This window comes from Panicum virgatum, chromosome 6N (assembly GCF_016808335.1).
Source record: "Panicum virgatum strain AP13 chromosome 6N, P.virgatum_v5, whole genome shotgun sequence".
In the NCBI taxonomy this organism is placed as follows: Eukaryota; Viridiplantae; Streptophyta; class Magnoliopsida; order Poales; family Poaceae; genus Panicum; species Panicum virgatum.
The window spans coordinates 11,118,660-11,190,748 of record NC_053150.1 but is presented as its reverse complement, the minus strand read 5'-3'; the positions used below and the strand labels follow the sequence as shown (position 1 = coordinate 11,190,748).

Here is a 72,089-nt window from a genome sequence, read left to right as displayed (position 1 = left end):
TACACCCCGGCGACTTTATGTACCTCCTACCCCCCATACTGAACGTGGAGGATTACTAAAAGGCATGAACAGGGCTGTCACCACCTGCCGGCTACAAACCATGGGTATAGTTGACATCCAGCAACTCTTAGCTAATCTAGACACCATGTCTACACTAGTAAGGGATACTCTAGTGTCCCACGCGGAGCCCCCACCCTCCGGATGGACAGCCATCACACTAGAGCAATCATATGAATACTGGAGCACTTGATAGAGTTCTAAGAACAAAAGACTAACCATCTCCAGCACAGGGCGATCATGCAATGCAAGCATTGAATAATAACGCAACCATGACAAGAAGCATATACTCGATAACTCAGAATATACTTCAAGCAAATATCGGTAACTATAGTCTAATTCTATTACAAACGACCGAATCTTACAAGAGAGAGCTAGAGATGAACCCATACCAGACTCTCGAGCAATTCCGGTGACTCGATGACTCCTAGACTTCTACTAAACTCCACTAAGCCTAAAGACTATGCAAGGAATGCAAGAGAGGAAGAGGTGTGTGTGTGTGTGTGTGTGTTCTATTCTCTACCCCCCCTTCTATTTATAGCAGGGAGCCACCAGCCGCAGCACCCCAAACCGACGTTGTGAGCCAACAGGGAAGCGCCACGTGCCTTGGTTGAGGCGGTGGGGCCCACGGGCCTGGCCGGCCGACCAGGTAGGTTGGTCGGCTTGCCCGGGCTGCCAACCACCCCCAACTTCCTGGAATGGGCTTGTCTTCGTGTCCCCTTGTCCTAAAGTTGAGGCACGGCCTGCCCCAGCTGGGTTTGCTTCAGTTCTTGGGCTTGACTTGGTCCATTTGAGCCTGAATAAGTACTCTAATAATTTCTGTGATTTTGTGTCGGGCCATAGTGTGCTTGTAACCTGCATATTAGCTTGAAAACACAACTTGCATATTCTAAAAGGTAAAGTGTGATTTAGGAACTTTATTGGATAAGGATGCGTGTAAGAAATGCAAACTCTCATGATTTTCTGATCAAGTTGACGCCTAGAAATGGTCGTTAGTGAGCGTCAACAGCTATTACCCCAGGCCCTCCAGTGTAGAGGCCTGAATGGAATAAGAAGCCAGTCGACAACAGTCAAATCTCCGAGTTACTCGCCAGGATTGCCAGCCTAAGATAAAAGCATATAATTGGAGATGCTGTTGTATTCGATGGGATGCAGGGAAGGATCCAGCCACTGCAGGCTCGAGAAATGTTTGGGTTTCAGTATCAAGGAACAAGTGATCCGTCGAGATACTCAGAGGAAGAGATCTCGAATGTAGAAGTCTTCAGTCGAGTGCAACGACTGCTTAAGGATGTAAAGCATGTAGTCATGGTGGCTAGAGGTTCATGGCGGAACTACCAAAGGGGGTTCGACTTGCTTCAGGGTGCTTTCTTCTAAAAGGGGGCATCGTGATAGGGCATTGCTTTAGTAGATGGGGTATCGAAGGATCGGATTGGAGATTTTGGGTTTAAAGATGCTTTTCATTGAGATTCACATCTGTCTTGCTTCACTACATCTGGCTTGAACTACAACATATGCATGATCTGGATGATCTAGATTGGTTATCTCTAACTTTCTCTTGCTACCTTCGGTGTTTGCTATTTTTAGTAGATTAGATTCGTTTTACACCACCTCAACACAAAGGATTCTCTATGTTAGTAGATTGTTTCTTGTATCTTTGGTTCCGTGGATTGATAAACCTCGGGGGAATACTCTAAGGGAAAAGCTACACGATCTCGTGCGCTTAAGGTATATAAATTGGGGTGCTAAGGAGCGTCAACAAGCTTTTCTGGCGCCGTTGCCGGGGAACCATCGATTTAAGATCCAATCTTACTTGCATTCGTAAATATTTCTTTTTCTTGATTTTTATTTTTGACCTTTTTAGATCTCTTATTTTTTGTGCTAACTAAAAAAACGGATCTATTCCACGAAAATCAGTCTAATCTAGAGTTTGCTTTATTTTTCTTTTATGTTTTAGATCTTGTATATTCATCTTTTAGATCTCGTATATATTTTTCTTTTCATTAACCTCTAACAGGAGATGGACGGGAGCCTCTCCAACAAACCCGAAAATTTTGTGGATGATCCAGAAAAAATTTACAGGCAAAGGAGACAAGAAGCACGATCAAGAAAGCTGGAACTAGTAGATCCAAAAGAAGAAGTCGCTGGTTCATCGTCTTCACCTCAAGCGACTCCACCAACAAGTCCAAAGGAGGCGCCACTTCACCGAGGGATGGCGCTACCGAAGCAGGAGCGTACGATCGGAGAGCTATGCACTCCGGACATTCGGGACTTGCCGATCCAAAATCTCGACAACATCGGAGTTCCATTCGAGATCAAGACTTCAATCATATGGATGGTGCAAAGCTCGCCCTTCACTAGATAAGAAGACGCTAATCTACATCTTCAAGCGTTCCTCCAACTATGCCGCACCTTCGACATGAAAGGGATGACTCAAGATCAAATGAGAGCGTGGCTCTTTCTATTATCTCTACTTGGGAGAGCGCTGCAATGGTTTCATTCTCTACCGGCACACACGGTGCAAAATTGGGAGTCCTTGATGAAGGAGTTCTACTCGCCGGGCAAGACCCAAATTTTGCGCAACAAGATTGCTACATTCGCGCAAGCCCCGACGGAGACTATTGCGGAAGCCTATGAGCGCTTCAACGACTACATCCGCGCCGTACCTCATCACAAGTTCTCAAGGGAAGATGTGGTCCAGAAGTTCTATCAAGGCCTCACTACTGCATCAAAGGGGATTATTGATGCATTGGCAGGAGGATCGATCATTGAGATCACGCTGACTCAAGTTTTCAAGCTATTCAAGAAGGTGGCGGACAATGACGCATGGGCATCATCGGGGCGCCTACAACCACTCCAAGCCGTGGGCGCCGCGAAGAGTGTATTGCAAGTGGAACGTGAAGAAGTGCTAGAAGGGAAGATCGACTCGCTCATGAGGAGGTTGGAGAAGATGGAAGTGGAAAAGAGAGAAGCCCAAGATATTGATTTGAAGGCGGCCGAAGCAAGGTCTACATGTGAAGAATGTGGAGAGTACGGCCATGTCCAAAAGAATTGCCCGGAGGAAGCCAAGATGCTCGACTACATGAAGAAGGGAGAATGGATCCCAAAACCCAACTTCCGCTACGGGCAAGGTAGACCTCAATTTAATACAAGCTCTTCCATTCAAAACTCGGTGCCTCTTCGTATACAATTGAAGGAGTTCATGGAGGAGCAAGGCAAGATCAACAAGGACACCGTCACCAAGTTCAAGGCTATGGACAAGATCTTAGAGAACATTGATAGCAAGGTGACAGAGGTCGGGAGCTCTAACCTTCAAGTACTCAACATGATGAAGATGCTAGAAATGCAAGTAGCCCAGCTCGCCGGATGCTTATCTAGCAACGAAGGAAAATTGCCCGGGCAACCTTAAGGTCCGGAGACGGCAAAGGCAATTCAAACTCGCTCGGGAAAGGAGACCGAAGAACCCGAACATGCGGCAGGAGCAAGGAAGCCTAAGCCAAGAGTTGAAGTGGAGACCATCATCAAGGAGAAGGCGCCTACTCCTACGCCAGAGATAGTCACCGAAGAGCCGGAGTTTGAAATAGATGATATAGACACCAAGATGCTACCGCCAAGGCCACGATACCGCAAAGGTAAACATGAAGATGAGCAATCCAACAAATTTGTTGACATGGTACGCAAGTTGAGCATCAACATGCCGCTCTTGGACGCTCTACAAGTTTCAACATATTCTCGCTACTTCAAAGACATCATGGGAAATAAGCACGAGATACCGCCAAGCACCGTCAAGCTAACCGAGGAGTGTAGTGCGGCAATCGCTAATGAAGCTCCTGAGAAGAAGAGGGACCCCGTATGTCCTACAGACATGCAAGAAGAAGTGGCTTTGGAGATGTTCATGACACTAGAGAAAATAACAGAGGTGGTGGATAATGAAGAAGTGCCATGTCTGAAATTTCGGCTCAAGAGTGAAGAAAAAGTCATCACCTATGGAGAAATAGAGAGTTTGCTCGGGTTCAAAAGCAATGCAAATGAAATGGTGGAAGTCGAAGATGGAGAGCTCGATGAGTTTTGGACGAAGATAGCAAAAGATGTCAATCGCCAAAGGAAGAATATAAGTAATGTGATCCTCCAAATATTCCACTCTTGGGTGAGCAAAACAATTCTCGGGAGGATGAGAGAATCAAAGGTCACCGACCAAGAATTGAATTGGATGTATGCAGCATTGGTGAAGAAGAAAGTGATTGATCCCACCTACATCATGGTTGAAAGATGGATTTGTGAAGCACCATCCGGCATGGGAGAAGTTGGTTCGGGGTGTTATCTTACACTAATAGCCCGAGCCATGAATCCGGGGTTAGCGGTGATCCAAAAATATTATGTCTCGGGAAGAGATATAGGGATTGAACATTTGAGGCAACGCCATTATATCGGAGGGGATGAAAAGAAGGGATTCACTATTTCCGAGATGGATATTTCCCTCCCTGATAAAAGGCTTAAATTATTCGCAAGAGGAAGGACCGATTGGTGAGTTGAAAACATTAGAGCAAAGGTGAAGAAAACAAAAAGAGGAAGGTTGATTGAAGGAACATCGGCGTCGGCACAACAAGAAAATTTAGAAGTAAAGCTTCCACCACCAAGTTCCGCTTATTGGAGGAATGAATTTCAAGGTGCATCAAGTGGACAAGGACACCTGCAAGGATGGATGAGTCAATGGGAAGGAAACCAAGATCAAGCATGGGGGCATGGTATGGCGGCGCCTCCACCGGTGTATCCGGCGCCCCCACCATTTAGCAACTATGGCTACCCACCCCCCATCATACCAAGGAGAGATGCCCGACCCATCATTTGGAGCACAATTTTTTGACCTCCCTCAACCGGAACAAGGAATGAGAATCATGGGTGCCTATGCAAGAAGAAACATGGAAGACATAGATGCCATCCGGAGGCACACAAGCCAACTAGAAGATGGAACCACGGGAATTGCATATCAAATGGGACTTCTAGGCCTCGCACCACTGAAACAATTTGATGGAGGAGCATTTCAACAATATTATGACCAAGGATACAACGCAAGAGGCAATCAAGAAGAGTGATCGATGACAAGACCATGAATAAAATGCGCGCACGTGTGATTTGGATTTTTCTATTTCTTTTCATTTATTTTCAGCATGTGTGCAAGCTTGTGTGTGCGTAGCAATTTTCTGTTTTATTTTTTTCAGCATGTGTGCAATTTGCTTTCTTTTGCTTTCATCACCATGATAAATAAATGCATCACCCATGCTTTAATGTTATGGTTAGTAATGATGATAGAAAGTTTGTGCCATGTTAAAATATGATGATCGTTGCCGCCTTATCTACTTTCTTGTGCTTGGTTTGTGCATGTTTAAACTAATGCTCTCCCTAACATGATCTGAAAAATTAATTAAATGCCAGCTAATTCAATTGTGGAGGTTATGATAAATTAAGACCCACATCTTTCTATTCTTGCTCTCTTACTTAAGCTTGTCAAGGAAAATTTAATTCGGATTTAATTTTGAGCTAACCTTGTCAATGATACCTTTTGCAATTGTTCTACCCTTCTAAAAGCCTAAATGTTATATCAGGACAAACCATAGAGCAAGATTTATTTTTAGGTGAATTAATTCAAGAATTATCTTCTTTGGTACGTGACTAAGAAGCTGACCATTCCGTATTTTTGTGTACCTCTCTTTTGCTAACCATTCTATCCATGCATTGTGAGTTTCTACACCGGGAACATCGCAAACCTCGCTGGATATCCACCCTTAACCAAAAACAACTTTTTGGGAAACACCTCCTTGACCACAACCTATATATTGAGTATATATTATTATTTCGACGGCAAAATAATGGAATCAAAAGCAAAATTCAGTAAAACATAAGCTTGGGAAGCATCAAAGAGTTCGCAGCAGAAAAATCCGAAGAAGTGGCGGCCTACAGGCAGTAGGCCGGCTGGCCTGGGCCTTTTCCTCCTCTGTTGGCTTCAATCTTTTACGAGGAGATGCCCCATTGAATTCCAAAGTTGAGTCCAGAGAATTGATACGAGTTTTGTGCACTCACTCCATCAGATTATCATCACTTCATTGCTTGAGGACAAGCAAACATTCAAGCATGGGGAGGAGGTGGAGTAAGTGCATTGTGTTGCCAACGGTTCTGAGGAGCAAAAAGAAAGAAAAGAAAAGAAAAAAAGAAAAGAAAAAAATGATGATGAAAAGCTCCTCGGTTCCGTTTGCTTCATTAAACTCCAAGTACTTTGAAAATTATTCTATACTCAATTATTCCAACCATGTGCAATCCGATAACAAGGACTTCAGTTGTGCCTTGGGATCAATCGTTGCCATTTGCACATGTCCACCATCTAAAGTGTGTGTTCCATTCTCTCCCTCTCCACAAAGAAATTATTTTCCAATGGTCTTTTTGATGAGTCTCGGTAAATCCATAAGAAGTATTTCTTGTTTTGATAATATCTTGTTTATAATATCTTTTGTTAGGACTAACCTTTCCAGAGCTCTAGATAAAGCCTCACACATATATATGAGAGAAAGAAAGGAGAAAGTTCTAGCAAATTTGAGAGACAAGATGAGCTGAGAGTTTCCATGAGCAAATTGCAATGAGGTTTAAATTATTGATCTTGGTTTAGCATTATTTATGGAACTTACTTTCTTAATTCTGAGACTTGTTTAATTTTGAGAGAATGTGTTTAATAATTGTGGTGAAGCATTTAACTTGTATCTACCTTCCATATTGAAAAAGCTGGTTACAACTTGAACTATTAACTGCAAAATATTTTTGCGAGCATTGTGTTTTCTCGTGTATGATCAAGTGCAGGGATTGGACACCGAAAGGCAATACTGATTTTTATCAAAGACTTACTCGAGAACGAGCAAGGTTTAAGCATGGGGGAATGTTGGCACTCCTTAAGTATCCATTTTATCCCCTGTTTAACTTTGATAATGGCATGAATTTAATATCAAAATCACTAACCATCCTAACCTCGGCCCGATTATTGGTCATTTTCGCATTTGCACATATATTTTGGAGGTAATTCGTTTTTGTAGGTTTTTGACCAATTTTGGAGCATGAAATGACGAGGCCCATGATCACGCAATAACACGAAGAAAGACGAAGGCCAAAGCCAAAACAAAGGACCAAAGGCCATGACGACTAGAAGGCCGTTCATGCACATCCACCCTCCAATGAAGCCCAAAGGACAAAGCACACAAGATGAGATCGAGAACCTTCAGGGCTAAGCAAAGCAAATAGAGATTTAAGCAAGTAATAACAATAAATGATAATAATTTGAAATATAGGTTATGTCCGGGGCTTGCCTTCTCGGTAGTCACTAACTCTTTCAGCCCTAGGCTCTTCCGAACTTTGATCCGGGGCTTCAGTTAGTACGGTGGTGTTCACTTGAGCTTCAAAATCACCTCCTTTGGAATCCGGGATCAGCTCGTACGTCCCGTCCGACAAAGCAGTCGTATCTATATGTAATGCAAGAACAGTATTATAAACACGCTCACGATGTAGTGAAGCTAAGCAAATAAAATTAATACACACATAAGCAATCGTTTATAGAGTAGTTAATTAACAATTCTATCTACACAAGGCATCATGATCAACAGCACAAGAAAGCTATACTAACTTCATAAAGTGAGTGGTGGTTGATTCATATAGCAATTAAATCAAGGTTTGCTAATAAATAAACAACTCAGAGCACAAACAATAATAAATTTAGCAAAAAAAATACCCTAAACAGAATATTAACAGAGTAAGCTATCCTGTAAAACTCATGCCAAAACATGTAGCCATTTGTTCATAACAATTCAATCATTCAGATCATACCTAGAATAAGATTGAATTACACAGGTTAAGCTAGAGCAAAATAGAAGCTCAAAATTTAAAAGTATGCCTACACAGGGATGAATTAGCTACTGTGAATTTTTTATGATTTGATCTACAAAGAATTAACTCTGAGAAAATAAACAAAACAGACATCATATTAACAAGATTCATTTTTAGCTCCTGTTATATTAATGAACTGGGGCTCAGACTTCATGGACAAGCTAAACTATTCAAAAAGATAACTCAGAAATATTTTCATGATTTATCGTCAGCATAAACTATTTATCATAATTAAAGTCTACTAAACAAGGATTAAAACAAATAAATAGCTACACATGAGAACTGACAACGAAATTTTTATACAAATACTAGTGTCACAAGAACAAACTACCATAAAAATTTCACTTCAATACATGGCTCCAATCATTAGTAAAGGGAAAAGATAAATCAACTAGACTTTAATTACCTAGTGACACAAATCAATTTATACAGCAAAAACTTGCAACAAACATACACCATATTTTGATTCTACTGCATAGAGCTTTGCACAAGGATTCCAAAACAACTGGATTTGCTAATTTACGAATTTTCTACGAATTACTAGTGAATTTCAAAATTTACAGCTAGAAATCACAAAGAAGTCCCTAAAGCACTATTTAACTGAGTCACTGACTTCACAGACAGCCCCCTGGGTTTCCTGAAATTCTAACTCGATTTCCTCGTCCATGGTCAGAGAGGAGGCACGGCGTTGACCGGCCAAAACCGGCGAGAGGGGTCACTGGCGGCGAGGGTGGAGGGGTGTGGGAGGTTCACCGCACCCGTGCGCACCTGTAGATGCCCAGAATCGAGGTTGGGGTGGGCTGTAGCGGCGGCGCGACGCGAGCAGGTGGTCGGCGGCGCGACGCGAGCAGGCGGTCGGCGGCGGAGGGAACTCGTCGGCGAGGATGCTCCGACGGGTTCTGGGCGAGGAGGAGGGGTGGGTAAGCTTCGTGGGACGCGTGGAAGCCAGCGCGAGCAAGAGGTGGCCGGGAAGGCGGCCCAGAGCGGCGGGAGAGCGCCGCTTTGCCGGCGGTGAGAGAGAGCAGAGGAGTTGGCCTGAGGTGGAAGAAAATAGACTGCTTTGCAATTTCTGAAATTTCCAGGGACCCAAATGTAAACAAGTAATAACTTTTAAACTAAATCTCAAATGAAAATGTGCCCAACATGAAAGTTGTTTAACTTTTCAAGATCTACAACTTTGATGTTGTGCAAAAATTTATTTGATCAAAGATTCAAGAGCTAATTTTGAAAACATGGAAAGGATTTTGAATTCCAGGAATTTTGTCTTTTTCAATGCAATTTCACTTTAAACTTAGACTTAAAAGCAAAATTTGCTGCCATGCAATAAATGCATTGAATTTTGCAAAAACACCCTCCACAAAAGCTATAATTTCACAACCTATTCAAATATAACTGCAGAAAGGACCTTGCATAAAATCATAATTACACATATAACCTTTATATTTACAAAAAAAATCCTTTTTCAAGCAATTCAAGCACATGATGCACACAATAGATACACAACTACTGTGCAGACACCTAGGGTGTCACAAGAGGTACTCGTCGTAGTCATCAGAGTTGTTGTCGTCAAGATTGACGCGCTCCATTGAATCGTGATCTGATTCATGAAGCTCGGAGATGTGAACCATGAGGATTTTGCGGCAGAGATCCTTGATCTCTTGGTCTTGTTTGCTTCCTGACAGATATATTGGGTCGCCTTTCTAGAATGGGAGATCAGCTGGCTAGAGGCTAGAGGCCTTGAAAGGTTGAGGACACTGTTCCTCCAGGCGTAGTATTCATCCTTGTGGCCTCGCATATATGACCAAGTTGTGCAAGGAGTCCTGATCAGACATGGAGTTTTTAATTTAGTTGGATTCGACCTCCTTGCTGTATAGGATTAAATCATCCAGTTCATCCTCCGGGTTGTAAGAGTACTCGGAGTCGGAGTTGGTTAGGCCGTCGATTTTGGAGTATGTATGTTTTGGGTGAGCGAGAAGCGGGATGCCCATCTCTACACAGAGGACATTCTCGTTCATCCAATGTAGCCACGACTGGGTAGGAGTCAGCCATTGTGGCTCTTTGATCCAGGGTTTGTCGAAAATCGACTCGCTGGATTTTTCATGGGCTTTGGAGTTTCCTTTTTTAAGCTTGACTAATTCCCAGAGGGTGTCTGCCCTGTCTGGTGGATGGGCCATGGCATCCATAAACAAGTCGACGTCATCTGACCAGTCGTCGAGGTCATCAAATGGCTCGAGGTTGTCGAGACTTTCCATGAACTGGTCGAAATCCTGATTGAATAAGGGATCGGAGATGTCGGTTGGTTCAGGAGTCCACTTGTGAGCAGGTTTCGGAGCGGGGTTCCGGGGTTTCCCTGAGAGAGACGGTCCCATCCAAACAAGCCAGGGGTTTGCCTTCTCACAGATTTCTTCTTCCGAGTTCTGCTCTTTGTTTTGCAGAGTACTTTCGGCCATGTTAATCCAGTCGATCATGGTAGAATCTACTCGATCGATCCTTGAGAACATATCGCCCGACCATTCAGGTGGTGGATTTAATGGTTTTGGGTTCTGCTGTGTTTTAGATAGACCAAGAGCATATTCTGCAAGTTTGATGCACCCCTCAATTGATCGTGAGACACGGTCTACTTCATCGAGTAGTTCTGAGTTAACGATCTTAGGGCGTTTGATTGACTTGAGATAGGCCACATATTTTCCGAGGGTTTCAGAAAACTGAAAATTTTCGGGACCAGAGTTTGCATCGGACTCAGCTGACTCATGAGTTTGAGTTGGAATCGACACGTTTTCAGTGCTGTCCTAGTCAAGCTTGAGTAGAGCTTGGATCCCACCTAGTTCTGTAGCATTGCTGGTTTCGGCGTGTCGGTTATTAGTTTTCGATTTAGGCGATTTGGGCATGATGAGGTGGCTAGGGAAGCCGCCCTTTCAATCAGCCCTGCATGCCCAGGAACCGAAAATGAGGGTTGTGCCTTTAGGCATGCTGTTGGCGTCGTTTGATCCGGCCATCGAATTTGCTGATGAACTCGTCGAATCCCCTACCTGGCGTGCCAGCTGTCGGTGTTTACCGCCAAGCCTGCTCAGGGATACCCTTAGTAGTAGGGTTGTAGGTAGGGATCGACTGCTCTCGAACTCGATGGTACAAGGAACACAAGGATTTAGGCAGGTTCGGGCCGCGAGGTGCGTAATACCCTACGTCCTGTGTGGTTGCTTGTATTGTCTTAGGTGTTGATATATTTTGAGGGGGCCCTGCCCGCCCTTATATACCCGGGGGGACAGGATTACATGGAAAGTCCTAGCCGAGTACAGTTGGAGTCCTACTTCAACACGGTTGGGTAGTTTCCTTGTACTGCAGGTAGTTCTACGCCTATTCGGGTAGTTACAAGAAAAGTAGGGTACATCCAGGTGCTATCCCTTAATATAGAACATTCTATACCTATAAGTAGTCCCGCTGCCCCGGGTCTGACACTGGGTCTCTGATGCTCTGGCTGCCAGGTCACGCCCGGCGCCCGCTCAATGTGCCTCAGCCAGCTGGGGCTTTCTAGTTTCTACGTTGCTGCGCTCCGGCCTCCACGGCGACAGCAGTAGAGGTGTCACTTAGTGACCCTTAGGTGCACCTTCAACCCTATTTAGTTCAAAATTTTATACTATTTCTCCAGAATTAAATCTCCTTTTGGAACATTAGTACAAAATTTTGAACTATAGATGGTTGGAGGTGCACCTAAGGGTCACTAATTTGCACCCCTAGACGGCAGCTTCCTAGTCGCCCCGAGCGCATGAAGTGAACGGCGAACCACCGAGATGAGGATCGAGAAATTTTTTTTGTTTTGTGAAAATATGTTATGGCAAGTTCTGATTACTTAATTTGTAAAAAAAGTTGATAGCTATGAATTTCGATATATTCATCATTTAGTCAATCTATTGAACGATTTCAAGTTATGATTAATGTTATGCTATCATTACTTAATTATGTGCTGCAACTCTATACTTTAGGCTGTTAGAAAAATTAGTGTTAGAAAATTTTGAACAACCATATCTCAAATCCTAAGTCCGCCCCCTGGGCATTGTGTTCAGAAGATATTATCACTAAGCCAAGAAAACCCCTCCAATCCCTAGGCCACCCCCTTACCGAACCGCACCACAGCACACACGTGAGACCGACGGACCTTAGACATGTGCTTTGCCGGGAGAGGGGATTTTTTTTTTTCAACGCGCACCAAAGCGTGCCCACCTCCATCCGGTAAATAAAATCCACCCATGCTGGCAAGGTATGATGTGCACCGCCAGACCAACAGGACGAGCGTGGACTCGCTCCCTTGTTAAATTTCTTTGTACGCAGGGGGGGTGCTGCCCCATGGTTCTAAAATTTATATTGAACATTTAAATTTTGATTAAATTTTTATATAAATTAGCATGGTTGGTCCCCTCTAATAATAAAAAAAAACAAATTGCTGGCTCCGCCTCTGCTCACCCTTCGAACAAATTAAACTAGTAGTTAGCACTGCCGGCAAGAAACCGCCGACAGATATCTCTCCATATATATGCTTGAAATGTAGATGATTTAGCTCCCTCCGTGGCTTTTAGAAGATTAACCAAAGAGATAACATAACCCTCTGAAGAAAGTTGAGCATATCTGAAGGTCGCATAAAGTTCAATATAATCATTAACAGAACAATGCATACATGCTTCAGTACTGAAACTATTTCTCTGAGGTTTGCAGTTACACATACTGATTGAAAGCCCTCTGCTGCAAAATCCATAAACTATATATATAGTTGAGTTGACCCTTGGGAACACTATGAAATCCGTAAACTACAATTTCTAACGGTCATACTTATTTTATTTTTTTTACAAACTAGAATATGGCATGAAAATTCTACAAAATGCATGCTAAACGCTGACCCCAAAAATAATGTTCCCACAACGCAAAAGGGCCTCACTAAAAAGAGTGGTTCCTAATAACAGTTAATCCTATTACATAGAGATTCAAACACCATCACTGCAAACAGGATGACTACAAAGTACTTGGAACATTACATTACAAATCAAAAGTCACTCAAGGGGAAATCCATAGTCAAACATTGCCATGTACATGTCTAATCGTGCGAAGGATCAGTCGTCCATCTCCAAGGGCCCAGAACTCGTCTTTTGACATAACCATGATGATGAATCCTGTCAAATTTCACCGATTTATCAGGAAGAGTCAGATCCTTCACTCTAGCACATTTCTGCCGTAGCTTGTCACCCATCTTGCCACCCACTAGAAATCCAGTAATGTGGAGAGTTTCCAACAGAGGGCAACTGTCAAGGATTGCTCTCAGCCCCTGGGTAGTCAGGTCACAGTGAAACAATTCTACGGAGCGTAAGTCATGCATCGGTGTGATTTTTCCATGGATTATCTCCAAGGCCACGCCATTGCCATTATGGAAGTCAAAGGACTCACTGCAGTTGAGTCTGAGTTTCCTGAGATGAGGACAATGTTGGCAAACGGATTGAAGTAAATTCTCAGAGGGAGTACTGACAAATGAAGGGGAAATTTCAAGATCCTCAAGGAGAGGTAGCCTGTTGAGCACCAGGTTCAGTACTCTGTTCTCCGCATACAGATGTTTCACATGCAGGACTTTCAAGGAGGGTGCTCTGCAGGAAGAAGAAAAGTTTCGGGATCACAGTTCATAGGTACACTCAGTAACGCTAATGGTACCATTTAATTTCGGAAATGGATCGGATTTCAGAAAGGGTGTACTGTACCTTCGAACCAGGTAGAAGAGCAAGTGATTGTCGCAGGGCCCCTAGAAGGTTTCGCACTCCCCGGCGGCGCGATCCATGGCGGCGTGCACCGCCGCCCGTCCGCCAGAGGAAAACGGCAAGACCCCCGTGCCCATGTCGATGCGCCGCCACAGCGCCGGATCGTCGACGCGACGCGCCGTCAGGCGGCGCAGGCGCGCTCCGCGCCCCGCATGATCTCGGCGGGCCCCAGCATGAGGAAGACGGAGATGAGGATGTCCGGGGGCAGCGAAGCCCAGTCCCTCGCCGCCGTGGCCGACGAGCGAGGGTTCTTGAGATGGGGGGAGGAGGCCATCGGTTGCATCCTGGAGATCTTGGGGCGCCAGAGATTAGGAAGCCAAGAGGAGGAAGACTCAAGATCTTGCTAAATGGAAGATTAATTGCATTAGGCCCCTGAGATTTCCTCAAAGTTTGAGTGTTTGACTCTCTCTCTCTCCCTTCTGCCAGTAGTTTCTCGTTCCTAACGGACAACTCTTGTTTAAACAAATTAAGCACTACAATCATAATTATGTTAGGGTCTTGCTAGCGCCGAACGGTGTCATATTGTGAGACTGATGTTGACACTGTTTTTTTTGGGCACGTGTAAATCTGGTGAGCAGGCTACCAATGATGAATGGGCCGATGTTGAAACAAGGAAGAATAAGAAAAATATCGAGCAAATATTAAGCCTGGGGGTTGAAAGAAGCGTCGTGGCAGGTGAAGCTGAGATGGGGCTGACAGGATTACGTCAGCAAGTTATCTCGCAGAGTCTATCGTTTGTTTAGAAAAGTTTGTTTTTAAAAAAAAATCAAGTCGTATCTCGCCGTGATCAACAAAGGGATCTATGTTTAGGCTATAAATAGTAGACCTCTGATTTTTGTAAAACTTAATCAACCACATCCAAACAAAATCCTTTACATTCATTGCATCTACTTTTCATGTCGGCGACTTCGCCAAAATCTTAGTTTAAGATGATTCTCTTTACGAGTTCTTCTCAGCAAGCGTGGCTGCATCGGCTTCGATCTCCAATTTGTTGGTAAGTTCCGAGTTGAGTTGCACAGATAGGCCTAAGGTTGACGGCGCATCACTTCTTCTTTCTATAGTGCTAGTTATCGAATACGTTAGATCTTAGGTTTGTGGCGTATCGCTATTACCTAGATTTAATTTATTCACAATTTATCGATAAAAGTTATCAACTTGTTAGATTAATTCTTTTAGTCTAGCTTGTTTTATCTTTTATGGCAAGTTATCGGTAATTACTTAGATCTTGCTAGGTTAATCCGTTTAATCTAGTTTGTTTTAAATTTTTACCACAAGTTATCCAACTTAGATCTATATGATATCGGCTCACTCCATGATCTCATCACTATACCCGATTAGATTTAGATCTAGATGTTGCTCTCAAGTTGCGCTGCTTCAAGCGTAGCTTGTCTCCTTAAATCGGCTGGCCGATAGCCAATTGCTGATGTCATCGATATCGGCTAGCGATAGCCCCAGAATTTAATGTTTATCTTTCTTCTCAATTATATGTTAAATTGACTGGCACGCCAGCGCATGCCACGCACGCCGACTTGGGTTCAGTACTGCGGAGCGAAGCAGATCTCCCTGACCCTAGCGTACGTGGAACGTGAGGATCCAATCGATGGATTTTTGTGTCAACAACTCCTTCCATCATTCAAAGTTCAGCATGAAAATATAGCATATGCAATATAAGCAAAACACTATGTGCAACAAGAAATAATAATAATTGCAACATACAAAATGTATACAAAAATTCTTCTCAGCCATCCAACGAGAATTGAAAAAAATCTGCTGTAACATGTGCGTCATGTTGCTTGCAATATTCAATCGGCAGACTAAATTACACATTATAGCATTGAAAATATAACATCCCAAACTAACTAAACATGTGGAAGCATCTTGTGCAACATACTGAAACATCGCGAGAAAAGAACCATCATCATATAGTCATTCGATGAAACATTCCAAATTGCATCATGATTGTAGCTTCATAGAAAAATTACAATAAAAATGGGTTGAAACAATTGCAACATCTTGAATCAACAAGTGAAACATAACAAAACTACCTATTGCAACATCTCGAAATCAACCATTAAATATAAAAAAATCAGCGAACCCCCAAATTCTCCCTTCTCCAGATCCCTCCCGACCAGACGGACCAGAAGGAGAGCAAGCGTCGCTAGCTGAAGAGCTCAAGCACGCACACCTTGCGGAGCTCGCGCCAGCGGCCTTTGCAGGGGGAGAAGAGGATGTCCATTTTTTGAAGAAATAGGAGGGGATAGTTCCCCTACTGATTATATTGATAAGATAGGAGAAAAAGGAGTCACGGTTACAGGAAAAAAGGAGGATAAAGAAGAAGAAGAAGAAGAAGAAGAAGAAGAAGAAGAAGAAGAAGAAGAAGAAGAAGAAGAAGAAGGAGGCAATGAAAGAAAAGACAAAGAGGGAGAAGGACTTGACGGTAGAAAGGTGAAAAGAACTAATCATTGGTGCAAAGCTGAACTCGCTGCAGAATTTCCTTTTGCAATCTTGCACCGTTGGGTGGACATTATTAAAAATCCAATCATTTCTTGTAGTCCATATGCAGCAGGTCATCAATACAATGATTTCTAATGCAAAGGAAACCCCAAGTCTTCGCCTGATGTTCTTGAAGATCTAAAACATGGGTTTGGTGGAAATGTAGCTAATTCCAATTGAATCCCAACAAGCCTTTGCAAAGCTGCAGCGGAGAATCAAATGGGTTACAGTCTCGAGTCTTTGTAGAATGCAAAGGTCACAGGTGACTGAATCTGGTTCCATTCCTTTCCTCTGAAGAATGTCAGCCAGAAAAAGACTTTGTGTTTCATTTGACATTTAGTCTTCCAGATCCATTTAAACAGGAGATGGGTTCTTCTATGTCCAGTGAGTGTTTTGTACACCTTAGTAGTGGAAAAGAATGGACTGTTCCAGATGAAAGTCCAGACGTCATGATCTTCTGTTTGTTGCCACTGATTCAGCCAGTTCGCCAAATGCCGAAATTGCCCAAAAGCTTCTGGTGAGAGTGGAAGAGAAAAGTGATCTGAGAGATGTGTCAGCGATCCTGCTTCCTTGAGGGTGATGAAAGGGTTCTTAGCAAAAGAGAATAATTCTGGGAACAAAATTTTAGGGATGCTGTCATTCCATAAATCTTGCCAGAGAAGAATTGTGGCTCCATTTTGTGCAGTGGCCTTTGCTATCCCTTTGAATTTGTCCAAAAGTTTTACAATGTCCTTCCACCAAAAAAAACCCTTTTTCTTCTGTCCTGGCAACTTCCCGTTGGAATAATAATTTTCCCAAACAAGATGAGCCCAAGGGATATAAACCCGAGTGTAAAATTTATAGAGGAACTTTAATAGGAGAGATTCATTGTGAGCAGTGAGATTGATAACTCCCAGTCCACCCTCTTGTTTTGGTAAACACACCATTGACCAGGCAGCTTTGGGTGGTTGTTTAGCTGTTAAATCCGAGCCTCTCCATAAGCAGTGTTTTCTATATTTATCCAATTGCTTGATTATTCCTTTTAGAATTTTAAGGGTACAACTTTGAAAGATTGTTGTGGAAGATAGGACTGAATTCACCTTTTCCAATTTGCCCCCGAGGGAAATAAAGGCTGAGGTGCACACCAATCTCTTCTCAATTCTTTGGATTAAAGGAAAGAAATCATCAATTTTGAGCTTAGTTGTCCCAAGGAGGAGTACGAGATAAGTGAAAGGCATGCTTCCTTTTTGACAACCAAATACACTTGTTAATATTTCTAGCCTCTCCTCATTGACATTTAGAGGAACCATCATGGACTTATTGTAGTTCACTTTCAGTCTTGTTGAGCTAGCAAAAGCTTGAAGAATCTCTTTAAGAACCAGAAGTTGATTGGGACATCCCTCCAAGATTAAAAGTGTGTCATCAACATATTGCACAATGGGGAAATCCCCCCCTCCATTTAAAGGAATTGGAAATTTCAGTCTTCCTTCATCTTTTGCTCTATTTATCAAGGTCTGGAGGAGATCTGCAGCTAGCAAAAAAAGCAAAGGAGAAAGAGGATCCCCTTGTCTCACACCTCTTCTGCAGTGGAACATCTTTTCATGAACACCATTAAGTAAAATGGTAGAGGTTCCTGATCCTAGAATGTCTCTTATCCAATTGATCCACTTTGTGGAGAATCCCTTGTGTTGTAGAATCTGAAGAATAGCTTGGTGTTCCACTCTATCAAAAGCTTTTTCAAAGTCCAGCTTAATGATGACCATTTCTTTCTTAGTATTTTTACAGAGAGAGATATATTCAAAAGCCCAAGCCAGACAGCCAGGAATTGTTCTGCTTTTGATAAAACCATACTGGTTTGCATGAATAAGATAAACAATTATTTCCTGTAACCTCTGTGAAAGCTGCTTTGTGATGAGTTTGATTGATGAATTAAGGAGAGAGATTGATCTGTAGTCTCCTATGCACAAGGGTGTATCTTTTTTGGGAATTAGCACAATGTAGGAGCCATTGATACTTCTCATGCATATGTTCCATTCAAAAAAAACTTTCACAGAGCTCATAAAAGTCTTGTGAAATAGTTGGCCAGCACTTTTTAAGGAACTCACCATTAAATCCATCCGGACCAGGAGATTTATGATTTGGCAACTCAGCAATTATTTTGTCAATCTCTTCTCTTGTGAAAGGTTCATCTAGAACTTCCAAACCCTCTCCTCGGCAAAGCAGGGAGTCCAAACCCTCTCCAAGCCTTGAGGACTCCCCTCAAGTTTTTGAATTTAGCCCCCAGTCTCTTTGCTATATCAGTCTTAGTGGATGGTAAGTGCCATGCAAGTTGCAAGATGTTTTGGAACTGTTCATGCTCTAGCTAGTAATTTTCAAATCTAAAAACTAGCGGTTTGGGGACAGAAGTGAAGGCAGTTATTAAACAAGGTGTGAGATCTGAAGTTGAAAGAGATCAGGAGCTTGTAGTCTAAGAGAGGGAGGGGGTGAATTAGGTAATCTAAAACCTTAAACTATGGCTCCAACTAGTTTGCACAAAAACTTAAACTAAAACATGCTATCTAGATGTGCAACTAGGGTTCTTCTAGTGTGAAACCCTCATCCCAAAAGAGTTATGCAACATATAGCCAATCCTAGCAAGATACTACTCTAAGAAAGTAAAGGCACACAAGTTGCACTATGAAATGTGGAAGCTTAAATAGGGATGAAAGGAAGCAAACTCTTGACGCGAGATTTATCCCGTGGTTCGGTTAGGCACAAAGCCACTCCTACTCCACGTTGTTGAAGCACTCACTAAGAGCTCTTCGGTCAGTAGCACCGGAAGAAACGACGCATGAGCATCGGTGCATCCGATGGTTGTCGGAAGAACCGACGTCATGGTATTTTGGTGCAGAAGGAAATCGAAGCCAAGTCAGCTTATAGGCACCGGATGAACCGATGGTTCAAAAAGGGACATCGGTGCATTGGGCGTACTATGTTCTCGAGACGATGCAAGTCGCGCAAGAGCCCAGTCTTCAGCACCGGTTGAACCGGTGAGGCATCGGTGCATACCATCGGTGTAATGATGTCAGCAGAAGAGTTGAGTGCTGTGAGTGACCGGTTTAACCGACGGAAAAGCATCGGTTCAACCGGTGGTCACTGTGTCAGCTGTCAGGAGTTCAACGGCTACTTCGGGTATTAGAGTGACTGGATGAATCGACGCCACCCCTGCCAGAGGCATCGGTTCATCCGATGATACGCAGATTTTCTGCTGACCGTTGGAACAACGGCTACAAGACTTGGTGGCCTATATATACGCCTCACCCCGGCCATTTGAATATTGCTGGAGTTGCTGGACATCCCACACACACCCAAGAACATCTCCAAGCCATACAAGAGCATCAAGATTATATCCTTAGCCCTTAGCACACTTTGAGAGTGTTGTGTAAAGGATTAGCTCTTAGTGAGTGAGATTGCAAGGCTTCGAGCCTTTGTGCTGTGGTTCATTAGCGAACCAAAACAAGAGCTTGGTGCGCCGGCACCTTGGAGCGTGAAGCTCGCCGGCAACGTCATCGACCCTCCGACTTGGTGTGGAGCGGCGACGACACTTTGTGCGGGGGACGTGGAGACCCCCATCCTTTGTGGAGAAGCTCCTTAGTGGAACCCGGGGCCAAGGTGACCGTGATTGTGTTCACGGAAAAGACTTGGTGGCCGAGTAGCAATACTCTTAGTGAGTGCTACAATAATGTGGATGTAGGTGTGCCTTTGTGACTAACCGAACCACGGGATAAACACCCGCGTCAAGAGTTTGCTATCTCCTATCCCGCTCTTTAAACTTCCGCATTTAATACTTGCAACATTTGTGCTTTTACTTTCATAGAATAGTTTCTTGTTAGGAAAGGCTATAGGATGCATAACTCTTTTGGGATAGGGGTTTCACATTAGAACAACCTAGTTGCACTTCTAGATAGCTTGTTTTAGTTTAAGTTTTGTGCAAACTAGTTGTAGCCATAGGTCTAAGTTTTTATTAGTGCCTAATTCACCCCCTCCCCCTCTTAGGCTAGAGCACCCGATCACTTTCACACTCCAATCGCTTTAATCAAGTTCAGAGGCAGGCCAGGGGGTGTGGCATTACAGGCCAAGCAATTCTTCGAGGAGCAGGAGGAATTCTTGAAGCCTCTAGTTTTAGCCCTTAATCTGGGGCTTCTTCTGACATCAGTATCCACCAATGGAGTCTTTTTTTAGAAAGTTTCTTCTTTGGGAATATCTTCAGAATTAGTCAAATTTGGAGCTGGCAGGTCAGTTGAAGTCTCGTCACAGATTTCCTGTAAACTGATAGAAGAATCCAGAGAACTTTCAAGAGCAGCACAAGTCACCATTTGCATTTTTGAGGCAGGAGATAGGTAGAGCAAATGCAATAGAGGAAGAGTTATCGCAGCAACTTATCAAAGCCTCCCAAACATTGGAGCTGAGAAAGTTTTTGGCCCAGTCAAAACTGTCAGGAGAGAGCAAAGAGACTAAAAAGAAAGGAGCTCAGTCCTTTGGGATTTGTATCTCAGGACAACCAACAGGAGAAAAAACTTGGCCCAAAGCCTGTATAGATCAGGAAGATTGCTGCAAGGTTTAGTTGTCTTGGAGAAAAAGTCCAACAGACCAGGGTCAGATTCATGGTGCCCCACAGGATTGATGAGGGCAAAGTTGATGTTGAGATTTTGGTAGTGTGGTCCATCTGCTCTCTGCCCAAACTGATGCAACTTCTGTTCCATGATCTCTTGGTCATTCATCAGGTTCTCTTCATGAATTTCCAGAGGTACGAAATTTTCTTGTTCAGGGGACCCAGATATGGCCACTCAGCAGACCACCTTAAGCGACAACTCGCTAATCAACTACTTCGAGTGCTCAACCTTACTCTGTCATGCAGAGTCAAAAGGCATGGGCTACATAGAGTAATTCTAGGCTCTCACGCGTACCAGGATGTATCCCTGGCGACTACCTTGAATGCCCAACCTTTATTTGTCACGCAAAGTCAAAGGCACGGGATAAATCAAGTAGTCCTGTGTTAAGTAAATGGTTGTTTAAACTGTGTACCGAAGACGGACTTTGGCAATCTTTATTGAAAAATAAGTGTCTTAATAATAAAACCATAGGGGGCTGCACTAGCAGGTTATCAGACTCACACTTCTAGAAAGGACTTATGAAGGTGAAAGATCAATTTTTAAGTTTGGGATACTTTAAAGTGAACAATGGAAGTCAGACTAGGTTTTGGGAAGATGCTTGGCTAGGTAATCAACCACTAAAATTGAAATTTCCATCGCTTTTCAATATAGTCCGCAGGAAGCAAGACACTGTTGCTGCTATTCTTAATTCGACACCTCTAAATGTATCTTTTAGGAGAGCGCTAATGGGTCAGAATTTGAACAGCTGGAACAGAATTGTTTCTTCAATAGCAGATTTACAACTCAGTGAGGACCCAGACTTTTTTCATTTGCGACTACACTCATCAGGGCAATTTTCTGTCAAGTTTATGTATGCTGCGTTAGTCAACAATGGGGTTACAGTGTCACAAGATATTTGGTGTGCAAAATTACCAACTAAAATTAAGGTATTTATGTGGTATCTTAAAAAGGGGATAATTTTAACTAAAAACAATCTGGTTAGACGCAATTGGCATGGAGATAAGTCATGTGCTTACTGTCATATTCCTGAGTCTATACAACACTTGTTTTTTAGTTGTACTCACGCGAAGTTTTTGTGGCGCGCAGTTCATGTAGTGTTTGGTATATCACAACCATCTTCTATGGATGATCTGTTGAATTGATGGTGCAAAGTGGGGGATAACAAACATAATTTGTTGCTACTAACTGCAGCCTCGGCTATTTGTTGGACCATTTGGATTTCCAGGAATGAGGCTGTTTTTGATAAATGTAAATCAAAATCATACTTGCAGGTACTTTTCAAGGGAACGTATTGGCTACGCCAATGGGCTCTGTTGCAGCGACATGAGCATGAGCACGCCGTCATCCTCCCATGTCAGCAGCTTGAGGAGGCGGCACTTCGAGTGTTTGCGTCATTTGGATGGTTATCGTTGAGTCAATTAGGTTATCATTAATCACGAGAAAAACTTGTTCAGTTTATTTACCTCGCTTAGACTTGTTTGTGCGAGTGTTTGGAACTTTTTACTCGTTTCGTAATAAGTGGACTGATTCTACCCTGTGTAGATGAAGCCGGATAGTATCTATCCTTTATCTAAAAAAAATCAAGTAGTCCTGGGCTCTTACGCCTATAAGGGTGTTTACCCTATTAACTACCTCAACTACTCAACCTTTCTCTATAGGCAGAGTCAAAGGCACGGGCTAAATCGGGTAGCTCTAGGCTCTCACGCCTAACAGGTGTTGACATTTACCAGCATCACTGCTAGGTGAGTGTTGGTAAGCAGTGCCACCCGCAAAGCCAAGGGGGTAATGAGTATTTTGTAAATTACGAATGAATCCACAAGCGCACGGAATACAGTTGAAGCATTTTACTCGAGAGTATTCTGGTGTGTCATTTATATTTCCGCAGAGAAGACGGCAGTTAAAGTATAGGACAAGTTGATGAACTAATCTAGATTGGATATTCTATTGCATAAATAGGGGTAAGATAAATAATGGATAGAGGTAGTGTGACACACAACTTTCATACTCAGCTCAAGATAGAGTAAAGGTAGGGAGAAAAGAAGAAGTTAGTAGCTCGGGTTTCATGTACTTTAGTTAATTATTATACAGTTTATATCATACTCTACACCATGCACATGATTAAACAAGCTTTAGTTAACCTAGCACTGCAGGGAGACCGCTCATGACTTGTAGAGAAGCTGACCAAGCCATCACGGTACTTTATGGACTTCCTACCCCCTAACCGAACATGGAGGATTTTGATGGCACGAAACAGGGCTGTCACCACCTGCCGGCTACCTCTACAAACCATGGGAAAGGGCGACATCCATCAACATTTAATTAACCCAGACACCATCTCTGCATTAATAAGCGATACTCTAGTATCCCGCGCGGAGCCCCCACCTTTCGGATGGACAGACATCATACTAGAGCAAACATATGAATATTGAAACGGGCACTGGTGCTCTAAAGCTAAACATCTAGTCATGCAAAGTATCGAATAAACATACAAACTAATCATGAAGTATATGTCTGACACCGCAGAATATAAGTCATGCCAATATAAAGAATTATAAGATATGTCTGTTACAAATATCCCAGAGTGATAAAGGAGAGTAAGAGATGAACCCATAACAAAACTCCTGAGCAACTTCGGGACCCGAAGACTAGCTAATTCAGCCTAAACTCCACTAACCTATAGAGCTAAATAAGAGAGGAGAGCTTGAGCTTCAACTTGGTGTGTGTCCCTATTCTCACCCCCTTTACTATTTATAGAAGGGAGCCATTGGTGGTGTACGGGTGCTTGATGCAGCTATGCCTTGCCAAACTGCCATTGGGAGCCAATCACCGATTGCCACGTCAAAGGGGAAAGGCGGTTGTGCCTTGGGCCGGTTGGCCGACCGGGCTGGTCGGCTGACGGCCTAGTGGCGCCAACCGCCCCCAGCGGGGGCTGCCAAGTGGGCCCTCATGCCTTATCCAGGTGAATTGGTTCTGTCCTAAGTCGGTTTCTGCTGAAAGTGGGCCCTTTGATCCGTGTGATCCTGAATCCTGTGCTTTGATTGGTCGACGTGTTTGTACCTCGGATCAATAGGTGCTTGCAGCCTGCATTTTAGCTCATTTTCCAACATTGCATATTTTCTAGAGTCATAGTGGGTTTTAGCATTATTTTAAATATTGAGGCATGTAAGAAATGCAAACTCTCATGATTTTCTGATCAAATTGACGCTTGAAAACAGTCTTTATTGAGCGTCAGCAAGATCCCCCAAGCTGTCCTTTGCTCGTTCCGAGCAAAGCAGGACAAATCAGGTTATTGATCAGAAAATCACTCTAATCTTACTTGCCTATCATGTCATAATTTATAGCAGAGATGTTCATCTAGGAATTTGAATAAGTTGGCCTACATACCTTTGTCTTAGCTCCTTACTCACCCATAGGGCTTTTAGCTTCTCCTCGTCTTGGCTGTTGAGAATTAGAACGGTGCATAGAGCAATACTTACTCACTCTTAGATCAGCAATCCATCTGGAGGTTTTTTTGAGAGAAAAATTTTGAAACCAAGGCTAAGTTCCTCAATGAAGTACAAAGTTCAATTACCGTTCGAAGTAATCAAAATTTTTAATTATAAACTTGGCCAAAAAAATTTGGAATCTTGTGCTCAGGAATTCCACTGATTTCAGAGGGGACTGAAAATATTTGAAAAAGTAAATTGAAGACTCTGAGTAATACACCCGAGTACTACCCAACTAATTGGGTACACTAAACATGAGAGCCTTTTATATATGCTCATAAAATTGACGCAATTGCTGCTTTCCTTATGAAGACCGGACCAAGAGAGCATAAGAGAGGAAAAAGATAATAGAAACGAACAGCTGCAAATTCCAGATACAGCAATCACGATCTCGACGCCTGTGATCAATGTGGCTTGACCTCCAGCTTCGGAGCAGGTTCTTGGTGTGCATGTCAAGTTGCTCCTGCAATGCTTCCTTGAGTGCCTCGTCAAAGGAACCCAGAAGCCAGACTTTCTTGAGGGAAACTGAGTTCTCTAACCCAGAGAACTGCAGCTCCGACCCACGAAGGCAGTGAATCTTGGGCTGGTCAAGCTTTTTCATCGCACCTTCGTGAAGCCATACATGCAACTTGGATTTTCAGGCAATCTCCAGGACTTGGAGTTTCCTGAAAAGGGCATTGGGAAACTGGAGCTCACCATTTTGATCCTTATTGACACGAAGGCGGAGAGTGCGCAGACTTGATAAGCGCCCAAGAATCTGTATAACATCGGGTGTGAACAGTGTAGTCATCTCTAAAGTCAGTTTCAAGAGATTATGAAGACCTTTGATGACCCGTGGCAGCTGATCTATGTGGCCGCACATTTTCAGACTCCGCAGGGTCAGTGGAAGTACAATGTCATCCCAACGAACGAAATGGTTGATCTCCTCGAACTGCAGTGACAGGGATTCCAAATGATGGCTGCACCAGTCAAGCATTCCTCTGGTTTTGCGGCTGATGCCAGACAGTCGGAGTTTTCTCAACTGCAGATGGGAAAGGGATGATGTCTCACCCAGAATGAAAGCATTTACATTGGCAGCGCCCAGCGTTTGCAAGCTTTTCAGTCTCCCAATTCCTTTAGGCACCTCGACGCCACCACTGCGAGAGCCAACTGGTCCACGTCTACGGAACAATGGCAAGCATTTACTTGATGACGTCGACTGCTCTTCAGCGGCCAAGCCGTTGTCATCATGCGTCCATGCTGCGGTAGTACCTGCGCGAATGTACTGCAGCTTCTGCAGCCTGGTGATGCACGGTGGCAGCATGGAAATGGAGGTGTCTCTGACATCCAGGGTTTGCAGCTGCACCATGTCACTCAGGCCCATGGATTCTGGCAGGCATGAGATTCCATGGTTTCCTCTCAAGGAGAGGAACTTGAGGCGAGGTGGCAGCCTCCCGATAGACAGCAGGTGGCCATCATACAAGTTTATGTTCTCTATATCCAGTACCCGAAGCACCCTCATCCTGTCCGAGACGTGGTATGGCTGAAACCATCCAAACAGTGTCAGTGACCGCAGCCGTGAGAAGTCCAAGCTCTCGAACACAACCGCGTAATCAGTGATAGTGAGTGCGCCTTTGTCAAAGCCGGTCCAGGCGGCTAGATGCGGCCTTGTGCCTTCTATGGTGAGGCAGACATGCTCCTCCTCCAGCGCGGAGACTTCAACCGGGAAGAAGATTTTCTCTTCTGCTGGCCGCGAGACGATGTACTCGCGGAATAAACCATTGACGCGGTACCCAGTCACCTTACCATCCTGGCTCAGCGCAGGCTGCATGATGCTCAGAGTGGCAACCTCATCAAAGAGCTTCTCTCTGTACTTCTCCATGCTAATGCCGTCGGTGCCCTTGGAGTAGCCCTCGGCGGTCCATCGCCTTACCAAACGCCTTCTCCTGATTGTGATGTCTTGAGGAAAGATTGATAGATAAAACACGCATGTCTTGAGATGTCGAGGGCAGGCATGTAAGAAGGAACGCATCCAGACAAGTAGGCCCCTCAAGGAATCAAACTCTGGGTTGGTCGCCAGCTCGTCCATGAACTTGACACTCAGATGCCTCATCTCCTGTTTGAGTGAGTCCCTTGGTCTGGTGGCCAAGTATCTTGCCATGGCAGCGATCACTCTGGGAAGCCCGCCGCACTTGGACAAGATAAGGTCTGCTTCTGTAAACATCTGCTTTTTCAGATAGCATCCATTCTCCTCAAGCACCTATTAGGCAAACAGGTGTGAAATGAAAATTCTATTAATATTAATACTACTTTTCACAACTAACCTAAGGGCCTGTTTGTTTAAGCATATAATCCATCTAATAATCTATAAGCTGAAACAAACACCAATGGGATTATAGATAAAAAAAACCAGAGCAATCAGACTTAAGGTATAGAAATTAAAAAATATTACAAAATCTTAATATAAAAGGACTGCATCCCTCTTTCAACCACATGTGTGGTGTAGTAGTTAGGGGAGGCATGCACGAACCAAGAGGTCTGAAGTTTGAATCATAGAGGACGCAAAAATCATTCAAGGGTGGCAAAAATCGTGTTTCTTGGAGGAAAAGAAGGCTGGTCAAGTGGGGGTGCCACTCTTCGGTATAGAATTATTTTTTTGCTGCCATTTGGTATTTTTAAAATGTGATTTTAAATATGTTATTAGTAATCATAATGTCCGCTACCAATGACAATCATTAGTAACGGGCATTATGTTAATGCCCATTACCAATGACCGTTATTGGTAATGGGTTTCTGCCCATTATCGATGACCGGTCATTAGTAACTCATAAATGGTATCGTTGGCTTGGCCTGCCGATGTCAATCTTTGCCTGTTACCAATTACCCTGTTCTCACATAATGATTATGATAGTTCACAGGACAGATTATTATAATTCAATAAGCTGCTCTTCTCTAGCTTATAGATTATAATCTGAATTATATAAGTTGGGTAGAAAACAAACAGGCCCTACATGAATGGTATTGATGTGCCAAATTTCATAACAGGGTTTTCTTGAGTATCAGGAACAGTAAGTGTATCATGTGATCAACCATCAGAACAATTTAAATTTAGCCTCATCTTCAATAATGAGAATAGAAAAGAATAAAAAATTCATAAATAGTTCAGGAAAGGAATGAGATGAAAAGCATTTTGGGTGGTATCAGCTCACAACCAAAATGCTTCATGGGAGGTGCAATATTTTTTTTGTAATTAAATGAAGACACAAAAGAATTTAGCTAAAATATTACTGGAAAATTTAAACAATCGAACACTGCTTGTAAGTAAACATACCATTTTAAACAGATGACGTGCTGCATCGGTTTCTAGACCTTTGATGTTGTACACTGCACCGTTAGATGATACTGCACAATGTTTGGCGACACATTCTTCTCATGTAATGGTTATGATACAGCTTCCAGAATCTCCATATTTAATCAAGTTAGATTTGATCCAATTCCAGTCTTCTTTCGACTGCGCAAACCGTCAGTTACGATGAGGCATTTATATTCATGTAATAGGAGCTGACACTCTTTGATGTGATCATCGGTTTTAAGTGTTTTTGAATATATTTCCTCCACAGAAGTTGATTCGGAATGCAAATCCAGAAGTAAGCTACGAGAAAAGTCTGTTGGATTGAACGAATGGCATACGTTGACCCAAGCATGCTTCTTGAAATTGTCACTGGTCCTGGGTTTGTAGTATATGGCTCCAACGATAACTGATTTCCCAACGCCAGGCATTCCCCACACAGAAATATGACGACGTTCCTGGGTCTGCTCAAAAAGTTCATGCGCCTCCGTGTCACGTCCAAGAAGGCCACAGTTGCGCAATGAATGGTAGGGTTCATTTAGAGAGGGATGGACTCCTCCATCACATTGAAAACCCTGCAAATACGGAAAGAGATGGACAAATAAGTTAAAAAAAATAAGATGAGGGGGTGTCATAACATTCTTTTTTTTGCTAATGGATACCACTATGACTAATGAGGGCAACTTTTTTGCCAAAATTATGGTCAGCAAATTCCAGAATGAAATTGAATGAAAATTTCAAATATGAACAAAATTCCTTACCAGTACTGTTATAATTTCATTATGTTATAGTTATGGTATTCAGTGAGACAAAAAATCTGCTGATTTATTGTGCCAAAATTGTGAGCAAAAGTTGTGAGTAATCGTTCAAGACATCCAAAGATAGATGAAAGGGCCATAATCATCAGATAATTAAAGCCTTTGCGACCATAGAGGTCAAGCTGCTCCATACAATTTTACAAAATCATGTCTTCGATCTGCTCCATAAGAACAAAATATTTGCCAACATATACTAGACACAGTTGATTATGTTTGCGGCTGGATATTCTAGGCATACCTCCTTGAAAAAGACGCAGACAGAGTGGTCAGCTGAGAGCTGACTGAGCTCCATCATTCTGTTTTATTTTTTTTTTGGAAAAGGGAACTTTTATTAATTTAAAAGTGATACATCAAGGTGATACATCGTTTTGAAATTTTCCCGGCCTCTGCCAAAAAGACACACAGCCAACAAAAGTCTTACAAATCCGGACAAGCTAATGACTGTCAATCCTAAGACTAGACCGCCACCCATGTGCCCGGGCAAAAAATTCCTTGGCCACCTGCTCCAAAAAATGAGACACCGCTATAAGGACGTCCTGCAAGGTAGGCGGTTGAAGGATAGCCCACGTCCGTAGCCAGTGTGTTGTAGAGTAGATCACCTGCAAAAAGGATGGTTGTTTGTTATAAAAAATCACAGAGTTTCTGCAGCGCCAAACAGACCAACACAAGGCTGCCGCGCCCACACAGACTAATTGTTTAAACTCTTTAGGTACACCAATCGTCCAATTTCCAAACATACTTGATACATTGCGAGGCTGTGGGAGGCCCCATGCCGCATACACAGTAGCCCATACCAGCCCTGTAAACCGACAGTCAAAGAGCAGATGTTGTATCGTTTCATTCTCATGACAGAAACAACACTGTTCATTTCCATGCTAGTTTCATTTGGCTAAGTTATCTTTTGTTAATACAACTCCACGCTTAAGGTACCAGAGAAAGATTTTTATCTTGAGAGGGATTTTTATTTTTCACAGATCCTTATTTAAGCTGGGAGTATTCTGGTTAATTAGACCTAGGTAATGTGATTTTACAGAAAAAAAAACCTGACCGGTCTAACTTCCATCGGAACTCACCCTCCTCCTCTTGACTTAGTTCAACAGTTGCAAGACGTGAAACAAGGTTGTTCCACATCACAAGTTTGTTGCCAATTAAGTTTCTACGCCAGGATATATTGGGTATAGGTGTGCTGAGTACATCAGCAACCGTGTCTTGTTTTTTCCAAGCGATATTATAGAGCTGAGGAAATTGTTCACGTAGAGATCTGTTTCCTAGACATAAGTCTTCCTAGAATCTTATTTGAGACCCATCTTTGATGATGAAAGAGCCGAGCTTTAGGAAGTCGTTTTTAACTTTCATTAGGCTAGCCCAGAAATGAGAATCACCACTCTTCCATTGGGTTTGGACAATGGGTTTACTCCCTAGGTACTTATTTTTAATGATCTATTGCCAAATACCTTCCGTCGTCAACAGTCGATACAGCCATTTGCTTAGCAGCGCTATATTCTTTAATTCAAGATTATGTATCCCTAGTCCTCCTTGTTCTTTCGGTTGACACAGGATATCCCACTTTGCTAAGCGATATTTTCTCTTGTGCTCATCGCTTTGCCAAAAGAATCTGGAACGGAAATAGTCTAACTTTTTACGAACACCCTTTGGTATCTCAAAAAAGGACATCATGCACATGGGTAGGCTGCTAAGGACCAAATTGATTAATGTTAAACGGCCTCCAGTTGAAAGGTTTTCCCCTTTCCAACTACTGAGATGTTTTTCAAATCTCTCTTGTACCCTCAGCCAATCGTTATTTGATAACTTCTGATAATGAACCGGGATTCCTAAATACCATATTGGGAAGGTTCCCGTATTGCATCCAAACAGCTCCATGTACTCATTTTCCATATTCTTAGCTTCCCCAAAGCAGTAAATTTCGCTCTTATGGAAGTTTATTTTCAACCACGACAGCTGTTCAAAGGCACAAAGAATTGTCCTCAGATTCTAGGCATATTCCAGGTTGTGTTCTAAAAAGAGGATTGTAGCATCAGCATACTGTAAGATAGAGAGACCCCCCTCACTTAGATGAGGTACAAATCCTCCCAGTTGATTGTCTGCTTTGGCTCTGTTGATAAAAAGTGTGAGCATGTTGGTTACTATATTGAACAAAATAGGTGACAGTGGGTTGCCTTGACGAAGTTCTTTTCTTGTTTGGAAGAAAGGACCCACCTCATTGTTTACATTTACCGCTACGCTGCCACCTGATACGAAGGACTTAATCCACCCAATCCATTTGGGTGAAAATCCTTTCATCCGGAGCTTTTGCAATAAAAAATCTCACCTCACCTTATTATAAGCCTTTTTGAAATCTATCATAAGCTCCATCATTCTGTACGGCTTCCCCGTACATAGCCTTGCAACCTCGAGCTGCTGCGTTGATACAATTATTCGGCTTCCGTTCTTCCTATCTGGCAGGTATGGCATGATGGCATTGTAGGGAAACGGGGTAGGCTACGCTAGCATCAATACCGCATATACCCAAGATACTTGTGAGTAGAAGATCATAGATCGTTACCACTAGACGCGCAGCGCAGCGGAAGAAGTCGCACGTCGATGTAGAGGAAGTAGTCGATCACGTCCCACGAACCGAGCTCCTCGTACTTGATCCCAACAGCTGATCATCGCAGCAGTCGCAGCAGCGCCTCCACGGAGTCCACACGTACGGGGATGAAACGCCGGGCGTCGATGTGCTAGCACCGCACGCACGGCAAGGGCGGCGGCCGAGAGAGAGAGGGAGGGGCGGCGGCTAGGAGGTGGCGCGGCTATCAGGGGTCTATCGCCCCCTAGCCCCTCCCTCATATATATAGGGCGTACTAATGGGCTTCTATCTCATAGGTCCATTAGTAACCCTAATCCCTCTTGGATCAATATCCTCTTGGGCCTTTAAACCGTATTGCGATGATGGGCTCTTGGGCATATCACCAACAATCTCCCACTTGCACTAGAGACAATCATACAGGCAAGCTTTCTAACATTCCAAACCCTTAAGTGTGTGACCCGTTAGGTTCATGTGTCGGTGGTCGTGATCGGAAATCATTTCCGAATCACAAGTCAATAGCGGCACCTAGCAGGGCATAGTGACTCACAAATACACATAAAGATCATATCGGCCGAACCTTAGATATACTCATACACCGATCCCTTTGCCACACGATACCAGTCAAGCTCAAAGCGAGATGCGTGCCACCTTTGTGATAGCTCGACCATTCTCTCGATCTAATAGTGGATTCTATTCATAACTAACCTTTAGTCATCATGATTAACTCTTTAATCACTTTGGCATGGCCATGCACTTTCAAATCCAACTATCTCGAGGGGCCCAGAGATATCTCTCCCGTTATCTAGGAGGGGAAATTCCATCTTGATTCGCTCACATCCCATTCCATGTTTCATGACACACCTGTAAGCTACTTTTGTAACTACCTAGTCACGGAGTAGCGTTTAGCAGCCCTAAGATGCATCACTACACACAGTGAGAAACAATGGCGATCTCAGGTCTAAGGATCCAGTAGGTATAACACTCAAGAACAACTGATGGCACATACAAAATAACAATCCCAACATTGTCTTGGAGTGGGTCAATCCAACACCATGTTCACCAACATGTGTCCACATCATTAATCCGATATCTCCATATCCATGATCCGTGAAACATGATCATCAATTAATGCAAGTGCTAGTCTCAACGTCGTTGTTGTCCCACACAACGACATAAACTAGGGATAATTTAGAATCGTATCATTGTCAACAAAGAGTTTCACGAACAAGTCACATACTTGATAATCAATGTAAAAAAATAATCATTCATGGAAAAAATAACAATTATTTATCATTACATAAACATACTCATGACACAAAAAATCTCCCACGCACACTAGAATCACTGATGTAAGTATCTAATACCCATAGATCTCATGTGCGCCTCATGCTTTGGTTGTGGGAGAGGCTTCGTCAATGGATCAGCAACGTTTGAATCCGTGTGCACCTTGCAAACCTTCACATCACCTCTCTCAACAAAGTTACGGATGAGGTGATACTTCCGCAGTATATGTCTGGACTTTTTAGTTGTTCTAGGCTCTTTTGCTAGTGCAACGGCACCACTATTATCACAATAGAGGTCCACTGGACTGGACGCACAAGGAACAACACCCAAGTCAGAAACAAACTTTCTGATCCAAACAGCTTCTTTTGCAGCTTCGAAAGCTGCAATATACTCGGCCTCTGTCCTCGAATCAGCCACCGTATCTTGCTTTGAACTTTTCCAGCTCACTGCCCCACCATTGAGGCAGAAAACAAAATTGGATTGTGATTTGGAGTCATCTTTGTCTGTTTGAAAACTAGCATCGGTGTAACCCTTTACAAGGAGCTCATCTTCGCCTCCCAATATTAGGAACATATCCTTATTTCTTCTCAAGTACTTAAGGATACTCTTTACAATTGTCTAGTGAGATTCACCGAAATCTGACTGATACCTGCTCATAACACTTAGAGCAAAGGAAACATCTGGGTGCGTGCAAAGCATAGCATACATGATCGACCCTATGGCTGAAGCATAAGGAATTGTACTCGTCCTCTTTTGCTCATCAGGTGTCGTAGTACACTGACTCTTGCTTAGAGTAATGCCATGTTACATTGGCAAGAAACCTTTCTTGGAATCTTGCATATTGAACCGATTCAATATCTTGTCAATGTATGTGTCTTGGCTTAATGCAATTAGCCTTTTTGATCTATCTCTATATATCCTAATACCCAGAATATAAGCCGCCTCTCCTAAATCCTTCATCGAAAAACTCTTTTTCAATGAGGTTTTAACGGCTTCAAGCATTGGAAAATCATTTCCGATTAGTAATATGTCATCCATATATAGGACCAGAAACACAAGTGCGCTCCCACTAGCCTTTTTGTAAACACAAGGCTCATCTTCATTCTTGATGAAACCAAACCCTTTGACTACTTCATCAAAACGAATATTCCAACTCCGAGATGCTTGCTTCAATCCATAGATGGACCTCTGAAGCTTACATATTTTCCCAGCATTTTTAGGATCGACAAAACCTTCAGGCTGTGTCATATACACATCCTCACTTAGATGTCCATTAAGGAAAGCGGTTTTGACATCCATTTGCCATATCTCATAGTCATAATATGCGGCAATTGCTAGGAGAATCCGAACAGAATTTAGCATTGCGAGGGGCGAAAAGGTTTCCTCATAGTCAACACCTTGAATTTGTCGGAAACCTTTCGCCACCAATCGTGCCTTATAGATGTGAACATTTCCATCCATGTCTAATTTTTTTTAAAAATCCACTTACAGTCGACAGGTCTTACACTGTCAATTTGATCGACCAAGTTCCAAACTTGATTATCATGCATGGATTTTAACTCGGATTCCATGGCATCAAGCCATTTGTCGGAGTCGGATCCCATCATTGCTTCTTTGTAGGTCAAGGGCTCATCATTTTCCATCAATAATACGTGGTGCTCCTCCGCAATAAGGAGGTTGAGCTTGTCAGTAGCGCGACATACCCTTATAGACCTTCGTGGGGCTGGTGCCTCAATTACGGGTTCTGCAACATCTTGCACATCCCGTGGATGTTCAGTGGTTGCTGAAATTGTTTCGGGTGTTTCCTGAATTTCTTCAAGTTGCACCTTGCTCCCACTAAATCCTTTTGAGAGAAACTCATTTTCTAAGAAAACACCATTGCGAGCGACAAACACTTTGCCTTCCGCCTTATTGTAAAAATAATATCCTTTGGTTTCCCTAGGATACCCCACAAAGAAGCATTTGTCTGACTTTGGAGTGAGCTTATCTGACATCAAACATTTGACATAAGCCTCACATCCCCAAACTTTGAGAAAAGATAATCCGGGACGCTTCCCAGTCCATATCTCATATGGTGTCTTCTCAACAAACTTACTTGGAACCCTATTCAGTGTGAATGCAGCAGTTTCAAGAGCATAACCCCAAAATGACAATGGAAGATCAGCTTAGCTCATCATGGACCTAACCATATCCAACAAGGTTCGGTTCCTCCGTTCGGATACCCCATTCATTTGAGGCGTTCCGGGCGGAGTTAGCTGCGGAATAATTCCACATTGCTTCAAATGATCACCAAATTCAAGGCTCAAATATTCTCCTCCACGATCAGATCGCAGAAATTTAATTGTCTTGCCTAATTGATTTTGTACTTCATTCTGAAATTCTTTGAACTTTTCAAATGATTCAGACTTGTGCCTCATTAAATAGATATAGCCATATCTACTAAAGTCATAAGTGAAAGTAATGAAGTACTGAAAACCACCTCTGGCTATTGAGCTCATTGGTCTACATACATCGGTATGTACAAGTCCCAACAAGTCACTCGCCCTCTCACTATGACCATTGAAAGGCGCTTTGGTCATCTTTCCAAGCAAACAAGACTCACATGTGTCAAATGATTCAAAATCAAATGAGCTTAACAATCCATCTTTATGGAGTTGTTCAATGCGCTTCTCATTTATATGACCTAAGCGACAATACCAAATAAAAGTGGTATTCAAATCATTTGGTCTAAGCCTCTTAGTATTAATGTTACAGACAGATTTATCCTCAAGATCAAGAACATATAATCCATTCACCAATGGACAATGAGCATAAAAAATACCATTGCAAAAAATAGAACAACATTTGTTCTCTATTACAATCTTAAAATCATCAACTTCTTCCAAACATGAAGAAGAAATAATGTTCTTGCTCAAAGCAGGAATGCAATAACAATTATTTAATTCCAAAACTAATCCGGAGGGTAGAGACAAGTGGAAGGTGCCGACCGCCAACACCGCAACCTTTGCGCCATTGCCGACACGAACGTCCAACTCGCCTCTTGCAAATCTTCTAGTCTCACTTAGACCCTGCAACGATTTGCAAGTGTGAATCATCGATCCAGTATCAAATACCCATGATTCACTAGAAGATAATGCAATATTTATTTCTATAACATTTATACCTGAAGTGGAAGTCTCACTTCCCTTCTTCTTCTTTTCTTCCAAGTACTTCTTGCAGTTCCTAGACCAATGTCCCTTTTCATGACAGTGGAAGCATTAATCCTCAGAAGTAGGGCCAGATTTGGCCTTAGGTGCTGGCTTTAGCTTAGAGCCCGAGGACTCACCACCGGAACACTTTTCCTTGCCTTTACCTTTGGGATTAGGAGGCGTCCAATGCTTCCTCTTTTTGTTCCCCTTCTGAATCATCATCACATGATTGGGATTCTTCTTAATGCTCTCCTCTGCTGTCTTTAGCATCCCATGCAACTCACTCAATGTTTTATCCAAGCCATTCATCTGAAAGTTCATGATAAAAGGTTCATAGCTCGTCAGGAGCGACTGGAGAATAACATCAGTAGCCAAGTCTTGGTGAAGTTCAGAACCAAGTCTGTCCAAAGTCTCAATGTAACCAATCATTTTGATCACATGAGGACTGACTGGGCTACCTTCTGGCAGCTTGCACGCAAACAAGGACTTTGAGATATTGAACCTCTCAGTCCTGGCTTGGTTCTGAAACATCCCACGCAGCCCCTCGATCATGGTGTGAGCATCCGCATGCTCATACTGCTTCTGCAGATCAGGGGACATGGTGGCAAGCATCAGACAGCTGACATCAAGTGAGTCATTGCAGTGCTTCTCATAAGCTCTGCGATCAGCAGCAGTTGCATTGTCAGGGAGATCATCAGGATATGGCTGCTCAATAACATACTCCTTTTTCTCTTGTCTAAGAACAATTCTCAGGTTGCGGTACCAATCAATAAAGTTTGTTCCATTCAACTTTTCTTTCTCAAGAACAGAACGCAAATTGAAAGCGGAATTGTTACTGGCAGACATGATCTACAATATTAAAGTAAAGCAAGATTTCAGCACTAAGTTTATGTAAAGACTTTCATTAACTGACTTAACAAAAGACAACCTACTATATCAAAATCATCTTCCCTCTAATGACATATAGTGGTTCAAGATCCATAATCACTAAAATTCTAGTGAGCTTTAGCATCACGGCTAGAAAAGTAGTGATACAGGTAAGTAACAAATTACTAATCACATCTCTATGCGACTCTTGTTTGTTGGGTGGCATCCAATGCCCCAGCCCCAACCCTATGCCTTAAAGCCCAAAACTGTTTTGATAGCTTTGCTGAGTAAACCAATACTATGCTTGTGAATGTCCGACATCCACTCTATATAAAAGTGATAGCTGAGGGTACTCTACTTTGGTAAACCTACCACACAACGATCAAAATTTATAGGTGCAGCTATTGGTAAAAGGCATAAAAAACTCAACCTTTTCTGAGGGAAGCTATTCTATCATGATTAAAGCATCCACCATATGTAAAAGCATGAAAGAATAGTATGACAGGAAAATAAATATCACAGGCATATAATCATATTATATTGTGAATAGTATGACCTCTTGCATCACAATGAGCTCCATCGCCATGGCTCCAAGGTGACCTCCATTGCCATCCGTCCTGTCTTGTGGTGATCATCATCGCCATCATGATTGAAGCCTCCATGAAAAGATACTAAGCTACTACATCTAATAGCTAGTGAAATAATTACATGAGGATTCAAACATCACAAGTCGACACGCAGGTCGTTATACAATAATGGTGCAACCTCAACCCGGTTGTGTTAACTTGCGACACGCAGGCCGCACAAATCATCACATACATCATCACATGACATTGAGGCCATACCATTCACATCACACCTTGCAAAAATAAGTTAGGCGTATGACGTGTTCTACCAAAGTAGCGCTTAGGAAGCCGCTACAGCGAGAAAGCAACGGCGGTCCCTATGAAAATCTCATCATAGTGATCGCATCATCTCAAATCCGAGCCATTCATAATGCCTCAATTTTCACTAGGTCAATCACATTAACCGTGCAAACTTTGCACTTGAGAAGACTGCATCTACACATGACCTCGATCTGTTGGTTCAATCTGCTGACTATGCACACAGTTAGTCCCTGATGGTGATTCCAGCCAGTAGGGACATGTCGTATGCATAACAGAGAAAGAACATGAACTAATCTTTTGTCACATGCCGCGCAATCAACTCACTCCAGTTTTAACCCCTTATGACCAATTGATCTAATCAAACCGTGCAAAAGTAATAGATCCAATCTACTACAACAACATATCACCTATATGCTAATGATCCAGACCAAAAACTACACAAGATGGCTCTGGTACCACTGTAGGGAAACGGGGTAGGCTACGCTAGCATCACTACCGCATATACCCAAGATACTTGCGAGTAGAAGATCATAGATCGTTACCACTAGACGTGCAGCGCAGCGGAAGAAGTCGCGCGTCGATGTAGAGGAAGTAGTCGATCACGTCCCACGAACCGAGATCCTCGTACTTGATCCCAACAGCTGATCAGCGCAGTAGTCGCAGCAGCGCCTCCACAGAGTCCACACGTACGGGGATGAAACGCCGGGCGTCGGTGTGCTAGCACCGCACGCACGGCAAGGGCGGCGGCCGAGAGAGAGGGAGGCGCGGCGGCTAGGAGGTGGCACGGCTCTCAGGGGTCTATCGCCCCCTAGCCCCTCCCTCATATATATAGGGCGTACTAATGAGCTTCTATCTCATAGGCCTATTAGTAACCCTAATCCCTCTTGGATCAATATCCTCTTGGGCCTTTAAACTGTATTGTGATGATGGGCTCTTAGGCATATCACCAACAGGCATGCCACTGAGCCATGGTGGATATGTTTTCTAGGATGATGAGGTACCGATGATTGTTGACTTGCTCCATGAATCCACTGACGATATCATCTTGGGGGCATGGCGACTTTTATTGATTTCAGCAAAGGTAAACCTATGGTTGCTCTACCTTGTTCTTCACAAGTGTTTGCGTTGAATTGAGCCACAAAGTTCTGGATGAACTCGTGGGGATGGAAAGGATGTGTAGGCTTCACCCAAGCGCGGCATCTGAAATTTTCACGGACTGTTGAATCAACATATGCATTCTCGATGATGGATATCTTCCCAGGATCATCTTCTGTTCCGCATACTGAGATCACTTGAAGGTCATTATCATCCTTGTTGATCAATTTGACGAGATTTGAGAGGTCACACTGCATCCTAGAAGAGTCAGTGAGAATGTCTGTGCTCACAGCAGATTTTCGGTTCACCTGGTAGGCAACCGGTTTGGAACCAGAGCCACTAATGAGGTTGTAGCGTATGTTCCTCTGGCTCACGTCCACGGCCCGTGCTTTGAGCTGCGTTATCTCGGTGACAGCTTGGTCCAGGTCCAATGCTTTTCCAGACACATGAAGGGTGACAGCAAGCGGAGCCACAAGGTCTTGAATGAGCGTTTTGTGTCCATGTGGAGGACGAACTCAATGCAGTCCTCAACATCATAGGACAAGTCACGGACCTGCCTCACCCAAGTCCTAACCACATTGTTCTTGATGTGCTCTTCATCTGCAGTGTTGAGAAAGGATTGCATCATCTCAAACTCGCCTGTGATGAACACCAGATCACGCCCAACGATCTGCCACTTCTCAGCCTCCTCCTTGATTCCGGAATTGACCTTGTCTGCAAGCAGTTGAATCGCAGTACTGGAAATCCTAATAATGTCGGCCATTGCTCTCAGGTGTGTACGCTATGTGTTTGCTTGTGTGGAAGAAGATAGCAAGTGGTATTGCCAATAATGCTAAGAGTTGTGTGCCCCCAGCCCTGATGAGCTTATGGTGATGGGATTATAAAAAAGGACGTTAGACGTGAAAGAAAAAATTGGTGGCGGAAACAAATAACATTTTGCTTTTAAACTGTTCTACCGACAGTGTTAAGCACAGGTTCTCCTACTGCCACTTTTCTCAAAGAATTCCTCTTTGCGTTTGCCGTGCGCTGGAAGTAGAGGACAGAAGGTGATAGTAGCCCCTAATGTGAGTAATCCAAAGTTTGCAAAGGACTTGATCTGAGGTGTGAAAATAATTTAAGCATTTTAATGTGTGTGTATATATGTGATCGATAATAAGTCGAGGTATTTCCTTTATTTTGTGTGGCAGAAGCCAGCGGCGCAGAAGGTTACAGGACCGACAAAGGACATCTACATCATGAGCGTTCAAAGAGAACCATCCGGAGTAGAGAGAAGGGGGCTAAAGCAAAGAACATTGTTGTTTTCATCGTGTGCAAGTCACGGATAAGCACTCATGGTATTCGTCCTGGAGATGCACAAAAGGCTAGCGCAGAATCTTCTCCTTCCTCTCTCCACAAACAAGAATATATTTTCTTCTACTTTAACATTGTTACTGTTTGCCACCACACTGACAGCGGAAGCTAAGGAACTATGATTCCAATCTCTACCAAGCAAAGTTTCTTGGTTTGGCCCAGCATGGTGGACCCGTGTGGAAGCTGGACCAACGTGGAAGATGTCGAGGATATGAAATCTATCCCCTAAAGCACCGATTAAATTTTACTACATCCACCTCAAAAATTTTACCCCAATGAGATGACAGAAACATCATGTACCCAAAAAACTGTACCTAGGAATCCCCCTATTGAAAATCAACGGCTATCCACGATTCCTATCGAGCTTCAATGCGATCCGACGTAACCCGCCCCTAGAAACAGCATTTGTAGGTGCGAGAAGTAGGAGTGGGTACCGTATCCGCTCTTAGAAATACGTTTTTATCCGCCCCTACAAACCGTTTTTGTAGTAGTAAAAAAGTTAAAAACAAAACAGGGCCCTAGAAGGAAGACACAGTTTTTTTAGGCCATACAAGTAATTCTCTCAATAATTTAAGTGACCTCATGGAAGGACCTCGTAATCTCGGCCCAAAATGTTGAACTATTCCAGGTACTATCTCCTTTTTTTGAATGAACGGGCACAAGATTATGCCTATTTCATTGATATAGCAGAAAGGTACAACCGGCTAGCCGGTGCAAGAAAAAAAAGTTAATCTCACAAAACTAGACCCACTAGATCTTTTGCTCCCACCGCCACCTAGGTTAGAGCTTCCTTTTTTATAGTCGACACGAGAGCAGTCGCCGACATTTCCTGATGTCTGAAGGGTCTACGGTTCCTGTCCTTGAAGATTGTGCCACTCAGGTACTATCTCTTTATATAGGCCGTAAAGACAACATCAACTTCTAGGTCCACTATCCTGTGCCTCCCAATGATGCATGTGTGTGCTGAGAGTGCCATTTCCACCTACCTGTTCCATCCCCTCGTTCTCTCCATGAATCAGAACCACATCTAGTTGATCCAAATCCAACTTGGGTTCTCCCTTTCTTCCTTTTAGCCTCAACCACACCTTCGAGCGACATGAGGGCTCTCAAAGAACTCGGAGAAGTTGGCGTCCTTCACGCAGCTCAAAGCAGGTACAAACAAAGATACCATTACCATTTTATTTTAGAAATGAGTAGTTATTGTTTTACTTCCATGCGAGGACCCGCATATGCCTCTTTATTTGTTAGCAGCCGATGAGAGCAGAGATCACAGCACACCACGAGCCCTTGCATGCTCACCCAAATCTCTCGCTGCTCTCTTTCTAGATCTCCGGTTAACTGATTATATTAGGAAGGTGTATGTACTTAGATGGCTAATTTGCTAAACACGCATGAGCCATATATCTTGAGGAACGAGGACATGATCCATGTTTCTCACCTTCCCCAACACTTGTTCCACCTGAGGCCACAGCTTGCTTTCTTCCATTTTAATAGTGCACATCACGTCTATCTCTCCTATTATATTGCAGCTGTATAGGATGAGACTCTCAGCTTCTTTCGTGGCTTGTGAAAATTCAGTAATTTGCTTAGTAATTGCCTTTTTCGTAGCTTCAAATTAGCGAGAAAATCTGGTGAGAATGACTGAATGAGCTAGGCGCCAGTACAAATATCCTGCTTTTGTTTTCCTTTAGGAAGAAAAGAAAGATTTGGGAGAGGTGGGTGGGTGGGGGTAGAGAAAACGAAAGGAGTGGAATGGGACACTTGATAAGGGGGAGCAAAGACTGACCAAGTCGTGAGTCTTCCGTGGGTCCTTGCACCTGCTCTCCTGCTGCTGCTACTACTCCCTCCATCCCGCAAACATTGCGATTCTGGCTATTATTTATTTCTCACAAAGATTGTCATTATCGCTTTTCAATACAACTCTATCTCTATCTCTTTCCTCCATCCGTCCTCGCTTCCTATGAACTCTCTATCTCTCTCCTATTCCTTAATCCCCGTGCCCAAACCCAAAATCGCAATCTTTGTGGGATGGAGGTATTACTAGCCCACATGAAGTGACAACAAAAATTGACCGGCTCTAGTTATGGGGCTGGAAACAGCTATAGGCTATGATGCAGCTGCACAACACAGCATTCTATAATCTGAAAGCTCTGGACCGCCGCTGCATGGGAAAAAGCCACCTCTGCCTTGGTCCCACCACTTTATGAGAGAATATATTGTTAGGTTGATCTCCACCGGGCCAGTCCAACGACTAGGCCGAACCTTGACTCACGTCCTGATCGGGGACGCCCAGCCCAAGATAAGGCTGGTGGGCCCCCGTCGCGCAGCCCTATAAAGATGAAGTGGGGACTAGCAGCTCTTTTAACGAGGTTCGCCGCCGCTACAGTTCCCACCGTCCAAACCCTAACCCGATCTTGAGAGGGAGGCGCTGAAGCGACGGGAAGCTGCCACCAGTCCCGGCTGTCGCCACTGCGACGCCTCTGCACCCAGCGTCGCTGCCCTAGAGCAGTCCTTCCCCAACGAACCAGTGATGGCCAGGTCGAATTCCTCAAGAATCAGTGAGTACTCTCACTCGATCTACTGCTGAGGGACCGAAACTGGCGACCAGAGGGGGGGGTGAATGGGAGCCGATCAAAATTTCTTTGAAATTTGAACCATCGGCCTATGTCCCAAAAACACTGCAAACCCTCGAAACTAGGTCAGCGAGAATAGCTATGGACAAGCTATCTCGAAGCAGAAGACCTAGGTCGCAACACGGAAGCAAACGCGAGAGAAACTTCTCAAATCGCAGCACAGCACACACAGACCGGTCTGACCGGTGCACTGGACCAGTCTGACCGGTCGGGCAGTTCAAATTCAGACAGACCGATTTGACCGGTCTAGCCTACCGGTCTGACCGGTGTTGTCCAGAAAACCCGCAATCAATCCTTGAAACCATGAATCTTGAGCAAACGAAGTCCAAATCCAACCAAACTTGGAGGAAAGCTTCGTTACTACCCCGTGAACATATCCCCAAAAGATCTCACCCAAAAGATTCACGGATCGAGAGAAATCGAGGAAAGATCAAAGAGGATTGGGTTTTTTCAAGAACACAAAATCGCCAATTCGTGAGAACTCTCGATTCCAGTAGGTTCAGCACTTGGCTAGAAGGATTAGAATCATCACAAAGAGTCCATCAAACCACGAATTCAAGGGTTGGTCTCCTCCAAACAAGAAACACACCAAAAGAGGAGAATTGAACCCAAAATGCAAGAGAGAAGGGGAGGACAAGATGCTCAGCACACACAAGTGAATTTCAAACAAATTTCATCCATTAATTCTCAGAGGAATTCACCTATACAACAGCTAGAGTCATCCGCCCATCATCCACCCTGTAGATTGGAGAGATTAGCTATAATCTAACTCTCTTTGCGTTGGAGTCCTTGGCCCTAACCTAGAGCAGGGGCAGGGAGAAGGAAAAACGAAGAGAAAACAAAAGACTCAAGAGACTCAACCAGCCACGGGCTGGTGGGGGTTTTTTATACCCAGCTGCTGCGGTCAGACCGGTCAGTCTGCAGCAGCCCGCTGTACAGCCTCGATTGACGGCGGAGCTTCTTTCTTCGACACAAAGTCTTTGCTGCGATGCCGCCATGTCGACGAAGTTCCGGTCCGCGGTTTTGGAGGGTCCGCAAAACCCGGGTAGATGGCCGATTTTGAGAAAACCGCCAAAACTCCTCGCGCAGGAAGATTCCCGCCTCCACGTCGTGGCCGTAGACGCCGTTCCCGCCTCAGCCTTCTGACGGCCCTAGACGCCGCCCGACGCCCGTCACCTCCTTGCCCGCAGCGCCAGTCCCGTGACCGACACCCGTGCCTCCATGACTTGGCGTCTTCAACCGCCGTCCGCCTCCTTGGTTTTGTGGCGCAAACCAAGAAACCCGCCTTCCGTCGCCGCTTGCGCCCTCGATCCAAGAGTGAACGCCACAGCTGCCGCCCGGTCCGAGCACCTCCACGGCAGCTCACCGTCGACACTCGACGCCCATGTACCTACAATCCAAAGACCAAGCGCACGATCACACCGTGCGGTTGACAATTCACTCATCACAGGCAGGATAGAGTACTCACATTCCTCAATCTCCCCCTTGATGAGTGCATTGTCAACACACCACAAACGAGCCAGAGAAGTGATAAACAAAGAAGCAAAAAGAACGAAGAACTCAAGCAAGTGACAAAAAGCTCAGAAAGGCAAGACCAGTCACTTACTCAAGCACAGATCGATTCCCTAAGACAAGGGCAACGGCTCGACGCAATCGATCAAAAGCCAAAAACATGACTTCCCAAAGACAGAGGTAACGCTCGACGCAGTCATGCTGAAAGCAGAGGAAAACTGAGGAAAAACTCAAGAGCTAGAAACAAAACAGACGCTCCCCAAGCAAAGCTTTTCCCTCTCACAAGTGCAACTCTCCCAAAATGATGCACTCTCAAAGCCCTGTGCACAATAAGTTTTGCAAAAACCAAACAAGTCTCCCCCTTGTTCGATCACTTCTCCCAAAATTCTCCCCCTTGTTGGCATATGCACACATTAAGTCTAAAAAGACCTAAAGCTCCCCCTGAAGCTGAAACTCCCCCTGAACAGATGCTATGCAATGAATGAAATGCAGGAGGTGTAAGTGAAAGCATTCAGGGATACAATGATATGAGCAGCATCTAGTCACAAGCACGTGTGCATCCATAAACAAGACCTGCATCTAGCTCAACAGGGTATATCAAATCAGTCTAGAGCTAGGCAAGTTTAGTTTAGGAGAAATAAAAGCATCACCCATGATCTAGCACTAACAAATAGGGAATGGTAAGCAGTGCTAATCAAACTCATACAGGTGAGCCATAGTAGCCAAAAGCATGTTGCAAACATTCATTTTTCCATCAATTATATCAAGCAATTCTTAATGCCAGGGGTTGAAAGCTTGTCATGCTTTACTTAGCAACGAGGCCAAGCCTATGCCAAAGACAATCAGAAGCTTAAGGCACTCGTTTCAGTCATGCACAGCCTTGCCCGGGTTCTCACTAGTGCAAAGTGAGCCGTCCCGAAAGCTTGATCAGTGCGACAAGCAATCCCACCTGGATCTTTTCAATCCATTTCAAGAGCAGTTCAAGCAATTTTTCTAAAATTAGATCATTTGAAGTATGAATTGCTGAATGAAAGGCTACACTAGCATGAATAAGATAGCAAAGCATATCAACATGCCCTAACATGCTAGTAGCCAAGACAGGGTGATCATATTTTCAGATTTTCAAATCAAAATAGCTTAACTCAGATGATGTCATATACACAGTGGAGCAAGCTATGCATGATCAGATTTATCAACTCACACTAGCAGGTACTAGAAGATCATAGCAATGTATACAAGAATGCTAGTGCAAGTGAGACAATGCAAAATGCAAACATGTACAATGCATATGCACAATGCAACTACCAAACCTAGAAAACAAAGAAGAGAGCAAACAAGACCTACAAAACTAACCAAAGAAAAGTCAGCGATCAAAAGGGGTAACAAACCCCAAGCTCCCCTCGCAAGCGAGCAAAAGTGTCCTGCTCTAGTGGTTTGGTGAGGATATCTGCGGTTTGCCTCTCTGAAGGGACATGGATCAAATCTATGTGTCCTCTCTCATGATTATCTCGCAGGAAATGGAATCTGATATCTATGTGCTTGGTTCTGGAGTGTAGGACAGGGTTCTTTGCAATGCTAATGGCTGACATGTTGTCTATGAAAATGGGAACCCTATCATAACTCAGTCCATAATCCTGCAAGGTTTGTCTCATCCATAGGATCTGGGAGCAGCAGCTAGCAGCGGCAACATACTCAGCTTCTGTGGAGGAAAGCGCTACGCTAGCCTGCTTGCGAGAGGACCAACACACCAAAGATGTACCGAGAAATTGACAAGTGCCGGATGTCGACTTGCGATCCAACCGACACCCACCGAAATCGGCACTAGAAAAGCCCACCAAAACCAGAGAAGAATCCGCAGAGTACCAAAGACCAAATTCAGGGGTGAATTTTAGATACCTGAAGATGCGTTTCACCACCTGCCTTTGGGAGGTGCGCGGAGAAGCCTGGTACCGCGCACAGAGGCCGACCCCGAACTGAATGTCCGGCCGGGTCACCGTCAGGTACAGGAGCGAGCCGATTATGCTCTTGTACTCCTTCTGGTCCACCGCCTCGCCATCCAAGTCCTCAACAAGCGCCGTCGAAGTGCTGATCGGAGTCAGCTGAGGAGACAAGTCACTCATATCGAACTTCCGCAGCAAGTCCCTGGTGTACTTGGCTTGATGGACGAACGTGCCCTGAGGAGTTTGCTTGATCTGCAGCCCGAGGAAGAACTGCAACTCACCCATCATGCTCATCTCGAACTCCCTGGACATCTGCTCAGAAAACTTGGAGACAAGAGCGTGAGAAGAGCCACCAAAGATAATATCATCCACGTATATCTGAACTAATAGAAAGTCATTCCCAGACCGCATGAGGAACAAAGTTTTATCCACACATCCCATTTTAAAACCCTGAGACAGCAAAAAGGTTTTCAATCTATCATACCAAGCTCTAGGTGCCTGTTTCAAACCATAAAGAGCTTTCTGAAGTTTATAAACACGGTTTGGAAATTTGGGATTTTCGAAACCAGGGGGTTGCTTCACATAAACTTCTTCTTCGATAAAACCATTCAAGAAGGCAGATTTAACGTCCATTTGGAAAACTTTAAAACCCTTGGAAGCAGCAAATGCAAGAAAGATTCGAATAGCTTCCAAACAAGCAACAGGGGCAAAAGTCTCCTCAAAATCAATACCCTCTTATTGGCAAAACCCCTGGGCAACAAGACGAGCCTTGTTCCGAACAACCAACCCATCCTCACCCTGCTTGTTCTTGAAAACCCACTTCGTTCCGATGGGATTACAAGCAGGTGGAGGCTCGACTAAAACCCAAACTTGGTTTCTTTCAAAATTTTCAAGTTCCTCATGCATGGCATTGACCCAATTAGAATCAGAAAGAGCGTGTCCAATATCTTTGGGCTCAAAAGAGGCAACAAATGCTGATTGAGCAAAGCCAGCGATACTTGTTACCTTAGACCTGGTGACTCGCTCATTGAGATCACCTAGCATCTGTTGAGGTGGATGGCGACGCTGAATATGTCGAGGTGCTTCCCGTGTCGAAGTCGCCTCCTCCTCAACCAAAGCTGGTGTCTCCTCAGGTGCAGCTGGTGAAGCCTGAGTCACCTCCTCGATCGGCCCCCGTGAAGTAGACGTAGTCGGAACGGGGCCGTCATCATCGTCCGAGCTCGTGGCGGAGGCAACTGGGTCCACAGCACGCGTGGTAGCCACAACCTCACCCTCCGCAGCTTCTTCCTCCTCATCTTCAAAGATAGAGGTGCCGAGCTCATCATCTCCTGCAACTTCAAAGACAGAAGAATTGCACGGTGCAGTCTCATCGAAAGTGACTTCACAAGTCTCTCTGACGGTGTTAGTATCAATAATCAGCACACGGTACGCTCTAGAGTGAGAAGCATAACCGAGAAAAATACCGTCAGACGAGCGAGACTCAAACTTATCAAGATTTCCATCTTTCAGCACAAAGCACCGGCAACCGAAAACTCTGAGATGGTCAACACGGGGCTGGCGTCCAAACTGCAACTCATAGGAAGTCCTGTGCATGAAAGCACACAAGAAAATGCGGTTGGACACGTAACAAGCGGTGTTAACCACCTCAGCCCAGTATTTGCGAGGAGTCCTATGCTCATCGAGCATCGTCCTCGCCATCTCAACTAGCGTCCGATTCTTCCGCTCTACAACTCCATTCTGCTGTGGAGTGTAGGGTGAAGAATTCTGGTGTTCAAGCCCTTGATCACTGCAAAAGGCACCAAAACGAGCATTTTTGAATTCTGTGCCATTATCATTGCGAATCGCTCGCATGGCCTGGGGTAGCTCATTTTTCAACCTCAAAATCAAGTCTCGAACAAACTCGAAAGCCTCATCCTTGGTTCTCATGAAAAAGACCCAAGAATAGCGAGAAAAGTCGTCAACAATCACAAGAACGTACCACTTCCCACCAACAGACACCATCCGAGAAGGACCTACTGTGTCCATGTGTAGCAATTCTCAAGGGTGAACGGTCATCACCTGATTAACAGGCGGATGAGAAGCGGTAGTCATCTTCCCATGGCGACACGGATGGCAAACAAGGTCCTTTTCAAACTTCAATTTGGGCAATCCTCGGATCAGGCCAAGTGAGCTCAGTCTCGACAACTAATCGAAGCTCGAATGTCCAAGTCTCCTATGCCACTTCCACAAATCAGAAGAAGGACCAGCCAACAAGCAATGAGAAGGGCCAAGAGGAGTTCTAGAGAAGTCAACCAAGAAAACCCGATCGCGAGGTGTAATCCGGCAAACCAAGTCTCCTCTGGAATCCAAAACACATGAACAACCCTCCTTGAAGCGAACCTCAAACCCCTCATCAAGAAGTTGCGAAACAGAAAGCAAATTGAACCCAAGGTTCGAAACCAAAGCAACCTCTCTCAAGGTAAAGCGATCAGAAACTCGAACAGCACCAAGTCCAGGTACCTTTCTTCTTCCATTATCCCCGAACACAATGTACTCCTTTGTGCGCATCGGGGTGAGGCTGGAGAACCATTTGTCATTTCCGGTCATATGGCGAGAACAACCGGAGTCCATGATCCACCTTTTCTCCAAGCCTCCGACCTGCACATCAGTAGTGAGACAAAGGGTGAGCAAACGTCTCAACACTGTGGTTAGCAAAGTGAGAAGCAAACCAGTGTCGAGCCATTTGCTCTACAGAAGGGTTAGCAAAACCAGACAAAGTGTATCCCTCATCCCGTCTACCGCATGACTGACGAACACAACCGCGAGGAAAGCGTGGAGCATCGAAACCTCCTCCAAAGCCTCGGTCCCGTGGTCCATAGCCGTACTGAAAACGGCCAAGAGCACGACCGGCAAAGGGACCACCCGCTGAAGCACGGTAACCACCACCATCTCCCTGACCTCCACCTACACGGCGTGCCCTAGCATCTAGCCTACCACTACGCCGAGAAGGACCATGCACCCGAGCAGAGTACATGTCCGCGTTCCGTCTCTCCTACTCTCTCCTCATAGCCCGCTTCCTCCTGAAGCAAAACTCCTCCAGGTGACCTTCCTTGTCACAGTACTCACAGTGGTACTTCACCTCACGCTTGGGAGGTGGAGGCCTAGCCTGCGGACGGGGAGGAACAGCCCTCTTCTTCTGGGCAACCAGGGCTGCGGCAGCATGGAGCATGTCGAGGGGATTCCTCAGCTCATTGGGCTTTGGAACCCAAACCTGCTTCTGCGGAGGTGTTTTCGGTGGTTCTTTAAGCACACCATCCGTGGGGTCAACAAGCGAAGGCTGCGTGCTCGTACTAGCAGTGTTTCTAGCAGCCTTGCCGATCTTACCATACAACTTGTCAAAGTCTAACTTCGTGTATGTGTAACCGACCACAAACCCATCACCATGCTTGAACTGCTTGATCATCATGCCCAACTGCGGCTCACTGCTAGAAACCCAACTCAGAATCGCCCTAAGATAGGTATTCTCATTCTCCAAGTTAGCTTTCTCTACCGCAAGACTATCCAGATCAGCAATCAAACCAGGGCAAATAGAGCAGTCAATAGGTGGGCTAGACTCTACAACCTTAGTCTTCCCAAAAGACTTGATCAAAGCGTTCTTCTCATCTAGCTCCGATCTAAGCGTGGGACAAAGCTTACAAGCACCAAGCAAAACTGGCCTAGACTTCATCTCCTCTAGCTCGCACACAACAGTAGCAAACTTGGACTGCAACGAAGCTAGATCGGACTTAAAGATTGGACACTCATCACATTCAAGCACATCGCTAACAACAGGAGCGTCCTTAACCAGTTCTAGTTCATGCTTGGCCTTAGCGAGCTCATGAGACACGTCAGCAAGCGAAGTCTTAGCAGCATATAAGTTAGCGACGTTCTCATCATGCTTGGCACGGAGAGCAACAAGTTCATTCATGTGAGATATGCAGCCAGCACACTCATCCTCACTACATTTCTCCCTAGCACATGCCAGCTCAGCCCTAAGCTTTCTACGCTCTCTAGCTGCTTCCTTAAGCAGCCTTTTCTGGTTGTCGAGAGCGGCGTACAACTCCCTAACCTCTGTATCTAGCATGTTGATCGTGGAGTTTACCTCTGAATCACTCTCGGATCCAGGAGAAGAGTCGGCGTGCGTCGGTGTAGCATGTCCACCCGAAGACGCACGAGCACCATCGGCTTCACCCGCCATGGTGCAGAAGCTCTTGCGTCGACAGGCCACCAAGCAAAGGCCGATGAAGCCGGTGGCTTCCTTGTCCCGCTTCTTCTTCTTCTTGTCGTCATCGTCGGAGGTCGGTGAAGAAGAGCGGTCGGTGTCGGAGCTCTTGTCGAGGTCGCTGAGCTGCGCCAGGAAGGCCTTCTCCCGCTTCTTGGCCTTGTACTGGAAGCGCTTCTTGAGCGACTCCTTGTCGAAGTGTCCTTCCCGGTCACGACTGCGGTGCTTGCGGTGCCGACACTCCTTGTTGGAGCCTCCCTCGTCGCGGTCGCGGTGGCGGTAGTAGTCGAAGTGGTTGTTCTGGCCACCGCCGGACTTGTTGAAGCAATCGGCGATGAAGTGGTTCAAATCGCCGCAGTTGTAGCACCCAGGGTTCTTCTTCCTCTGCCTGTTGTGGTAGACGCGCTGGAACTTGCTGATGAGGAGACACAAGTCGTCGTCGCCCAACGTCTCCAGTTGCTCATCTGTAACATAAGGCAAAGAGGCAAGAGAAAAGCCAAGGGCAGAGTTAGCGTTAGAGCTCGATCCACCTGGGCCAGTCACAAGAGCGATGCTCTTGGAAGGAGGGGCACCATTGAGCTTGGCTCGTGTCTGGTTATCCACCTCCGTGGCCTTGAGCTTGCTGAAAAGCTCGTTCACCGTCAGAGTCTCATAGCCAGCAGACTCAATGATTGTGTTCACCTTGAGATCCCACACAGAGCGGTCAAGTGCGTAGAGCAACTTGAGGGCCTTCTCGTGCTCTGTGTACTCAAGGGCATCAGCAGATCTGTTCGTATTGACTTTGTTCACAATCGACTGAAAACGAATGAACATCAAGTCAATGCTCTCACCCGGCTCCTGTGTGAAGTTCTCGTATTCACGCCGGTGAGTCTCGAACAGTCTAGCCTTCACCTGTGGTGTGCCCTCGTGGTAGTTCTCAAGGCACGTCCAAATCTTGTGGGCTTCCTGAAAACCCTGGACGCGCGAGAACTCCGTACGAGAAACGCCAGCGAACAAGGCATTCACAGCCTTGGCGTTAGCCTCGTGCTCGGTCACTTGAAGAGGAGTGACCCGAGCGGCAAGCATCACGTAAGCCTGGTTCTTGGTAATATCCCAAACCTCGGCTCCCATGCTCTGCAAGAAGGCTCTCATGCGAACCTTCCAGTAGGCATAGTCCTCGCCGGAAAACACCGGGATCTTCCCAAGACTCGCCATGGTCGCCAAGTGGTTTTCGAACCGGTTAAGGTACTGAAAACCTCAACTAAGCTCTGATACCAATTGAGGGACCGAAACTGGCGACCAGAGGGGGGGGGGGGTGAATGGGAGCCGATCAAAATTTCTTCGAAATTTGAACCGTCGGCCTATGTCCCAAAAACACCGCAAACCCTCGAACCTAGGTCAGCGAGAATAGCTATGGACAAGCTATCTCGAAGCAGAAAACGTAGGTCGCAACACGGAAGCAAAGGCGAGAGAAACTTCTCAAATCGTAGCACAGCACACACAGACCGGTTTGACCGGTGCACTGGACCAGTCTGACCGGTCGAGCAGATCAAATTCAGACTGACCGGTTTGACCGGTCTAGCCTACCGGTCTGACCGGTGTCGTCCAGAAAACCCGCAATCAATCCTTGAAACCATGAATCTTGAGCAAACGAAGTCCAAATCCAACCAAACTTGGAGGAAAGCTTCGTTACTACCCCGTGAACATATCCCCAAAAGATCTCACCCAAAATATTCACGGATCGAGAGAAATCGAGGAAAGATCAAAGAGGATTGGGGTTTTCTCAAGAACACAAAATCGCCAATTCGTGAGAACTCTCGATTCCAGTAGGTTTAGCACTTGGCTAGAAGGATTAGAATTGTCACAAAGAGTCCATCAAACCATGAATTCAAGGGTTGGTCTCCTCCAAACAAGAAACACACCAAAAGAGGAGAATTGAACCCAAAATGCAAGAGAGAAGGGGAGGACGAGATGCTCAGCACACACAAGTGAATTTCAAACAAATTTCATCCATTAATTCTCCGAGGAATTCATCTATATAACAGCTAGAGCCATCTGCCCATCATCCACCCTCTAGATTGGAGAGATTAGCTATAATCTAACTCTCTTTGCGTTGGAGTCCTTGGCCCTAACCTAGAGCAGGGGTAGGGAGAAGGAAAAACGAAGAGAAAACAAAAGACTCAAGAGACTCAACCAGCCACGGGCTGGTGGGGGTTTTTATACCCAGCTGCTGCGGTCAGACCGGTCAGTCTGCAGCAGCCCGCTGTACAGCCTCGATTGACGGCGGAGCTTCTTTCTTCGACACGAAGTCTTTGCTGCGATGCCGCCACGTCGACGAAGTTCCGGTCTGCGGTTTTGGAGGGTCCGCGAAACCCGGGTAGGTGGCCGGTTTTGAGAAAACCACCAAAACTCCTCGCGCGGGAAGATTTCCGCCTCCACGCCGTGGCCCTAGACGCTGTTCCCGCCTCGGCCTTCTGACGGCCCTAGACGCCGCCCGACGCCCGTCACCTCCTCGCCCGCAGCGAGGCCCTAGACGCCGTCGACGCCCGTCGCCTCCGCCAGTCCCGAGACCGACGCCCGTGCCTCCACGACTTGGTGTCTTCAACCGCCGTCCGCCTCCTTGGTTTTGTGGCGCAAACCAAGAAACCCGCCTTCCGTCGCCGCTTGCGCCCTCGATCCAGGAGTGGACGTCACAGCTGCCGCCCGGTCCGAGCTCCTCCACGGCAGCTCACCGTCGACACTCGACGCCCGTGTGCCTACAATCCAAAGACCAAGCGCACGATCACACCGCACGGTTGACAATTCACTCATCACAGGCAGGATAGAGAACTCACATTCCTCAACTGCTAGTTGATCGAAAATGCTCTAACATATACGGCTCAATGATGAGTCAGACCATTGCTGTAACTTCCAGCGGATGAACGCATCTGCGCACATCTTGATATTCTAAAATGGAAAAAATATCTCAACACAGAGCACGTATCATGATACAGATCATATTCTTGTTGCGGGACCTACATTATCAGCCAAACTCCTAGAATAATATGTGAGGGACATTTCAAGCGTGGTCCTCACAATAGATGAAAATCATGTAAAGTGTTATGTAGTTGGTTTCAATCGTGCAAGAGGTAGAAAACAATATAAAACGTGGTCAGTTGTAAGGAAGCACTGAGCTGACGAAATAATATTTTCCTGGAGCAGAAGTACATGACTGAAGGTAATCATTCCCAGAAAGATTATTTTGTCAATAGAAAATGGTCTGTGATTCTTGTCAATTTTCTACAATAGTTATAGATAACTTGTTTGTTGGGAATAATGCTATTGACAATATTTTTGGAAGATATACAAATTTTCCAGGCCACTACATAATTTTAGAACACAACTAAAACTTCGAACCACTTGTAAATTAAATATAAGCCACCACTTATGATACAACTGTAGGGGAAGATGGAAACTCTTGTGAATATATATCTCTCTAGCATGAACATATTTGCCACAATAACATTATTCGAAACAAATTCATTTGGATAATTTTTGCCATTACTCTCATCTGTGTTTATTGTTCCTTTTCAACTCTTTAATTATATAATTTACATTTTTAATCACACACCAGCTCACTCTCACGTGCCCAACAATTCATCAACGAATGGGAGCTCCAGTGCATGGTGATGGCCAGTCTCTTCCTGCAAGTCTTCCTCTTCTTCGTCTCCGGCTTCCGCAAACGCCATAGCTCCCGCATCCTCAGCGTGCTACTGTGGCTCGCATACCTTTCGGCCAACCCCCTTGCCATCTACGTCCTTGGCCGCTTCACCCTCCGCAGCAGCGGCAACCGCCTTGCCTTCTTCTGGGCGCCCTTCCTGCTGCTCCATCTCGGCGGGCAGGACACCATGACGGCCTTCTCTATGGAGGACAATGCGCTCTGGAAGCGCCACCTCCTCAGCCTCGCCACCCAGGTTCCCATGGCCATCTATGTCGTCAGCAAGCAACTGCGTGGGGATGACAAGCAGCTGGTGGCTCCCATGGTGCTCATGTTTGTTGCTGGGACGGCCAAATACGCTGAGAGGATATGGGCGCTTAAGAAGGCAGGCTCGGTGGCACCTGGCACAAGTAGCTCCACTTCGAACCTTGTTTCTCGTGCATCCAACGATGCCTCCTGGGACATGCAGGGTTATTACAGTCAACTACTCTTTGTTGTGACAAAGAATCAGGAGAAGAATTTCGAGCTCATTCTGCACGTGGCAGCCGAGGGCTTCAAACTAAGCCTGCACTTTTTGATGGACATGACCCCTTCAATCTCTCTTCTTCCTGATGATATCAAAGGGATCAAGGAGGCGCTGGAGGCGTTCAGATCTTCTGAGAACATAGTCCACATGGCATACAAGTTGGCGGAGATCAATCTATCGTTAATCTATGACTACTTGTACACAAAGTTCGGCACTCGTCATTTCCACATAGCCCCAGTTTGTAACGCCTTCCACCGGATCATCATTCTTACACTAACTTCAGTGGCGCTTGGGTTGTTCGTGAGGGCCATGGCTGGTGGAAAGGGGCACGATGCAGTTGATGTCATCATATCCTATGTGTTACTTGTCGGTGCCATCGTATTAGAGACATGCTCTATCTTCATGTCCTTCGTCTCATCATGTTGGGCATACAGGACTATCATGTCCTGTCCACTTACATGCCCGTTGTGTCAAAAGCTCCGTGGTGCACATGCAGCATTGCTCAGTTTGGCCAGGCTTCTCCATCCAGGAAACAAAGGAGAGTGGTCGGCAAAGCTGGCCCAATACAGCATAATCCGGGCATGCATCCAGGAGAAACAAGAAACTGGATTGCTGCAACGGACGATGCGTTGGATCGGCATCAAGCAACAGACCATCACACATATCAGAGTCTCCCCTGAGGTCAAGAAACTCCTCCTCGATAAATTGCTGGACATAGCTACCACTCTGCGTGGGACGGAATGGGACATTGGCGTTGGCAAGTTCAATGGCCAATGGGCGCAGTGGGTGGTTGAAACAAAGCAAGATCATCACCAGAGAGCAGCTCAGCAGGTGCTCCAGGTCAGCAACATCAAAGGATTGGAGTTTGTGTCAAGCGCGCTTCTTTGGCACATTGTCACCGACATATGTTTACTCAACGATGACGATGAAGTAAACGGCAGCTCCTCTCATGGTGAAAACTTAGATGGTGGTTCAGCTTCATCCCACCATGAGACTGTGGACAGCATCTCAGGGCTAAGAGGCCCTGCAGCAGAATTATCAGACTACATCATGTACCTCATCGCAGATTGCGGCGCCATGGCTGGCAGTGAAGGGCACTACGCCGTCATTAGGGGACAGCGCGAGGTGTCACGCTGGCTGGTTGAGAAGCATAGTGGATGTGATCGAATGGAGGTGATCCGGGAGATTCGTGACGAGGACAGCTCTTTCTTCCACGAAAACTACTACCCGTTATTGGATCGAGCTCGCCGGGTCGCCTCAGACTTGCTTCAGATTGAAGAAGAAGGCGGTCGCTGGGAGCTGATCACCGCTGTGTGGTTAGAGATGCTTTGTTACACGGCGCACAACTGTGGAGCAGCGTTCCATGCCAAGCATCTAACCACCGGTGGTGAGTTTGTCACTCATGTCAAGATGCTCCTGTTTATGGCAGGCTTCCCTTTTCTGAAGGATGTGAAGGAACCCTTATTTCCGAATAAAGCTGGTAATATCTATTCATAAAATAAGTAGTAAGACTGACATTTCTTCTTTTTTTTTTGTTTGGTTCTCTGGTCTTGATCCAATAGCAGCCTCCATTTGTCTGAACTGTCATAACGTCGAATTACGGACATGTATTGGTGGGGATCGGAGAAATGGGCATCAAACATTTAGGCGCGGGCTTTATGCATGGTAGGGTGAACCTTGGTCCAAAAATAACCATAGATTCGTCTATAAGATTGTCAATTGCATGTGCTGGAATATGTTTCAAATATATGTATGCGTCCAGTTTGTTGGCAGGCCGAACTGGGCTTGTGAATTCCTCCAAATCACACATCCCAATTGCACATCATTATTCAACCGGCCTCTGCAAGTCAATTACATGTGTAACTATGAACAAGAGGCATGATACAAATAAGCCACCTAACACTACTGGAAACCGAAATTTCCTTGCTGATGAGTAACCGACAGGGATATTTTTTCTGTGGGTACACCGACAAAAAATACCAATAGCGCTAACTTGACAGGGAAAAACAATTTGTATGTCGCCCCCCCCCCCCACAGGAAATTTTATTACCGACAGGTTAAGAACAATTAATTTTCCAGAGGGACCGAAAGGGCGACCAGAGGGGGGTGAATAAGAGCCAATAAAAATTCTCGCGAGACGAAGCTTGGCTAGAGATCCCAAGATACACCCAACTCTAGAATCCTAGGCGAAGCATGGAGTAGCTATAGAAAACCTAAACCAACACAAAACAACCCTAGGAACAAGCTAGAACAGTCGCGGACGCGAGCACGAAAAACAGCACAAGAAGCAGTAGAAGAGAACGCACGGTATAACCCACCAGTTGATCCGACGCACGAATTTAAACAGCGTCGGTTCAACCGATGAGGCAGAGCCGGCAGCAAGAGAAGAAAGCACCGGTTGATCCGACGTAGAGAATGACTAGGCGTCGGTTCAACCGGCGATGCTACACTGGATGATCCGACAAATTCAAAGTCGAACGCCGGTGCAGTTGTCCAGAGGCACTTCAAACTGGACTTAACGAGCACCGGTTAAAACCGACGAAGGCAAATCCAAAACACCGGTGCAGTTGTCCAGGGAGACTGCAAAACTGATCACAACGAACACCGGATGAACCGATGCTAAGAAAATTCTATACGCCAGTGTAACGGGCAAAGCAGCAGCAGAAAATACACTCGCCGGTTGAACCGATGCACTTGGGAGGAAAGCACCGGTGCAATCAGACAACAAGCAGAAAACCCTAATGTGAGCAACACCTACTCACCGGTTGAACCGACAATCTCGAACCCGAGCGTCGGTTTAACCGGTGTTAGGTAGAAATACTGCCCAAGCCCAGAAACTCTGTTTTTCTTCTTGGCTCAATCCAAAACTCGGTGATTGGAAGATCAAATCGAGTCCAAACCTCACCAAAACTTGCAGGCACGATCACAAAGGACTTGTGACCCTGTCCACGGAAGGAATCGACGAATCACTCCAAGATTTGGGAGGAATCGAGGAATTCCCGAGCAAGAACGGGGTTTTCTCAAGAACACAGAAACGTCAATTCGAGTAGGCTCGTGATCCTGGGGGAATTAGCACTAGGCTACAAGGATTAGAACCACTTCAAAGAGTCACTCAATCTTCAAGAAACACCTCGTCATCTCGTAGTCAAGAATCAACGAAGGAAAATCGAATTCATCCAAAACAAAGCACAAATCATATGAGATTGATATGAATTCAAAACCCCGGAGGGCACAAGGAGGATTGGGCCTCCTTTCCCGATCAATCTCAGTACAAAAACTCAAAACTCCATGGTTCTAACACCTACTCTAGTGAAGAGAGGGAGAGAACAGAGAGAGGGAGAGCAGGGCGCCAGGGAGAGAGGGTGGCGTGCTGGTCGGCTTGGTGCCTGGCCCAAAAGGGAGAGAGGAGAGGGTGAGAGGTATTTAAGGTGCCCACGCAAGGGTCCAAAATACCCTCGACTCGAATTAGACACTAAAACGCCCATAGGGGCAAAACCGGAAATATGTACACAATCTCATCCGAAGGCGGAGTTTCTTTGTTCGACTCGAAGCCTTCTCCGCGATGCCGCCATGTGGATGAAGATCCGGTTCGCGGTTTTGGGGGGTCCGCGAAACCCGGGTAGGTGGCCGGTTTTGAGAAAACCGCCAAAACTTCACGCGCGGGAAGATTCCCGCCTCCACGCCATGACCCTAGACGCCGTTCCCGCCTCGGCCTTCTAACGGCCCTAGACACCGCCCGATGCTCGTCACCTCCTCGCCCGCAGCGAGGCCCTAGACGCCGTCGACGCCCGTCGCCTCCGTCAGTCCCGAGACCGACGCCCGTTCCTCCACGACTTGGCGTCTTCAACCGCCGTCCGCCTCCTTGGTTTTGTGGCGCAAACCAAGAAACCCGCCTTCCGTCGCCGCTTGCGCCCTCGATCCAGGAGTGGACGCCACAGCTGCCACCCGGCCTAAGCTCCTCCACGGCAACTCTCCGTCGACACTCGACGCCCATGTACCTGCAACCAAAGACCAAGCGCACGATCACACCGCACGGTTGACAATTGACTCATCACAAGCAGGATAGAGTACTCAACATTCCTCAATCTCCCCCTTGATGAGTGCATTGTCAACACACCACAAACGAACCAAGATTGAAACAAAAACAGTGAAGAACAAAGAAGCAAGAGAGAACTTGAACAAGTGACAAAATCTCGAAAGAAGCAGGAACAAGTCACTTGACCAAGCAAAGATCGATTCCCTCAGACAAGGGCAATGGCTCGACGCAATTGATCAAACACAAGCATGACTCCTCAAAGGCAGAGGCAGGGCTTGACACAGTCATGCCAGAAGCGGAGGGAAAACCAGGAAAACCAGGAGCTAAACAAAGCAGAAACTCCCACTAAATGCATTTCCCCCTTGCCAGTGCAACTCTCACCAAATGTATGCACCCTCAAGGTCATGTGCTCAACAAGTTTTTGGTTTTCTCAAAAATCAAACAATTTTCTCCCTTGTTCGATCACTAAACTCCTCCCCCTTGTTGGCACATGCACACATCAAGGCTAAAAAGACCTAAGGCTCCCCCTGAAACTGAGTCTCCCCCTAAACAAATGCTATGCAATGAATGCAATGCAGGAGGTGTAAGTGAAAGCATTCAGGAATACAATGATATGAGGAATAACTAGTCACAAGCATGTGTGCATCCATAAACAAGACCTGCATCTAACTCAACAGGGTATATCAGATCAGTCTAGAGCTAGACAAGTTCCAGTTTAGGAGAAATAAAAGCATCACCCTTGATCTAGCACTAGCAAGTAGGGAATGGATATCGGTGCGAATCAAACTCATACAGATGAGCCAAAACAGCCATAGCAAGTTGCAAACATTCATTTTTCAATCAATTTATCAATGCCAGGGGTTGAAAGCTTATCATGCTTTACTTAGCAATGAGGCCAAGCCTATGCCAAAAGTAGTCAGAAGCTTAAGACACTCGTTTCAGTCATGCACAGCCTTGCCCGGATTCTCACATGTGCAAAGTGAGCCGTCCCGAAAGCTCGATCAGTGCGGCAAGCAATCCCATATGGATCTTTTCATTCCATTTCAAGCACAATTCAAGCAATTTTATCAATTTTAGATCATGTCAAGTATGAATTGCTAAACGAAAGGCTACACTAGCATGAATGAGATAGCAAAGCATATCAACACGCCCTAACATACTAGTAGCCAAGACAGGGTGACCATGTTTTCAAATTTTCAAATCAAAATAGCTTAACTCAGATGAAGTCATATACACAATGAAGCAAGCTATTCATGATCACGTTTATAAACTCACACTAGCAAGCACTAGAAGATCATAGCAATGTATACAGGAATGCTAGTGCAAGTGAAGCAATGGAAAATGCAGAGATGTACAATGCATATGCACAATGCAACTACCAAACCTAGAAAACGAAGAGAAGAACAAATAAACCCTACAAAGCTAATCAAAGAAAAGTTAGCGATCAAAAGGGGTAACAAACCCCAAGCTCCCCTCGCAAGCGAGCAAAGGTGTCCTGCTCAAGAGGTTTGGTTAGGATATCTGCGGTTTGCCTCTCTGAAGGGACATGGATCAAGTCTATGTGGCCTCTCTCTTGGTTATCTCGCAGGAAGTGGAACCGGATATCTATGTGTTTGGTTCTGGAGTGTAGGACAGGGTTCTTTGCAATGCTAATAGCGGACATGTTGTCTATAAAGATGGGAACCCTATCATAACTCAGTCCATAATCTTGCAAGGTTTGTTTCATCCATAGGATCTGGGAGCAACAGCTAGCAGCGGCAACATACTCAGCTTCTGTGGAGGAAAGCGCTACGCTAGCCTGCTTGCGAGAGGACCAAGACACCAAAGATGTACTGAGAAATTGACAAGTGCCGGATGTCGACTTGCGATCTAACAGACACTCACCGAAATCGGCATCAGAAAAGCCCACCAAAACTAGAGAAGAATCTGCAGAATACCAAAGTCCAAACTCAGGGGTGAATTTCATATACCTAAAGATGCGTTTCACCACTTGCCTGTGGGAGGTGCGCGGCGAAGCCTGATACCGCGCACAGAGGCCGACGCCGAACTGAATGTCCGGCCGCGTCGCCGTCAAGTACAGGAGAGAGCCGATCATGCTCCTGTACTCCTTCTGGTCCACCTCCTCACCGTCCAAGTCCTCATCAAGTGCCATCGATGTGCTGATCGGAGTCGGCTGAGGAGACAAGTCACTCATGTCGAACTTCCACAGCAAGTCCTTGGTGTACTTTCCTTGATGAACGAACATGCCCTGAGGAGTTTGCTTGATCTGCAGCCCGAGGAAGAACTGCAGCTCACCCATCATGATCATCTCGAACTCCCTGGACATCTGCTCAGAAAACTTGGAGACAAGAGCGTGAGAAGAGCCACCAAAGATAATATCATCCATGTATATCTGAACTAATAGAAAATCAGTGCCAGACCGCATGAGGAACAAAGTTTAATCCACACATCCCATTTTGAAACCCTGAGCCAGCAAAAATATTTTCAGTCTATCATACCAAGCTCTAGGTGCCTGTTTCAAACTATAAAGTGCTTTCTGAAGTTTATAAACACGGTTTGGAAACTTGGGATTTTTGAAACTAGGGGGTTGTTTCACATAAACCTCTTCTTCAATAAAACCATTTAAGAAGGCAGATTTAACGTCCATTTGGAAAACTTTGAAACCCTTAGAAGCAGCAAATGCAAGAAAAAACCGAATCGCTTCCAAACGAGCAACTGGGGCAAAAGTTTCCTCAAAATCAATCCCTTCTTTTTGGCAAAACCCCTGGGCAACAAGACGAGCCTTGTTTCGAACAACCAACCCATCCTCACCCTGCTTGTTTTTGAAAACCCACTTCGTTCCGATGGGATTACAAGCAGGTGGAGGCTCGACTAAAACCCAAACTTGGTTTCTCTCAAAATTTTCGATTTCCTCATGCATGGGATTGACCCAATTAGAATAAAAAAGAGCGTGTCCAATATCTTTGGGCTCAAAAGAGGCAACAAACGCTGAATGTGCAAAGCCAGCGATACTTGTTACCTTGGACTGTGTGACTCGCTCATTGAGGTCACCTAGCATCTGTTGAGGTGGGTGATGACGCTGAATGTGTCGCGGTGCTTCCCTTGTCGAAGTTGCCTCCTCCTCAAACCAAAGCTGGTGCCTCCTCAGGTGCAGCTGGTGAAGGCTGAGTCACCTACTCGACTGCCCCCCGGGAAGTAGACGTAGTAGGATCGGGGCCGTCATCATCGTCCGAGCTTGTGGCAGAGGTGACTGGGTCCACAGCACTCATGGTAGCCTCAGCATCACCCTCCGCAGCTTCTTCCTCCTCATCTTCAAAGATGGAGGTGCCGAGCTCATCTTCTCCTACAACTTCAAAGACAGAAGCATTGCACGGTGCAGTCTCGTCGAAGGTGACTTCACAAGTCTCTCTGACGATGTTAGAATCAATAAGCAACACACGGTATGCTCTGGAATGAGATGCATAACCGAGAAAAATGTCGTCAGACGAGCGAGACTCAAACTTATCAAGATTTCCTTCTTTCAGCACAAAACATCGGCAACCAAAAACTCTGAGTTTGTCAACACGGGGCTGGCATCCAAATCGTAACTCATAAGAAGTCTTGTGCATGAAAGCATGCAAGACAATGTGGTTGGACACATAACAAGCGGTATTGACCGCCTCAGCCCAGTACTTTCGAGGAGTCCTATGCTCGTTGAGCATCGTCCTCGCCATCTCAACCAACGTCCGATTCTTCCGCTCTACAACCCCATTCTACTATGGAGTGTAAGGGGAAGAATACTGGTGTTCAAGACCTTGATCACTGCAAAAGGTGTCAAAACGAGCATTTTTGAATTCTGTGCCATTGTCACTACGAATCGCTCTCATGGCCTGGGGTAGCTCGTTTTTCAACCTCAAGATCAAGTCTCGAACAAACTCGAAAGCCTCATCCTTGGTTCTCTTGAAAAAGACCCAAGAATAGCATGAAAAGTCATCCACGATCACAAGAACGTACCACTTCCCACCAACCGACATCACCCGAGAAGGACCTACTGTGTCCATGTGTAGCAACTCTCCAGGGTGAGCGGTCATCACCTGATTAATAGGCGGATGAGAAGAGGCAATCATCTTCCCGTGGCGACACGGATGGCAAACAAGGTCCTTTTCAAACTTCAATTTGGGCAATCCTTGGATTAGGCCAAGTGAGCTAAGTCTCGACAACAAATCGAAGCTCAAATGCCCAAGTCTCCTATGCCACTTCCACAGATCAGAAGAAGGACCAGCCAACAAGCAACGAGAAGGGCCAAGAGAAGTTCCAGAGAGTCAGCCAAGAAAACCCGATCGCGAGGTAAAATCCGGCAAACCAAATCTCCTCTGGAATCCAAAACACGAGAACAACCCTCCTTGAAGCGAACTTCAAACCCCTCATCAAGAAGTTGCGAAACAGAGAGCAAATTGAACCCAAGGTTCGAAACCAAAGCAACTTCTCTCAGGGTAAAGCGATCAGAAACTCGAACAGGTCATTCCCGGTCATATGGCGCGAACAACCGGAATCCATGATCCACCTGTTCTCCAAGCCTCCAACCTGCACATCAGTAGTGAGATAAAGGGTGAGCAAATGTCTCAACACTGGGGTTAGCAAAGTGAGAAGCAAACCAGTGTCGAGCCATTTGCTCTACAGAAGGGTTGGTAAGATAAAAAACGTGTCCCCTGTCCCGTCTACTGCGAGGCTCACGACCACCAACGCGAGGAAAGCGTGGTGCATCGTAACCTCCTCCAAAGCCTCGGTCCCGTTGTCCATAGCCATACTGAGGACGACCAGGAGCATGACTGGCAAAGCGACCACCCGCTGGAGCACGGTAAACACCACCGTCTTCCTGTCCTCCACCTACACTGCGCGCCCTAGCATCTTACCTACCACCATGCCGAGGAGGACCATGCACTCGAGCAGAGTACATGTCTGAGTTGCGTCTCTCCTGCTCACGCCTCACAGCCCGCTTCCTCCTAAAGCAAAACTCCTCTAGGTGACCCTCTCTGTCACAGTACTCGCAGTGGTACCTCACCTCTCTCTTGGGAGGTGGAGGCCTAGCCTGCAGACGGGGAGGAGCAGCCCCCTTCTTCTGGGTAACCAGGGTTGTGGCAACAGGGAGCGTATCGAGGGGATTCCTTAGCTCATTGGGCTTTGGAATCCAAACCTGCTTCTGTGGAGGTGCTTTTGATGGTTCCTTAAGCACACCATCAACGGGGTCAACAAGTGAAGGCCGTGTGCTCGTGCTAGCAGTGTTCATAGCACTTGGAGCTCCAACAGCCTTGCCGATCTTACCATACAACTTGTCAAAGTCTGACTTCATGTATGTGTAACCGACCCCAAACCCATCACCACGCTTGAACTGCTTGATCATCATGCCCAACTGCGGCTCACTAGCAGAAACCCAACTAAGAATCGCCCTAAGATAGGTATTCTCATTCTCCAAGTTGGCTTTCTCTACTGCAAGATTATCCAAATCAGAGATCAAACCAGGGCAAACATGACAATCAATAGGTGGGCTAGACTCCCTGACATTAGTCTTCCCCATAGACTTAATCAAGGCGTGCTTCTCATCTAACTCCGACCTAAGCGTGGGACAAAGTTTACAGGCACTAAGCAGAACAGGCCTAGATTTAAGCTCCTCTAGTTCACAAACAACAGTGGCAAACTTAGACTGCAAAGAAGCTAGATCAGACTTAAAGATAGGACACTCATCGCATTCAAGCACATCACTAACAATGGGAGTGTCCTTAACCAGTTCAAGCTCATGCTTGGCCTTGGCTAGCTCGTGAGACACGTCAGAAAGCGAGGTCTTGGCAACATTCAAGTTCGCGACGTTCTCATCATGCTTCTCATGGAGAGCAACAAGATCATTCATGTGAGATATGCAGCCAGCGCACTCATCCTCACTAGATTTCTCCCTAGCACAAGCCAGCTCAGCCCTAAGCTTTCTACGCTCTCTAGCTGCTTCCTTAAGCAGCCTCTTCTGGTTGTCGAGAGCGGCGTACAACTCCCTAACCTCAGTATCAAGGAGGTCGATGGTGGAGGTTACCTTTGAATCACTCTCGGATCCAGGAGAAGAGTCGACGTGCGTCGGTGTAGCATGTTCACCCGAAGATGCACGAGCATCATTTGCTTCACCCGCCATGGTGCAGAAGCCCTTGCGCCGACCGGCCGCCAAGCAAAGACTGATGAAGCCGGTGGCATCCTTGTCCCGCTTCTTCTTCTTCTTGTCGTCGTCATCGTCAGAGGTCGGTGAAGAAGAGCGGTCGGTGTCGGAGCTCTTGTCGAGGTCGCTGAGCTGCGCCGGGAAGGCCTTCTCCCGCTTCTTGGCCTTGTACTGGAAGCGCTTCTTGAGCGACTCCTTGTCAAAGCGTCCTCCCCGGTCATGACTGCGGTGCTTGTGGCGCCGACGCTCCTTGTTGGAGCCTCCCTCATCGCGGTCGCATTGGCGGTAGTAGTCGGGGTTGTTGTTCTGGCCACCGCCGGACTTCTTGGGGCAGTCGGCGATGAAGTGGTTCAGATCGCCGCAGTAGTAGCACCCGGGGTTCTTCTTCCTCTGCCTATTGTGGTAGACACGCTGGAACTTGTTGATGAGGAGGCACAAGTCGTCGTCGCCCAGCGTCTCTAGCTGCTCATCTGTAACAGAGGGCAAAGAGGCAAGAGAAAAGACAAGAGCAGAGTTAGCATTAGAGCTCGATCCACCTAGGCCAGTCACAAGAGCGACGCTGTTGGAAGGAGGGGCACCATTGAGCTTGACTCATGTCTGGTTATCCACCTCCGTGGCCTTGAGCTTGCTGAAAAGCTCATTCACAGTCAGAGTCTCATAGCCTGCAGACTTGATGATCGTGTTCACCTTGAGATCCCACATAGAGCGGTCAAGTGCGTAGAGCAACTTGAGGGCCTTCTCATGCTCTGTGTACTCAAGGGCATCAGCAGATCTGTTCGCATTGACTTTGTTCACAATCGATTGAAACCGACTGAACATGTCGCCAATGCTCTCACCCGGCCCCTGTGTGAAATTCTCGTATTCACGCCGGTGAGTCTCGAACAGTCTGGCCTTGACCTGAGGTGTGCCCTCATGGTAGTTTTCAAGACACATCCAAACCTTGTGGGCTTCCTGAGAACCCTGGACGCGTGAGAACTCCGCACGAGAAACGCTAGCGAACAAGGCATTGACATCCTTGGCGTTAGCCTCGTGCTCGGACACCTGAAGAGGTGTGGTCTGAATGGCAAGCACCTCGTAAGCCTGGTTCTTGGTGATCTCCCAAACCTCGGCTCCCATGCTTTGCAAGAAGGCTCGCATACGCACCTTCCAATAAGCATAGTCCTCACCAGCAAACACAGGGATCTTACCAAGACTCGCCATGGTTGCTAAGTGGTTTTCGAGCCAGTTAAAGTACTGAAAACCTCAACCAAGCTCTGATACCAATTGAGGGACCGAAAGGGCAACCAGAGGGGGGTGAATGGGAGCCAATAAAAATTCTCGCGAGAGGAAGCTTGGCTAGAGATCCCAAGATACACCCAACCCAAGAATCCTAGGCGAAGCATGGAGTAGCTATGGAAAAGCTAAACCAACACAAAACAACCCTAGGAACAAGCTAGAACAGTCGCGGAAGCGAGCACGAAAAATAGCACAAGAAGCAGTAGAAGAGAACGCACGGTATAACCCACCGGTTGATCCGACGCACGTATTTAAACAGCGTCGGTTCAACCGATGAGGAAGAGCCGGCAGCAAGAGAAGCGAGCACCGGTTGATCCGACGTAGAGAATGACTAGGCGTCGGTTCAACCGGCGATGCTACACCGGATGATCCGACAAATTCAAAGTCGAACTCCGGTGCAGTTGTCCAGAGGCACTTCAAACCGGACTTAACGAGCACCGGTTAAACCGACGAAGGCAAATCCAAAACACCGATGCAGTTGTCCAGAGAGACTGCAAAACTGATCACAATGAGCACCGGATGAACCAATGCTAAGAAAATTCTATACACCGGTGTAACGGGCAAAGCAGCAGCAGAAAATACACTCGCCGGTTGAACTGATGCACTTGGGAGGAAAGCACCAGTGCAATCAGACAACAAGCAGAAAACCCTAACGTGAGCAACACCTACTCACCGGTTGAACCGACGATCTCGAACCCGAGCGTCGGTTTAACCGGTGTTAGGTAGAAATACTGCCCGAGCCCAGAAACTCTGTTTTTCCTCTCAGCTCAATCCAAAACTCGGTGATTGGAAGATCAAATCGAGTCCAAATCTCACCAAAACTTGCATGCACGATCACAAAGGACTTGTGACCCTGTCCACGGATGGAATCGACGAATCACTCCAAGATTTGGGAGGAATCGAGGAATTCCTGAGCAAGAACGGGGTTTTCTCAAGAACACAGAAACGTCAATTCGAGTAGGCTCGTGATCCTGGGGAATTAGCACTAGGCTAGAAGGATTAGAACCACTTCAAAGAGTCACTCAATCTTCAAGAAACAACTCGTCATCTCGTAGTCAGGAATCAACGAAGGAAAATCGAATTCATCCAAAACAAAGCACAAATCGTATGAGTTTGAATTGAATTCAAAACCCCGGAGGGCACAAGGAGGATTGGGCCTCCTTTCCCGATCAATCTTAGTACAAAAACTCAAAACTCCATGGTTCTAACACCTACTCTAGAGAAGAGAGGGAGAGAACAGAGAGAGGGAGAGCAGGGCGCCAGGGAGAGAGGGTGGCGTGCTGGTCTGCTTGGTTCCTGGCCCAAAAGGGAGAGAGGAGAGGGTGAGAGGTATTTAAGGTGCTCACGCAGGGGTCCAAAATACCCTCGACTCAAACTAGACACTAAAATGCCCGTAGGGGCAAAACCGGAAATATGTACATGATCTCATCCGACGGCAGAGTTTCTTTGTTCGACTCGAAGCCTTCTCCGCGATGCCGCCATGTCGATGAAGATCCGGTTCGCGGTTTTGGGGGGTCCGCGAAACCCGGGTAGGTGGCCGGTTTTGAGAAAACCGCCAAAACTTCACGCGCGGGAAGATTCCCGCCTCCACGCCGTGACCCTAGACGCCGTTCCCGCTTCGGCCATCTGACGGCCCTAGACTCCGCCCGACGCCCATCACCTCCTCGCCCACAGTGAGGCCCTAGACACCGTCGATGCCTATCGCCTCCGTCAGTCCCGAGATCGACGCCCGTGCCTCCACGACTTGGCGTCTTCAACCGCCGTCCGCCTCCTTGGTTTTGTGACGCAAACCAAGAAAACCGCCTTCCGTCGCCGCTTGTGCCCTCGATCCAGGAGTGGACGCCACAGCTGCCGCCCGGCCTGAGCTCGTCCATGGCAACTCTCCGTCGACACTCGATGCCCGTGTACCTGCAACCAAAGACCAAGCGCGCGATCACACCGCACGGTTGACAATTCACTCATCACAAGCAGGATAGAGTACTCAACATTCCTCATTTCCCTCACCCCAACAACATTGCTCTCCACATCTAGTTCTGAAAGACAAGTCCAGCTCTGAGGGCAATACTACTTCAAAATGGACGTGAACCACTGTATAGTGACTTGTGTATGTTCGACTCATGAGACACTTACGGAGTAGGAGTGGATAGAAAAACTCCATGTTTCAACATATATATTTCCTTGAATGGCCTCGGTAATCAATAATGGATTTCTATGAAGTTATTCAAAACACTGGCCAGAACTCCCTAGTATAGCAGGTACCAACACTTTCGACTGCATATTAGTTGATCCAGATATATGTAATCCTTGAATGTATTTGTTTATTTCTATGGAATAAATTGTTTCAATAATGTAGAAAGGATAACTTCAAGAAATCTTTGTGCTAGAATAATAGAGACTGAAATGAATTTATTCATAGCTTAGTGTTGGTATGAAACATTAAGAAACATGTTATCATTGGACAGACTTAATTTGACAAGAAAAGTAACTGGAACGAATTTGTAATTGATCAAATGTACCAAGGCAAGAGTCCTTTGGACAACCGACATTGCATCAACAGGTACTGTGGCAGGCATGTACTCAGAGCAGTTTCCTCATTTAAGTTATTGGGATCCATCGGCATCAAATTTGAATCATCAATGAAAATATCTTTGTTGCACGAGATTCATGACACCCACAGATGCCGCCCTCGATTGGACACCTAGACAAGCCCTATGCCAAGTAGACGTGTTGTACGTGGACTAAGGATCCATCTCTACCGAAACACATTTCATGGCCCTTCAATGAGGGGGAGGGGGGGGGGGGGGGCATGCATCTTATTCCATTGCAGAAATTTTAGTATACGTCATATCAAATCATCATTATTCATCTAGTTGGTCCCAGCCCAGTATCAATCCCAATCAATCACATACCAAGTGTAGCCTATGTTGAATGATGCATGTAAGTTAGTGCAGACAATTCATGAAGTGAAGTGGAAGAAAGGCTCATTACAGGCATTCTCCCCTGCATTTGATTCTATGGATGGTGGAGCAAAAAACGATGCTGCACCCGTGCTCTACCTTGCACTTGACTATGGATGATCCAGCAAAGAGGCTTCACCAAAACTAGGACATCATACCCTGCTATGCAGATCAGATCTTGTTGTGACCATTCTCTGGTGTGTTCATGTCCATAAATACCACCTGCAACAACAAGGAATTTTGCATAGTTGTGATATACTGTCAAATATCTACGCACTACGGTTACATTTGGCTGCCATTGAACGAACTCTGATTTTAAAAAGGTATTATGGCATAAATATTAACATATAATAATTCAATTGTACCTGTCTTCAAATCATTTAAGTTTATAAATGTGTTTCCAACTATTCCATTGTTGCATATATGGTCCATGAACATATAAATTGCTTATTAACAGCTTTTATGGTTCTTGGGTTTTATGAAACTAGCCGGTATGGTTCTTGTCCGTTCATAGGTTTGGCATTAATATACAATATGCGTGAATATTTTGCCATAGCTATTGTTTGATTGCTTCAATCAAACAACTTGATTGTTTATATTTGTGTCACAGATTTCCTGTATATTCAAGAAAAAAACTTGATTGTTTATATCCTTTGTCTTTGTGATGATACTGTCTTCTATATTTGCAGTTCCATTCCGTTTGCTAGAAAAATTAAACTTAATATCAATTTGCCATAGATGCACCTCCAACAATGCTCTCAAAGATGTGTGTTAAGATATTCCAGCTGTCTAGGCATGGAATGTATCAGCATGTTTGCGAATGCAACCAGTTCCATGACAACATTTCCCAGATTGAGTCTTTACGGTCACCGTTGGATGAGCTCAAGGAACGGTCCGGCTGCCTGGCAGACACACTGCGCTTGTGTTACAAATGGCTGTAGGGGTCTGGTGCCCTAGAGCTGCAACGGCCGGTGGAGGCGTGATACGCAACGGCGGTGTTCGGATTCACGGCGACGCATCGGCTCCTGCAAACGAGAGGAAGGAAAGGGGCTAGGAAATCCTATGGCTCTTCTATAGAAGGGTCCTCGACGGCCATGGCTCGTTGACAGCAAAGGTTGGAGGGCTAGGTGCGACGTCGACCTACCGGTGGCTCGAGAATGAAGGGGCGGTGCTGTGGCGAGACGAGGCGAGGCCGGTGAGTCGGGGCGATGCTGTGACGTGCAGCAGCATAAAAGAAGGCGATCTGGGCACTGGCGTGCTATAGAAGCTCCGGCGTCATCATCGAGGCGTCAAGGTCCCGGTGGTGTTCCTTGGCTCCTCTGCAGCGGCGGCTGCCTCTCCTGGCGGCGGCAACCTGGCTTCTCCTCTCGTCCTCCTTCTTCTCGGCTCCCTCTGCAGTGGCTCCTTTTCCTCCTCTGCTTCTTCTCCCACTTTTTCCTTCCTTCCATTGTGTGGTGCCAGTGGCGGCAGGAAAAGAGCCCAAGGGGGCCTAGGGTCTCCCAACGCTCGATTGGGGCTTTATAGGGGGTCGACTACTAGGGTTTCGAAGGCACGGACGCTGGGGATTTGGCCGGCGACCTGGGGGTGTGCGCGGGGGCTACGTGGCGGCATCCGAGCACTCGGCGTGGGGGCATGGGTGTGCGCTGGTGGTCGCAAGCGCCAGTGGGAAATGCGGCGCGGGGTGCGGGCAGTTGCGGTTCTCGGGCGCGGCGCGCGGGGGGCAGACAAGCGCAGTGGGATAGAGGCGAGACGGAGGGAGAAAGAAAGGGGAACAGGAGGGGGGCGACTGTCATGTGGGGCCAACAGTCAGCGACTGCGGCTCTGGGAAGAGGGGTAGGATGGTGCGAGGCAGTGTGGAGCTGGGCTCGTCGGGGTGTTGTGCCCGCGGGCGTAGTGGTCCGGGCAACGCGTTAGGTGGGCCAACTGGAGCGGCTGCTGGCAGGCCGGCGCGGCGTCTGGCGGGATGTGCTCGTGTGTAGGCCGGGGTAGGTTAGATAGGCTTGAGTGAACAGGCCGAAATGGCCAACAGGGCTGGGTTGTATGGCTATGTGTGTGGGTGGAGAGGCTATGTGGGTTTGGGCTGAGCAGCAGGTTAGGTCTGGGTTCAGGCTCGAGTAGGGTTTTGGGCTTAGGATTAGCGGGTCTTGGGTAACGGCTCGTGTAGGCCTAAGGTTTGGAGACGGGTTGTTTTGAAGGGCACACTCCCCACACAATTTCAAACAAGAAAAAAAAATTAAAATGAATTCAAATAAACAAGGTAGATCCAAACAAATTCAAATAAATCCAAATAAATTCACACTAACATTTAATTTCTTTAATTCAACTCAAAATTTTTAGTTACTAGGATTATTAGAAGGCAGAATTCACACTGAAGTGGATCTAACTAGACATTACCATAAAAATTTTGGAACCCATATTTTTTTGACTTATTAACATTCCGAAAAAATTCGGGATGTTGCACGGTAGATGGCCCTAATGGGCACCGCATAGAGCATCACCACTGGGAGAATGTATATGGGTTGGTGTACACCAACACACATTCCGCGGTCAAGGGTATGCACACCGATCCTCCTCCCGCGATGCATCGTTCTAATTCGCATCCGCGTATTCCATTTGGGGATTTTTCTCGTGCTGGCAATTTTTCTATTACTCGTAGTAGTGGGTCTAGTACGGGCCATCATCCTAAGGTTCAATTCCCAGTGTTTGAGGGCGATGATCCCAAATTATGGATTACGCGCTGTGAGAACTACTTCAAGATGCATGACATTGACATTAGCTACTGGTATAAGATCGCATCCATGCATTTTTCAGCAGCTGCAGGCCGCTGGTTGCAGTTCTGTTGAGAAAAGGCTCGTGCAGCATCATGGTCTGAATTTTGTAAAATGTTGCTTGAACGCTTTGGCAAGGAGCATCACGAACTGCTCATTAGGCAGATGTTTCATATTAAGCATGTTGGTAGTGTAGCTGAATACGTTGAGAGATTCTCTGAGCTAGTCGATCAATTGACTGCTTATGAGTCTTCTCCAGATCCCCTTTACTATACTGAAAGGATCGAGGCCGAAGAAGCGGGGTTGAATTGGAACTTTTTCAAATTTCTAGCTAGTCCTTAACCTAGCACTAGAATTGCCCAATCTACAAATTTGAAACCTATCAACTAGAGCACACTAGTATCATAAATCTAGCTAGGTTGGTAAACACACTAACATGCTCATTTTTTCTAGTGAAGATCACACTAACAAATAATCAACCTAGTCAAGAGAACAGACTAGCATGGATATGTCCTAGTCAAAATGAAAGCAACAAAGAACAAGATCAAGCACAAGCAAAATGAAATGCTAGA

General features: G+C 45.7%; 2 protein-coding genes and 1 long non-coding RNA gene across 3 annotated transcripts; 1 reads left to right on the top strand and 2 right to left on the bottom strand.

Annotated features, from left to right (window-relative positions):
* Positions 1-12,709: 12,709 nt before the first annotated feature.
* On the bottom strand, positions 12,710-14,225 carry LOC120680253. The gene is made up of 2 exons (XR_005677561.1): positions 13,710-14,225; positions 12,710-13,598 (listed from the first exon to the last, which is right to left on the bottom strand). It is a non-coding gene; the product is annotated as an uncharacterized LOC120680253 (long non-coding RNA).
* Positions 14,226-25,012: 10,787 nt separating this feature from the next.
* On the bottom strand, positions 25,013-39,192 carry LOC120677905 (disease resistance protein Pik-2-like). Its single transcript, XM_039959095.1, has 3 exons — positions 38,888-39,192; positions 38,552-38,687; positions 25,013-26,614 (listed from the first exon to the last, which is right to left on the bottom strand). The coding sequence occupies exons 1-3, from the start codon at positions 39,190-39,192 to the stop codon at positions 25,013-25,015; spliced, it is 2,043 nt and encodes a 680-aa protein (XP_039815029.1).
* Positions 39,193-40,639: 1,447 nt separating this feature from the next.
* On the top strand, positions 40,640-56,053 carry LOC120679248. The gene is made up of 2 exons (XM_039960797.1): positions 40,640-40,931; positions 53,697-56,053. Exons 1-2 carry the CDS (start codon positions 40,876-40,878, stop codon positions 55,801-55,803), a joined length of 2,163 nt encoding a protein of 720 aa, XP_039816731.1. The 5' UTR covers positions 40,640-40,875; the 3' UTR covers positions 55,804-56,053.
* Positions 56,054-72,089: the final 16,036 nt, after the last annotated feature.

What these genes read in the sequence shown, in the direction of transcription:
- LOC120677905 (XM_039959095.1), bottom strand. Translation starts at nt 39,192, where the DNA reads ATGGCCGACATTATTAGGATTTCCAGTACTGCGATTCAACTGCTTGCA. An exon ending in ACCTTGTGGCTCCGCTTGCT is followed by an intron (nt 38,688 to 38,887) that starts GTCACCCTTCAT and finishes TGACTCTTCTAG; the next exon opens with GATGCAGTGTGACCTCTCAA. An exon ending in ATGCATATGTTGATTCAACA is followed by an intron (nt 26,615 to 38,551) that starts GTCCGTGAAAAT and finishes TTTGCCTAATAG; the next exon opens with GTGCTTGAGGAGAATGGATG.
- LOC120679248 (XM_039960797.1), top strand. Translation starts at nt 40,876, where the DNA reads ATGAGGGCTCTCAAAGAACTCGGAGAAGTTGGCGTCCTTCACGCAGCT. An exon ending in CTTCACGCAGCTCAAAGCAG is followed by an intron (nt 40,932 to 53,696) that starts GTACAAACAAAG and finishes ATCACACACCAG; the next exon opens with CTCACTCTCACGTGCCCAAC.